Source organism: Papaver somniferum, chromosome 7 (genome assembly GCF_003573695.1).
Source record: "Papaver somniferum cultivar HN1 chromosome 7, ASM357369v1, whole genome shotgun sequence".
NCBI lineage: Eukaryota > Viridiplantae > Streptophyta > Magnoliopsida > Ranunculales > Papaveraceae > Papaver > Papaver somniferum.
The window spans coordinates 155,726,068-155,798,156 of NC_039364.1; the positions used below are offsets into that span (position 1 = coordinate 155,726,068).

Below are 72,089 nucleotides of genomic sequence, written 5' to 3' on the forward strand. Positions count from 1 at the left end.
CCCTATTTTATTAATTATTTTTCATCATCTCATGAAGATTCCCCAGTTTCAGCAAAACCCTGAATCCTTGATATTTTCTCAAAATGTTGCTCAAACGCGCATCGGAAAATATCGAAATTCTCAGGACTGAGGCACGAATATTATGGTGATGCGGGCATGTCTTCTTGTCCGACCAAGGTTGGCCCTAAGGTTTGCAAATAGCCGATCCCACGTGTTTTAATAATTTTGACCTAATTTGCTCAATTGCTCATATTGGGTCCAAACTCTTCTCAAACAACTGGGAGTTTTCTCAAACGACCCATGACCACCAAGGGCCGGTCTCATGCCCCCTTGGTCGGTGCCTCATCTCTCTGTAATCAGGTTTTACTACCTAACGCTCACACGAGCATTATTTCAATAAATGATTAAACCAGCATTTAATCATCCTTTCACCAACTGGTCTTCAAGAGACTTTGGTATTTTTGCTCACTTGAGCATCATCTGGGTACTACATGGTCGGCTCACCATCCCGTGTAGCCGGTCCTTCCTTGACTCTGTGGTTGATTTTCAATAAATCATCAATTGATCATCAAAATTAGGGTTTCGAATCCAGAGCTCTGCAAAAACGTAATTCTGAGTAGATTCAAATGCTAATAATTTTTTTGTTGATCCTATGATCAATACCCTAATTAATTATACTCGGCTCAACTGCCAGTATTTTGAATTAATATTTGTCTTGGTCCTGTTACCAATGATTCCTCAAACGAGCAACATTTGCTCACACCAAAGAATATTGGTTCAACTATCAATGTTCGACAATTCATCAGATGAGAAACATTTGCTCAGATGAGAAATATTTGCTCAGACTAAGGAATATTGGTTCAACTATCAATACCCAATAATTCAGCAGCACCGTTTGCTCAGGTTATCAACATTTATTCGATAATGATATTTTTATCTCAGCAGACATGTTCAATTCATGAGTCTCAGAACATTTGCAAATTATGTTCAACTCAGCAATACAAGGACTCATCGTACCATAAAGTCAGCAACTGACTAACTAAATACACGTCTGCCTTGCAGACTCCACATTCACGAGACATCAATTATGTCACATGGGGGGATATTAACTAGGGTTTTGGTCTGACGGTATATGGCATGTGTGTTCATACAAACGATGAGAATGTGAGCAAGTCGTGCAATCAGTTGGAGGAGTTAGTAAAGTAGTGGATGGGAAATTAACCAAGTCTCCGCACGAAGAGCAACTGGTTTTGACACGACTTCCCACTTTCCCACTCTTTGACTTCAACAACTGTCACACTTCATGGGATCATGGTGTTTTCAATTTAGCAACATAAAAGGCCTCTGAATCATGATTGAAAAAAAACAACATTCGTCTAGACAAGATTTTCTCGACAAGTTCATACAGACAATCTTTCTTCTACACGAACTCATCGTCTGAGCAATCGCTCTCAACTGAGTAAATTTAATCATTCAGAACTTTCCTACGCAGAATACACAACACACCTACAAACTTCATCACCATTGATCTCACACATTTCTCAGCTTCCCTCCTACATATCAACCCATCCTCTCTTGTGACCGAATTGACTCTGGAACGGCCATTGTCTTGGTTTAGGACGGAGTCCTACAGATTGATCTCTCGAACTTAAAGCACTCCCTTCTTGCAGTGTATCTGTGTGAGGTTGAGCATTTTCTCGGTTCAAGGAGTCTCTCAGCACGGTCATCTCCTCAATTCCGTAAAAACCAGCAAATCGTTTTTCCCCATCTATAGCAGGATACTTGCATAGTTTCTTTCAATTTGGACACCGAGACGTTCCATGAATATTCGTTACCCCGTATCAAATTCCTAGGAGTTAATTCTGGGTAGATTCTTACCCATCACTTGGGATGGTCATGTTTTGGAAGGATTGTCGTCCGCAGAAATACAATGAAGGAATCGCAAAGCTGAGTATGCAATGGGAAGGCAGGAAAATGCAGTTGAATATGCTTTATGGAAGGAGAAAATCTTGGCGAGGGAAGCTAGTAAACATATAGATAGAGAGATGCAAAGCATGCAAGGTTGAATACTTGTAATAAGCAAAATAGTGAGACATGAAGTGATTCTGAACAAGAAGATGTTGAGGTAACTGGTGAAGAATTTGAAGAAGATGTGGAGAGTATGAGCTTTATTTGTATGAGAAGGCACATCCTCAAATCTTCACCAAGACCATGCGAGAGCATTTAGATATCGACTCGGATGGAGTAAATATAGAGGGCATTGATGTTGATGAAAATCCAGAGATCGAAGGTGCAGATGAGGAGGATGAAGATGTGTCAGATAAGTATGGTACTGCTGCATCCAGCAATAGTGATGAAGAAGATGATGTTGAGGAAGAAGGTTTTGGAAGTGATGATGAAGATGAAGATAAGGATTCTGATTAGAGTTCTCCAGAGATTCAGAAAGATTGAGAATTTGTGCATAGTTTCAAGCTTAAATATGATTAGCAAGTTTTTCTCCAAATAGTCTTTCTGGTTCTTATGTCTGATCTTCTTGTTATTCTTGTGTAAAGTTTATGTAGGTCGGCCGGTCCAAGTAGTTGTTTTCACTTTGTTGTCTTGATGAACTATATCAGTGTAGTTATAGTAAATGTGGGTGTTTTTCTTTTTAGGAGTTTGAAAAGGGCGTGAATGGATATTCTGAATGCTATGCTGTAAATGCTAGCAATTAGTAACTAGGGCTTCTTACAAAGAGTATTGTAAATGAAGATGTTGATCTCGGTTGTAATGAACTGGGTATTTTTTGCGCAACTAGTAATCTTGTAAGAAATCCAGTTAGAACTGTAATATTGGCTTTGTGAGAACTTTTAATGAATTGAGTTTTTTGAATTGGATGTTTAATGAGGCTAATAAGGTAACTTAATCTTTATAGATGAAACTGTAGATAGTGTTGTAGCATTACAGGAGAAAAAAACTTGGGAGAACATGCAGAAAATGCATATAATTTTTAGGATTTAATATAGTTTGAAGGTAGTTACCCTTCTGAAATTTTTTGCAAAACGAGTTTTGCACTCAGATTAAACAATTTTCTTCGGTCAACCAATCAAAATCGATGGTTTTGTCCACCCACATATTTACTCTCTTATCTTATAAAATACCATTGAATACGCGTCACGTGTGCGACTCATTTGCGAAATGTCAGTAATATTCCTAGCAAAAAGTAGCACTGAATACGCGACTCAAGTGAGATTGATTGACGACACTCAAAATAATGTGCGACCCCGAGCCGAACGACTCTTAACTTAATAACGCAGTTTTTGCGACTCTTATTTGATGGATGTGCGACATATGAACGACGTGGGGCCCAAAGCCGTTTAAGTCGAGTAAACGCCGTTAGGCTCTTAACTTAATGGCACCATATTTGCGTTACCCTAGTGATGGGTGTATGCCATATCTGCGATGAATTTTAATGCCCGTATTAACGAAAATTAATAGCTAATGGTTAATGTTTCTGCTTCGCATTAGTGATTCTACTGTTTGAAGAAGAAGTAAAACTAATTGAAACAACATCCTATTGAAGTCTCAAGAATAGAGATTTGAAATCAGTTACACAAGACACTGTTTTTTAGATTGACATGAATCATCATATCTAATAAATTTTAAACTTTCTTATAACATACAGTTAATCGGCTGCAACACAAACTTACTTCTGCTGATCCACCATGAATGAGAACCCTAAGTAGTCATTCAATAAACGAACCCCACAGAAAAGATGTAAATTCTGATCAAAACCTTAAAGGACCATCGGGATTTTCCATCACGAGTCTAATTAAAACTCTTTTACTGGAATGCTGAATCACAAACTTACCGACCAATTCAATACTCTTTCAGGGCCACAACCATGTATTTTATCGATCGAAAAAAGATCAACCATCCCTGCGCCAGCTCTTGATTGTGCCGAATGAAGTGATGCCTGAAAATTGGAAAACTCTGATCTCCAATAACCCGAATCAGTCATGCCTGAAAACCAGATCCCATGTTAAAACAGTGAAACACAAAACCTATACGTATGTGCGACCCCAACTCCAAGGATATGATTAGGTATTTTATGTTTTATTGGGGGCGAGTTAGTCAACCAGAAAAATGGAATGCTATTATGTGAAGTTGTGGTATTTTGTGTTTCATTAACTTCTATTGTGGTACCAAACGTAATTGGACCCTTGTGATAATCCATCGTTAACAGACTCCGTTCTGTGTGTGATTGATCACAAGAGATTCAAGTTGTTTGTGTGCAGGTGTTTATTAAATATCTAAGAAGATGGAGAAGATTTCTTATTTGAGTTCATAATCTTTGGTGTGTACAAAACTTGATCGGCTGGGGATCCAACTATAATCAGTTTATATTTTGATAGATTGGATTGATTAGTTGCGTAGATCGACATCAATACATTTCTTTCTGATTCATAGTATTGATTGCGTAGTCTAATTACTTTGGTAGTTGTTGAATATATTGATCTAAGAACCCGACAAAGGAGATTATTGGGTTAAATGGAAGAGCCTTATGTCAAACTCATATCACGTTGTTTGAAAAGAGTTGTTACCGAACAGATTTGTTGTTCCTTTACTGTTTGGAATACGAACCAAAGGAATTGTTCCAAGTGCGTGACTTATTGCAAGTTGGAGGCGCAAGGATACTGAGGGAACTAGGTGAACTATAGGTTTAGTTGCTTGGTCTCAACTATACGAAGTTGGTTTAGATTTTGTATAGCGGATTAATTCTGAGAGTATTCAATTCTGGACAAGGTCCCGAGTTTTTTTTGCATTTGCGGTTTCCTCGTTAACAAAATCTTGTTATGTCTTTTAACTTTTCTATTTCCGCAATTATAATTGATTTATTATAATTAGAAGTAAATACACAAACGTTAATTCCTAATTACTTGATATCAATCCTATAGTGTTTGGTTAAGTCCGAACCTATTATCGAGTAATCATACTTTGTTGTTGTATTGTCTCGATCTTGTATCCATAGTCAATCGCGCAAGTTATCTTGTTGTCGTATTATCTCGATCTCGTATCCATAGACGATCACACGAAGTGTGAACCGATTCGTTGTATTGTGTCGACTCAGTCCATAGACAATCACTTTCGGAGAAAGGACTTATAAGTGGAAAAGTTTTAGATTGAGGTATATTTGGGTACCCTCGTCTTTTCAGATTGTTAAAGCATAGCTCGGTTCAACCCACCAAGCATTGATATTTCAAGTTTGGTCGTCATATTTTAGTATCAAAACTCATTTAGAATCGCTTGATTATTATTTACTAGAGTCAACTTCGTTTAGGTTAGACTATAAAGTCTACGAATTAATGTTGAGACGTACAAGTATTACTCTGAAGACCTGAAGAATGTGAAGAAGTAACAACTACAACGAAGACATCATCCTTCCTCTCGGGGTTAGTAATATTGATTTCATCTTGTTTTCATTCCCAATGTATCTTTCAAGTCGTATTATATTGAAAACATAACATGCAAAGTTGTATATATAATAATATAATTATTAGACTTGGTCATATCATTATGATCAAAGTGTCAAGGAAATATATTATGAAGTATAACGCCTATCTTTTGAACTTCGTAAATACGACATCAATATAATCTGTGTATTTAGTTATTTGATTATGTGTGGGATATAGGTGTGATTTCATCCTAGGAAACTGTGTATTATTACATTGGTTTAAGGAAGTAGATGTATGGACTTGTTTCATAATCTAAAGGTAAATCATGAGTGTGTTGGTCTGGTTCTTTATTGAATATAATTTGTATGACCAATACAAAATGATAAGGTAGAACATATCTTGATTTATGTTGAGAATCAAGGTATAACCGGTCATAGCCTATAGTATGTAGCAAGGTGTAACCTATCACAAGCTTATTTGGAAAGCAATGTGTAATCGGTCACAATCTATATTGGGAACAGTGTATCTGAACGTAAGAATCGTACCTTTACGAAGATGACGAATGTCTTGTTGATTAGTTCAAGATTACCTGCGAACTTGGGGTGGGGGTGGGGGGGAGGGGACCCTCCTCTCAACTTTTTATATCCTGAATGAGTACCCATTAAAGGATCTGATAAAACTCCATTTGAATTATGGAAAGGTAGCCAACCTTCTTATGCATACTTCAAAGTGTGGGGGTGTTTGTATACGGTTGTGATTCCTCTTCCTAAGAGAACTAATATAGGACCTAAAACTATTGATTATGTCTTCATAGGGTATCATAAGCATACTGCTACATATATATTTATGGTTGTGAGTTCTGATATTTCTAATACTAGTGTGATTACTATTACAGAGTTTAGGATGTTGTGTTAGTTGGAAATATTTTTCCATTGAAAGTTCATTCTCGTGAGAATGTGTTGATGGTGGGCCCGGAGGTGTGTGAAAATTAAGCGCAATAAAAACGCGGGCCTACAGTAATACCGCAAGTGCACGGTCGTCAGTTGTAGCTCGTGCAAGTACGGGTCGATCCACAGAGACTGGGTGTGTTTGGAGTTTCTAGCTATTTGGGTTCTAGTTGGCTATTGGGCTTTAGGTATCAAAGGGTTGTGGTACCAATGGGTTATGAATATCCTTTGGAACTGTTGGGCTTTGAATACCCTTTGAGTAAATTGGGCTTAATGGGTTTGTTGTAATGATGAAGTGCTTTAGGCCTTGGTCTCAGTGTAGTGAACTGAGCTTGGGATTAAACCTGGGCTTTTGGTATGATTTGGGCCTTAGCTGGAGCTAGGCTTTTTAGCTATGAACCTGGGCTTTTAGCCTTTGGTTTCAATGAACTGAACTTGGGCTCAGTGTTGAAGTGAGCTTTGGGCTCAGTTGGCTTGTATGAGGATCTGGGTTTGAGCAGTAGCAGAAGCAGTGCACAACAGCAGAAGCAGTGCACAGCAGCAGCAACAGCAACAGCAAGTAGTAGCAGCAGCAGTGCAAAGGGCAGGTGCTCAGCAGGGAAAGGGAGAGCAGGAGCTGTGCAGGCAGACAAGGTGAAGCAGGCTCTAGGCAGACAGGGCACTAAATCACACAGGGCCAAGGATGGCATTTACAATGACAGGTACAAAGAAAAAGTGACAATGGTATATACATGGAAGCAACACAGGGCAAAAGGATGAAAATTTACAATGGCAAAAGCAAACAGCACAAAAGTATTATGAGAAGGTGACAGAACAATGAAACTACAAGCAGAGAACAATGGAACCAAGGCCTAAGCCAAGGGCAGGGGTGAGAAGAAGTAACAAAACAGTTAAGTTGCAAGTGACTATGAAAACAAAATGTGGGTTAAACTAAGGCTTTGAATCCACCCTTGTGTCCTAGCCAAACAATGTGATCCTAGGTTGAGTTGAAAATCCTATGCATACATCTAGAATGGGAGGAAAACTAATTTGCTCACTAGTTTGCCCCTAGCATTGACTGTCTTTTGACAGAACAATCAATCACAGGCACTATGAGCATCAATCTCTTCCCATTGCTCAATCAACACACTGCACTAAGGCTCTAACCTAGCATTCCACTATCTAACAGTCCACTAAAGCTTCATCTGAGCCTCAGCAGTGAACTCAGAACATGAGAAAACAGATGGAACAACACATGATTAACAGGAACAACACAACATTTAAACTACTAAACGGTGAATGAAAATTGCAAATGAAGAACCCTAAAAATTAACAGTGAAATCAAATTGACATGGAGAATTAAATTAACCCAATTAGGGGGTATCTCGGCTAACCAAGAACAACCTTTAACATCCTACATCACTTCCCTTTTATAGCTTACAACAAAATACCTAATTTCACCAAAACCCTAAATTTGCAAACCCTAACTTTTGGGGAAAATCAAATTCGACATACCCATGTGTAAATTGGCTTCGACCCATGCTTCTTGATGTCCCTCTGATGCTCTTCCTGCTCCAATTGATGTACTGCAACCCTAGATCGAGTTGTTTCATCAACTCCACACCTAGGTCAGAGAGATGTGGGTTTGAAAAAGCAACTAGGCTAGAGGGTTGGGGTGTCGTGGTGTTGTCGGGTGGTTGTGGTGGTGGAGTGGTTCGAGAAGAAGGTGTAGCTGGTGGAGGTGATGGAGTTGCAGAGCTGTGGAGCAGCTCTCTGCAGACGGAGTGGAGGAGAAGAACTCGATGTTTTTGGGAGAAGGGTGTGTTTGGCGATGGGTATAGGGTTCGGTCTCTATGGTGTGTAGCGGGATCATCGAGTTCGATGTTTGGCGAATCTCGACCGTGGGATATGGAGATGAAAGATCAATCTGACGGTGAGATGAAGTGGATCCTGCAGCGACCGTTGGATTATACGATACAACAAAATTAACGACACCAGATGGAGTTAGGTGTTGTAGTGTTAAGTGGAAGTATCGAGGTTTGATGTGCAGGCAAAGAAGCGACCGTAGGATGCAGATGCGATCCAATCTGACGGTCGGGAATGGAGGCGGGTATGGATATAGAAAATGGGTTTGGGTAAGGGTTTTGGGCCTTGGGTATGCCAAGCCCATATCTTCTTTAAGAACAATTCTTCCTTCTTGAGCCCATTCCTAGCTTTTTGGACGTGCGCTCCATTCTTTGCGGCTTCCTTGCGTAATTCTTCCCGGCTTTTCACTACTTTTCTGCTCTTTTCCGCTCTGTTATTCATCCAAACTTTATTTATTACCTAAAAATACAAAATTAAGTAAGAAAAATATTTATTCTTGAAAACAATGAAAATACAGAATATGGGATAAAATGTAGAATTACTGCACAAAAGATGAGTTAAATGCCAACAAAAAGGGATAAATATATACATTATTTGGCACTCATCAAATACCCCCAAACCTGAATTTTACTTGTCCTCAAGTAAAACAAAACTAAGGAAATCCTACCTATACCACTGTCGCTGGTCTCTCGAATGCATTTAGCGTATGCACTAAGCCTTTTAAACCACTAAGTGTCCCTAGTGGACGAGTTGAAGTCTCGTGAAGGTTTGCTTAGAACGTACCTACAAAGTTCTAGGTCAAAATATAAGCTCAGATTCCATCAAATGTGACATGTGCAAGTCAGTTAAGCTCACAGCAAAATGGAGATGTCAATCTAGCTATCAAGGCACAATCCTAGCACTGATAACAAAAAAGACATGTGATAAGAGTGTAAAGTGTATCTACACATGTGTAAAGAAAGATCGGATGTTATGACTACTAATCACCAAGAGATAGTTTCTCAGGCTAAGAACCAAGGTCGAAATCTAGCTAGCTGTCCGGACTTTACGAGAATTGTGAATGAGTTGGGGGTATTTCACAATTACTCGCGTTGTACATCAATGGCATACACCCTCCTTGCTTATTACAATGAAACAACAAAAATGATTTACATGACTCTTATTTACATTGACTACTCTTTTTTTTTTGGAACAAGAGAGATGGAATTGATAAATACTTGATTTTTTTTTGTATTTTTCTGATATTTTTTTTTTGAATATATACATCGTTTTTTTTTTTTTTTTTTTTTTTTTTTTGAAAAGGAAACACTTTTGATACATATACAAAAGGAAACAAAAATTACATGACACTTTGCAAGAGGTAGCCCTTTTTGATGCACCCAGTTAAATTCGATGGTTGTCTTTCTTAATGTAACCTCCACCTTCTATCCCAACCAACCAAAGAACAAGCTAGTCAAGTTTCGTTCAGTATTCTAAAGTGATTGGCAATCGTGACTTCCTATCAAACACCTTGAAGATCGAGGCATACATGTATTGGTAGATCGTGCGCGTGCAAATTTCTTATCACTATGTGAATTGTGCTAGAATCAGGGTGCCTAAATATCTAGACTAAGACTCCTAATAATTACATATTTGCACAAGAGTCAACATTTCAAGGTAAATGAGCTCCATTTTTATGTTTTTTTTTTTATTTTTTTTTTTTTTTGATTTTTATTTTTTTATTTTTTTATTTTTTTCAAAAAGAAGGAGTTCTTGTTTTCAATTATGGCATATTATCAAAGTATCTACTTTTCACCCCCAAACCTAAACTAAACATTGTCCTCAATGTTTCAAAATATGAACAAAATTATAATACAACATATGAAGAGGATCATGTTGAGTAGAGAAAAAGGAAAGAGAATACCCGATTTCGGCGAAAGCAATATTAGAACTCCGTTATTCAAGGCAAGAATCCAACATATGTCAGCCGAGATCATATTGGATTAGCAAAATATATACAAAAGGAACAAAAGGTTTTTAAGAAATTTTATCTACTGGATTATATACAAAAATTCACCATACACTAACAATCTAAAGAGTTGAGGATCAACCCAAAAGACAAAGTGTAGAGGTTTCAACAGCTTCACACAATAATAATATGTAGGCAGCAAGTGAAGCTGTGTGAAACAAAATGAGCTACCCCCAAACCTGGATTTTTCAACAGATAAAATTTTGGAACAAAATCTCGCAGTTTTGGGGGTTCATCATGCACAAGGTCTAGCTCGAAATGAACTTGCTAGGGACGGGAAACATGCTAATTCCAACTGTGGTTCCTCAAATGTATTATACTTAGAAGCAAAATAGTCCAAGAGGACTTGGGAAGCACACAGTTCCAAACCTAGATTAGGGACTCTCAGAAAATTGGTTTGACAATATGGTACAAACCAAATCTAGGTGGATGGAAGGTATCAGATTGTGACTTAGGCAAGAAAGTGACATCTAAGCGTCTCACATGCATGAGATCAAGAGTATCAATATTATCAGTCACATCAGCATTATCTAAGTCACACTCAAGATGTGTAGCATGCTCATCATCACAAAAAATTTGCACAAGTCCTAATTCAGAATCATGGTTATCCGATATATTCAAATTATCATCAACAGAAGCAATATATTGTGGCTTAAGTATGGAATCAGACACATCAACTATGTTTTCATGCATAGGATCATTAGTGTCAACAGAAGATTTACCTAAGTCATGCTCTTCACAGGATAATTGCACAATATCTAAATCAGTATCAACATCACATGCATATGGAATATTAGAAGAAATATCATTCATGAAGGTCGGGGCAGAAAAGCCTAATGTATTTGAAACCAAAGGTTCCACAACATTTTCAGCATAGACATGTTCTTCTAACATAACATCATCATCATCATCATCATAGTAATATGCATACTTGTCCCTATTAGCAGTTGTGGTGTCATTAGTCAACTCATGTTCCTCTAGATTAGGTTCATATTCAATATCATACACATGAGAAGGACTAGACATGCTATTTCAAAGTTCAATTCATTACCACCTATATCATGTGACAGTGTCTCAGTTTCCCTAATGGATTCCCAGTGACGGGTTTTCTCTGCAATCTCAGCTAAAAATTTCCATGCATCATCCACAGTTTTATCAAGAAATTCACCATTACACATACACTCAACCATGGCTCGAGATTTAAAGTCTAGTCCCTCATAGAGGATAGCGACAAGTCTCCACTTCTCAAATCCATGGTGTGGACATTCGCTCAACAAATCATTAAAACGTTCAAAATAGTCAAAAACAGTTTCCTCATCCAATTGGACAAAACAATTGATACTTTGACGAATAGCGATGGTCCTATGATGTGGAAAAATTTGAAAAATGATTGTGAGTTGTCCCAAGTGTGATTGATTGTGGTCTCAAACCGTAAAACCATGTTTTGGCCCTTTCCTTTATAGAAAATGTAAACAAACGCAATTTCAGAGAGTCTTCGGACATATGATCAGGTTGCATAGTCCGACAAATTTGTTCAAACTCTCTTACATGAGTATAGGGGTTCTCAGAATCGAACCCTCGAAATATAGGAAGTATTTGTATCATGCTTGCATTTATTTTAAAAGGGGTATTGGTTTGAGGTAATACAATACATGATAATGAAATTTTTATTGTGGGATACATGTATTCATGGAGAGCACTAGGTTGGCCCATATTGAAAAGACACAAAGCCCACTATTTGGTTTTAATGGGTTTGGATTTTTGGGAAAAATTTGGTTTTGGTGGGAGACATTTTTTTTGGTTTTTTAAAATTTGGGAGCAAGTTTGGTTTTAATGGGATAGAGAAGAAAAAATTTGGTTGTTAAAATGGGAGCAAGTAAAATTTGGTTTTTCAATGGGAGAAAAGTTTTGGTTTTTGAAATTAGGAGCAAATTTTGGTTTTTTTTTTTTTTTTTTTTTTTTTTTTTTTTTTTTTTTTTTAACAGAAAATAAAATTTGGTTTTTGAATGGGAGCAAGCCCACTGTTGGTTTTGTGTTTGCTTTGGCTCAGCTGGTTTGAAAACGTTTGGTGAAACTGAGTCCAAAATCTCGGCCTAGAATTTGGGTACTCGGCCCACTAACGAGTTAACCTAGCGTGATCGGTTACAAGCTCAGCTGGGTTTAAAAACCCAGAATACAAAATACCAGTCCAAATTAAACAAGCTCACAAAAATTAAATACAAGCCCACAAATTAAACAAACAAGCCCACAGAAATTAATTACAAACCCAATAAAAAGCCCAAAAATTGGCTTTAATATTACAAGCCCACAATTAAAAATTGGAAGCCCACAATTCGGGTTCTCTTAAATGGGTTACCTTTTAAGCACAGCCCAGCTGCTCTGATATTGTTGCAAAAACCCAGTTGGGCTTTGGTTCTTTTCCTTGGTGGCGTCCCAGCAGAGGAAAAACTGGTTCAGAACAGCAGGACCAACAACAAATGAAGTGAAGCAGATGCAGATGCAAATGCTATGCAGTGAAATGCAAAAATAGCTAATAAAACTACAAGAAAAACACAGCACCAATCCCCGGCAGCGGCGCCAAAAACTTGGTGGACCCGGGAAAGCGTATAAAATTGAAGCGAAATGAAACGCGGGCCTACAGTAAAATACCGCAAGTGCACGGTCGTCAGTTGTAGCTCGTGCAAGTACGGGTCGATCCACAGAGACTGGGTGTGTTTGGAGTTTCTAGCTATTTGGGTTCTAGTTGGCTATTGGGCTTTAGGTATCAAAGGGTTGTGGTACCAATGGGTTATGAATACCCTTTGGAATTGTTGGGCTTTGAATACCCTTTGAGTAAATTGGGCTTAATGGGTTTGTTGTAATGATGAAGTGCTTTAGGCCTTGGGCTCAGTGTAGTGAACTGAGCTTGGGATTAAACCTGGGCTTTTGGTATGATTTGGGCCTTAGCTGGAGCTAGGCTTTTTAGCTATGAACCTGGGCTTTTAGCCTTTGGTTTCAATGAACTGAACTTGGGCTCAGTGTTGAAGTGAGCTTTGGGCTCAGTTGGCTTGTATGAGGATCTGGGTTTGAGCAGTAGCAGAAGCAGTGCACAACAGCAGAAGCAGTGCACAGCAGCAGCAACAGCAACAGCAAGTAGTAGCAGCAGCAGTGCAAAGGGCAGGTGCTCAGCAGGGAAAGGGAGAGCAGGAGCTGTGCAGGCAGACAAGGTGAAGCAGGCTCTAGGCAGACAGGGCACTAAATCACACAGGGCCAAGGATGGCATTTACAATGACAGGTACAAAGAAAAAGTGACAATGGTATATACATGGAAGCAACACATGGCAAAAGGATGAAAATTTACAATGGCAAAAGCAAACAGCACAAAAGTATTATGAGAAGGTGACAGAACAATGAAACTACAAGCAGAGAAAAATGGAACCAAGGCCTAAGCCAAGGGCAGGGGTGAGAAGAAGTAACAAAACAGTTAAGTTGCAAGTGACTATGAAAACAAAATGTGGGTTAAACTAAGGCTTTGAATCCACCCTTGTGTCCTAGCCAAACAATGTGATCCTAGGTTGAGTTGAAAATCCTATGCATACATCTAGAATGGGAGGAAAACTAATTTGCTCACTAGTTTGCCCCTAGCATTGACTGTCTTTTGACAGAACAATCAATCACAGGCACTATGAGCATCAATCTCTTCCCATTGCTCAATCAACACACTGCACTAAGGCTCTAACCTAGCATTCCACTATCTAACAGTCCACTAAAGCTTCATCTGAGCCTCAGCAGTGAACCCAGAACATGAGAAAACAGATGGAATAACACATGATTAACAGGAACAACACAACATTTAAACTACTAAACAGTGAATGAAAATTGCAAATGAAGAACCCTAAAAATTAACAGTGAAATCAAATTGACATTGAGAATTAAATTAACCCAATTAGGGGGTATCTCGGCTAACCAAGAACAACCTTTAACATCCTACATCACTTCCCTTTTATAGCTTACAACAAAATACCTAATTTCACCAAAACCCTAAATTTGCAAACCCTAACTTTTGGGGAAAATCAAATTCGACATACCCATGTGTAAATTGGCTTCGACCCATGCTTCTTGATGTCCCTCTGATGCTCTTCCTGCTCCAATTGATGTACTGCAACCCTAGCTCGAGTTGTTTCATCAACTCCACACCTAGGTCAGAGAGATGTGGGTTTGAAAAAGCAACTAGGCTAGAGGGTTGGGGTGTCGTGGTGTTGTCGGGTGGTTGTGGTGGTGGAGTGGTTCGAGAAGAAGGTGTAGCTGGTGGAGGTGATGGAGTTGCAGAGCTGTGGAGCAGCTCTCTGCAGACGGAGTGGAGGAGAAGAACTCGATGTTTTTGGGAGAAGGGTGTGTTTGGCGATGGGTATAGGGTTCGGTCGCTATGGTGTGTAGCGGGATCATCGAGTTCGATGTTTGGCGAATCTCGACCGTGGGATATGGAGATGAAAGATCAATCTGACGGTGAGATGAAGTGGATCCTGCAGCGACCGTTGGATTATACAATACAACAAAATTAACGACACCAGATGGAGTTAGGTGTTGCAGTGTTAAGCGGAAGTATCGAGGTTTGATGTGCAGGCAAAGAAGCGACCGTAGGATGCAGATGCGATCCAATCTGACGGTCGGGAATGGAGGCGGGTATGGATATAGAAAATGGGTTTGGGTAAGGGTTTTGGGCCTTGGGTATGCCAAGCCCATATCTTCTTTAAGAACAATTCTTCCTTCTTGAGCCCATTCCTAGCTTTTTGGACGTGCGCTCCATTCTTTGCGGCTTCCTTGCGTAATTCTTCCCGGCTTTTCACTACTTTTCTGCTCTTTTCCGCTCTGTTATTCATCCAAACTTTATTTATTACCTAAAAATGCAAAATTAAGTAAGAAAAATATTTATTCTTGAAAACAATGAAAATACAGAATATGGGATAAAATGTAGAATTACTGCACAAAAGATGAGTTAAATGCCAACAAAAAGGGATAAATATATACATTATTTGGCACTCATCAGTTGATCCCTTAGATGCCCCTTTAACCAGTCAGACAATGTGTTGATCTCTTAGATGCCCGTTCAACTAGTCATACTTTACCTTTAGAGGAAGGTGAAGTAGAGATTTATCCTAGGAGAAGCAAAAATGCTAGAAGCGAAACCTCCTTTGGATCTGACTTCATAACATGACTAGATGAATCTCATCCACGGACTTATATAGAATCCATGACATCTCCTGAATCCTCATTCTAGAAAGAAGCTTCAATCAGCGAAATGGGTTCCATCCAACAAAACCATACTTGGGAGCTTACAATTTTACCTCCAGGGAAGTAAGGTCATTAGTTGTAAATGGGTCTTTAAGAAGAAACACAAAGTATGTGAAACCGTGGAAAGATAGAAATCTAGGTTAGTAGCTAAAGGTTATAGATGAAAAGAAGGTGTTGATTTCTCTGATACTTACTCACCCATGACGAGAATTACTTATATTAGGATGTTATTTGTTATTGATCTCGTACATAGCCTAGAGATACATCAGATGGCCGTCAAGACATCTTTTCTAAATGGTGAATTTGATGAAGAAATTTACATGGACCAACTTGAAGGATTTGTAGTGAAAGGTTGTGAAGGAAAAGTTTGTAAAATGAACAAGTCTTTGTATAATTTGAAATAAGCACCTAAACAGTGGCATCAAAAGTTGATCATGTGATGATTTCTAGTGGTTTTAAAGTCAATGAATCTGATAATCGTGTTTACGCTAAACTTTTTAAAGATGTATGTGTGATTGTTTGCTTGTATGTTGATGATGTACTTATAATTGGTACAAACATGGATGTGATTAATTCCACTAAAAGCATGTTGAATGAGAAATTTGACATGAAAGACTTAGGCCCCGCTGATGTGATTTTAGGGATGAGGATTAGAAGACATTCTAATGGTTATAGTCCTAGTCAATCTCATTATGTTGAATCTCTTCTTAAGAGATATAATCAGTTTGGTTGTAAGCCTGCTTGTACTCCCTACTATCCTTCTTGTATAGACTCTAGAAGAATAAGGGTGATGGAGTATCACATCTTGATTAATACTCAAGAATTATAGGAAATATGGTGCATTTTGATAAATTTTACGAGACCATACATTGGCTATAGTGCGAGTATGTTAAGTAGGTATACTTGTAATCCAGGGAAGGAACACTGTGATGTATTCATTATAGTATTAAGGTACCTAAAGTATTTTATGAATTTTTGTTTGAGTTATGAAAGGTACTATGCCGTCCTTAAGAGATTCTAATGCAAAATTGGGTAGCTAACTTAGAGGAGTCTAAGTCTACGAGTGGATATGTTTTCACTCTAGCAGGTGGGTCTATTTTTTGGAAGAGTTGAAACCAACATGTATTGCTCGATCCATTAAGGAATCTGAGTTTATTGCGTTAGATAAAGCATGAGAGGAATCCAAATGGCTAAAATTCTTTTTAGAAGATATTTCTCTCTGGCATAGGCATATGCCAGCTATATTTATATATTGTGATAACCAAGATGCAATAGCTAGAGCTAAAAACAACATGTACAATGGGAAGTATATACATATTCGTAGAAGACGCAATACCTTGAAACAACTACTCTTGATTGATGTTAGTTCTATTGATTTTATACGGTCTAAGGAAAATATCGCGGAATCTTTGACGAAAGGTTTGTCCAAAAACATAGTTAGAAACGCATCCAGAGGGATGGGTCTTATGCTCATCTAATAAACTTTACATGAAGGATACTCAACCTTGTTGACTGGAGATACCCAAGATCAAGGTTTCGAATGAGACAACTAATTCGTGGTGGGTATAGGTACACTATCAGGGAATTTTATTCTTTGCCCCTTCACTACGGTGTAGACGTGATAGTGCGGTTTCATGTTAATGATGACTTATTAGAAGTCTTAATGAGTTATATAGTTTCAAAATTGAAATGAGGTGTAGCAGTAAACACTCTTGATGGAACTAACCTATCTAATGAGGAAGTGGGATGCTCCCTATGAGAATCTATCTAATTCTCTATAGCATTTTGAAAAAAATGATAAAGGCAAAGCCAAAATAGGGAAAAATGGAACGAACTTGGCAGCACCTGCAGAGGTATCATGTGTGGTTGTTATACACCAACCGATGGCAGTTCAAGACATTGTGTTCATTGTCGATCAAGTAGTTCCGGTAGTTTCTCGCTAAGCAAAGGTTCAAGACCTCACAGACACCTCTTACCTATAATGTTATTTCTCGCTTGATGATATCTGATATTTTTGGATATTTCATTCATATGGGGGATTGTTGGAGAAAATGAGTTTTTTTAATGTATACTAGTTTTTGGGTCTTGGTTAGAATCGATCTTATGACTTAAAGGTCTAAGGACATTTACTCATTTTCTATGAACGAACGAAATGCAAATATGGGAGGGCGTGAGACACTTGCATGCCTAGTGCTTGTATGCACATGTGTGAGTCAACCAAGATTAAAATTAAAACAAATTTTTAATTTCAAAATAGATTAATTAAAAAATTCCTAAGCAAAATAATTAAAACCATATTTGAATTCCTTAATCAAATATTAAAACAAGATTTTAATTCCTTAAACGATTTCATGTCACCAAAAATAATTTTTGTCAAATCCATTTTGACTTCCTATAAAAGCAACAAGGATTTCTTCATTTCAAAATATACAGAGCATGTTACTATCCCAAACTTTTTTCCCCTCTTCTCGCTTTGTTTTTTGTGTGTTTATTTCTTTTCCTAATCCTTGTTGTTGAATTCGAAGTTAGATAGATGGTATTGTACTTATACATTATACATCCTGTAGCTTTTTCCTGGATATATCACCGGTGTGGGGGTATAATATCCCTCATTCTTGAGGAGTACCTACAGGCTATTATGTTAAGGACAATTTGCAGAGTAGGTGTCTCTGCCTTTATGTGTCAAATTGTGTGTTCAATCTAATCGAGTAAATTTTTCAGTAATGCTTTAACGTTTCATTGTTACTAGTCCCAACAACTTTATTATCGTCGTGTGCATCTGAACTGGATGGTATGCTACTCCAATGTCATATGCGACGCGTCTAAGGGTGGACCAAGAAAATAAACCGTTAATTATGGACCAATTCTATACACCGTTGAGATTTATAGAGGGTGGGTTGTTTTTTTTTTGATAAACAATGAACCTTTTCATTAATGGGATTTCAAGGTTACAATGAGTTTAAGATCGAAAATAAGAGGGTACAAAGTAACAAGAACATACCGTAAGAGTACAATACCGAGAAATCCGACAAGAGAAAGAGAAGGATTACCGGAGTAAGACAAATACAAGTATGAATAAGATCCGATTAAACCGAAAGAAGGATGGTTTTCTCGATATTAAATTCCAACCATTTAGTTTGTTTTTCTTCTTTAGAAAGAAATGCTCCCAAAGTAGGAGTGATTTGCTCAAATCTCTTATAACTAGTGATGAAGCTTCCGTCATCAAAAAGACCACCTATGGGGATTCCGTCGCCGGATAAGTTGATGATGAAGTTTCTGATGAAGATTCTGTCTCCGGAGACAACCAAGATGAAGATTTCATCGTTGGAGAGCATGGAGGGCATCACTATTGATCTTAAAACCCAACCCAATAACCAAGAATCACCATTAAAGCGAAGATAAACCTCAAAAGAGTAGATAAAATCACCAAAATGGTGTAGATAAGTAGAAAACATAATAAAAACCAAACTAATCTACTAACTAACCTAGAAAGCAAGGAAAAATGAAGAAATCTGCTCAGATCTAGTCCATTTTTGGACTAGATCTGAGCAAAGAAGGGTTGTTTTTGATGGTTTTGTTGGAGAAAAAGAAGGAGTAAGAGAGATGAGAGAGAGAAAAAAAAGAAGAGCTGTAGTTAACAGAGCCAAGGGTAGGTTCTTTAAAAGCAGAATGGGACCTCAAAACAGGGGTTATAGTGAGACCTCAAAACAATAATCAACTGTTCAAAAATTCTTAACTGACCGCCCCACAAAACTCCCCCAAAACCGCCTAGACTCAGCTGGTGAGCCCAGCTCTCCCTTTAATGGGACCCCTAGGACTGCACAAGACCCGCCCCACGATACCCATACCCACCCGTACCCGCTAAACCCGTGGGTTTTTAGTCCATACCCGTCCGTTGTGGGTGCGGGGTTGGTTATGAAAAAAATACCCGCTGTCCGTGGGTGCGAGGTTGGTTTTAGCTCATACCCGCATACCCGCCCGAAAAACCCGCAAAATATAAACCTTTAGATAAAACTAATCATAGCCGTCCGATCCATTATGAAACCCTAATCCTAGTGAACTCTCATTCAATTTCAGACTTTCAGACTCTAGACTCTGTTCGGCCTCTCCCCTTCTTCCTCCTCGGTCTTCTTCCTCACCTACGATTCGCTACGAAAACAATAGTAACTTGTCTATTTCTTCATCAACAGTTCAACAACAACAACTACAACTTCGAATCTTCACCAGCAATCGAAAAAATCCACAGATTCAACACCTAATCTGCATATGTGAACTTGTTAGGTATGAAAATTTTTTGGGTTTTGGTTTTTCTTCACTGAGTTAATGTTCATCTGTGATTCTGTGAATTCTAATTATACTGTTCTTATTTTTTGTTTTGATTTTACAATTTTGGTTTGTTTCAATTTGATTTTCTGGAATCAGAACAGAAATCTGATCAATGATTCGAATGAATGAAACAATCAGTGTTTGTGTAGACTAATTCCTGAATAATATGTTGTTTGACTAGTCTTTCTACTTGGTGAAACTATCCTTGAAATTATTAGGAAGTTCAATTTGATGCTGTTACATTAATGTTTTATTCTTGTCATTGGAATCCTTTCTTCTAGTTTTGTCATGTTAAACTGTGCTAGGTCCTGTATTACAATCTTTATTTGCTTAGTCTAGCCTTTACCCAGCTAACTTAGTAATATGGGATTCATGGAATGAAGCAATAGACTGCTCACTGACTTGCCTTCAGATGTGGTGATGTATGTTGCTATTCAATTGATTCTCCAGCATTTGTCTATCTAGTGTTTAACCCAATATTCATTATGGATTTATTTCGATTGTCTCTTGTAACGAAAGTGATTTCATTTGTATCTAGGTATGAAATATAATAGGTGTTCAATGTTTTTTAGTGAGGTTAATGGAAGAAGGTTCATCATCTCAACCTTTGGCTTTGGCTATGGCTACTTCCAGCCAAATGTCAAGTGCAGCACCAGCCTCGGCAGCACCTCAATTTGAAACTGGTGGGACACCTCAATCTGTACCTGATGTCTCTGAAACTGAAGTTACAACCCCAGGTGAAGGTAACAAGAAGTCAAAACAGTATTCTGATGTATGGGTGAAAGATTTGACTAGGTTAAATCCTCTTCAAGCAAGATGCAATCATTATAAAAATACTTTTGATGCAAAGGTTAGGAATGGGACAACTAGTTTGAAGAATCATGCGGCTAGATGTCCTAAGAATCTTGATAGGAAGAAGGAACAACAGAGTATTGTTTTATTACCCCCAAAGCCAGGTGTTAGTGCTAAACTAGTTGCTTCCTCTTATAGTTATGATAGGTGCAGAAGGCGTTTAGTGGAGTTTATAATTAAGCTAGAGTTGTCGTTTAGAATTGTTGAAGCAGAGGGTTTAAGGTCTTTGCTTCAAGAGTTTGAGCCTAGATTTCCTGTCCCAAGTCGTATGACAATTTACAGAGACATTTTAGAAATGTATATTGATGAGAAGAAACTGTTGAAAGCATATTTCAAGGCGAACAAACAAAGAGTATCTCTAACAACAGATACATGGACATCGCCGAATAATTTCAATTATATGTGTGTAACTGTTCATTATGTAGATGATAAATGAAAGTTGCAAAAGAGAATTATCATGTTTTGCTTAGTCAAAGGTCATACAGGTAAAGCCATTGGTATCATGCTAGAAAATTGTTTGGTGGATTGGGGACTCGAAGATGTTTTTGTTGTGACTCTTGACAATGTTAATGCTAATACTGTGGCTATTGATTACTTGAAGACTAGTGCAATTGGTTGGACAGGTGCAGTTGAAAGAGCTGCGTACTTACATGTAAGAAAGTTATATTTATTCTTATTACAAATGACTATTTAATTTCTGATTCAACCAATGCAATTTCTAAGTTTCTCTTGTTTTTGTTCTTATCAGGTCAGATGTGCTGCACATGTCCTTGCTCTGGTTTAAGAGATGCAATACTTAAATATAACGCGTCGATTAAGAGGATCATGTCAGTTGTGAAGTTTGTTACTGCTTCTTCTACTAGGTTGGCTACATTTAAAGAGTATTGTACAAAAGAAAGGATTGACTCCAAGAAAGGTTTGATTTTAGATGTTAAAACCCGTTGGAATAACACATATTTGATGTTAGAGGCAGCTGAAAAGTACGAAAGAGTTTTTGATAGGTTAGCAAGGAATGACAAAGACTTCCAAAAGAAGTATATTTTCCCTGAAGATGAATCGTTTGCTTTACCTAATATTCAAGATATACTTTTTGATATTGATAATTCTGACCTTGGAGAGTTATCTTCCGACTCTTCATCTAGTTCTGAATCTGACAGTGAAAGTGTGAATGCTAATCCAAGAGGCAGGAAGCTACTACTGAAAAAGAAAAAGAAGAAGAAGCCTAAGCAGCATGCTCCTTATTCCAAAGATTGGGATTATGCCAGAGGCCTTGTGAAGTGTTTTAAGGTATTCTTTAACTGTACTGCTAAGTTTTCTGCTTCAACAAAGGTTACATCACATATATTCTTACGGCAATTAGCAATCATCCATGAACAATTAATTGCTTTTAGAGATACCAGAAATCCAGATCCTTATATTTCAAGTTTGGCAACTCTTATGATTGGCAAGTACAATAAGTACTGGGATAGGTATGAAGATATGAATTCAGCATTATTTTTTGCCCGAATACTTGATCCAAGAGAGAAAGAAGGTGGGTTAGAGTTTGTGCTTCAGTGTTTGTATGAGAGCGATGAATACAGGGTTGAAAGTATTATGAAAAAGGTAAAGGAAGAACTTGTGAGACTCTTTAAAGAGTATAAGTGTATGTTTTCAACAGTGGAGGAAGGGTCATCTAGTGTTGCTGCTGTGGATGTAACTCCTGATATTATGCTAGATGATTCGATTGAGGATATTCTTGAGTCAAGGAAGAAAAAGCGTAGAAAAAACCCAGTTATTGATGCAAACTCAGAGTTAGATAAGTATTTGATGGATGATTGTGTTCCAAATGATCCCGATTTTGATATATTGGCTTGGTGGAAAGAAAATAACACCAAGTATAAAATACTCTCACATATGGCGAAGGATATATTAGCTATACCTGTCTCTTCAGTTGCGTCTGAATCTGCATTTAGTACCGGGAAGAGTGTTCTTAGCCAATGGAGAAGCTCTTTGTCTGCGAGGACAGTTGAGGCGTTACTCTGTACGCAGAGTTGGTTACAAAAGCCTGTCGATCTTGATTTTCTAATGGAGTATGTACCAGATGATTCCTCTAGCATTGAGGAAGGTAATCTTCAAAATGTTCTTCTTCTTTGTTTTCTATTTTATGTATATGTCAGTAAAGACCTTAAAAGAAGCTAACATAATTTTCAATTTGGTTGCAGATTTATTTAAGAAGACCGTGTCGGAAGTCCTTGATCCTTGAGGATGCTAGGATGAGAGACTTGAATATGATAGTCTGGAAACTTTTATTGTTTAAGTTTTAATATGAACTTTAAAGTAGTAGAGTAGTTGTACTGTTTAAACTTGTTTTAGCTTAGCAATGTTATGTTTATGGTTTGTTTTCTTAAGTTATACAGGAACTTAAGTAAGTAGTTTATTTAAATTTTAAAAAACAGATGTGTGTGAATGATTATTGAATATAAAGCGGGTTAAACCCGCTTAAACCCATACCCGCCCAACCCGCAGCGGACGGGTATTAAAACCCGCCCGTTGTTTGTGGGTGTGAGGTTGGTTATAAAAATAAAAACCTACAACTTGTGGGTGCGAGGTTGCTTTTAGCTTATACCCGCCCATACCCGGACCCATACTAACTCCTTGACGGTGGACCCCACCATCCCCTCTCACATGACTGTTTTTGGGGAGTATTTGGGCGGACTGTTAAGAATCATTGTCAACTGTTAGATTTTATTGGTCCGTGAATTTTGGGCACCTTTAGTTTTTTTCGACGTGTTCACCCCTGCCTGACTCCAGCCGGATGATGTCACATACCTCCTACATTCTTCTCATTGCATTTTAACGACTGTCCCCACTCACTACCCAGCGTCCAACATCTCTTACGGTTACATGATGATGATTAGTTGATGGATTTGGTCCTTAATTAGCGTAAGTACAGTCCCTTAGCACAAACATCTAGAGTGACTTCCAAGTCAGCTACAGTGTTCCTACTCCAGCTGTCCCATTCCTTCTTATCAAATTTACAGAAATCTCCTCACTACTAGTGGCAAAAGTGAGCATCCGTTTTTGCCCCAATTCTCATCTTTCCATTTGTTCCTCTCTCTCTCTCGTTTTTCGTGTGTAGTTGAAGATCATGGAGAATCAACCGGATAAGATGGCACAAGGGTACAATATCTAAACCCTAACCTTTTTTTGGTTTGGTTTAAGAAACATCTGATGTTTTTTGTTAGTCTCGTTGTTTATTTGTTGTTCTGATAAAAAATTTCTTTGAAGCCATACAACAATGGTAGGAGATTCAGCATCTAGTGGACTGAAAATTATCATAAGAAGAAGAGCTAAATCTGTTTCTGCTGTTGAAAAACAGGTTATCAACGTATGGAAAACATCTATAATTTTTTTGTTTTGTTTTTAAACTCCATGATTTTGCTGCACTTCTAAATGTTATACTTTACTCTTACGCAGGAAAAAGTTCTTCATACCCTTGGCACGGATAAGACATATGAAAAGACAGTAAACAGAGTCGGTCTTGTTTCTCACCACGATAGTATGATCATGCATGAAGCAGGTGGAGAGCACGATGAGTGACCTCAGAGAATCATCTCCATCTGGGATTTGGTAGAGAAAAAAGGGCTGGATAAGCGGTAATTGTTTGGAATTATAGTTTTTTTTTTTGACTCTTTAATTATTGTCTTGTTAGCTACCTATTTCTTTGAAAGTTGAATTATAATGATGGCAAGTTTGACATTTAAGGTGTGAAGTAATCAAATGTGTGAGGGCAAAAAATGAATTGATCCTGAAACTGCACTCAAAGGAGCATCTGGACTTCATGAAGGCTCCATGTTCTAGAACCAATGCTGTAAAAAAGAATAGCTACAGAAATAATGACGTCTATTTTAATAGATCTACTTCTGAGGCTGCATTTATTGCGGTCCGTTGTTGAGGTAAAGTTTTCGTTGGTGTACAAGAAACATGTTTTAATGAAATTTCGTATGCGTCTCTAATTTACCTAGCTTGTTTTTCTTTGAAACAGGCTGCCAAGAGAGTGGCAAAGGATTTGGATTATGCGGTGGCCTTGGTAAGGCCTCCCGGTCATCATGCCGTAGAAGATCAGCCAATGGGTTTTCGTTATTTCAATAACGTCGCTGTTGCTGCCCAATGCCTCTTAGATGAGGTAACGGTTAATGAATGAACAATTGATTGAGAGTATTTTCTAGTTGTAGAATGACTAAGTAAAGCTGAGTAAAAGTTCTAAGTTTTCCTATTGCGTGTATCTTCTTTTTGCAGCCTAAAAATGGAATAAAGAAAATTCTGATTGTGGACTGGGATGTCAACCACGGAAACGGGACACAAGATTTGTTCTATCAGAATCCCATGTACTGGTCTTTTCAGTACACAGGTAAGAGGAAATTAAGATAGAAGCTAAGTTATGAAATGTTCAGTTTCTTTCTTCTTAACTTATAGTGATGTGTATCATGTTATCATGCTCTTCCTATTGATGTTCCTCAATTCAGAACGAATAGTATTGTCCATGCTGTATTAATTCTTACAGTATGAATTCAAAAGATGATCATTCTTGTTTTAGTACGGTCAGATTGTTGTATATATGCCGTTTATCTAGAAGAAATTAGTACTATTTCTTATGAAATCTTGAATTACTAAGTTCTTGGTGGTGGTCGTAGACTTATATTCTTGTTCTTCTTGGTTTTGTAGATACCAAGACAAATTTTTTCCTGAAACTGGATCACACACTGAAATAGGAGAAGGGCCTGGCTTGGGTTTCAACGTCAATGTCCCGTGGAAACAGAATGGGATGGGCGATCGTGAATACTTTCTCGTCTGGGATTCAATTTTACTCCCAATTATTAGGGATTTCAAACCTGATGTCTGTTTAGTATCAGCTGGCTTTGATTCAGGTATTTGTTGACTTCTTGTTTCTGTTATGTCTATGAGCATAGATGCCAAAGAATACATCTATGTGCTTATTTATTTGCTCAGTTATAGAGGAAAATATGAAATCGATCTGGTTACACATGGGGTTTATTTATTTTGATGGTTTTTCCTTTAAAAACTCTGGCTACATTTTTAACTATTGAATCTGAATTTTTGTTAGATTATGAATACATCTTTTATGTTTTAGTCTTTGATCTCACTAATACTTGAAAGTGCAAACAAGTGTTGGACCTCGTGTCTTTGATACGTCTTGGTAAATCCAGGATGTGAGAAATGCGTCTTACTGACTTCTATTAGTGTATTTTTCTGTGTAGCTATTGGAGATCGTTTGGGAGATTGCTGCGTCTCACCTTATGGGTTTTCGGTACTCACCAAAAAGGTGGGTTTTCGAATAATATTTTACTTTAGTTTATATGATTATAAGGAAACAAAAATGTCTAACAATTTCATTTGTGTTTTAGCTTATGGACGTGAATGCGAAAATGCTGCTTGTCTTGGAGGGTGGTTACAACAACACCTCCACTGCGAAATGTGCGGTCGCCTGTTTGGAAACGTTGCTTAATGACACTGTTATTGAGAATCCACTCAACTCCGTGATCGAAAGCATTGAAGATGTTCGCAGTGTATTGCTGCCATACTGGTCATGTCTTGGAAAAGACGCCAACAGTAACCCGGATGAGGTAATATATGTTTTTTCCATTACTTAGAAGCTATGTTCGTTAACAAAAGAGCTCTGATCAGATCACTATTTATTTAGAATAAGTGAAACTGGAAATATGGGGTGAAATTCAAATGAGTTTGGACTCTTACTCAATCGTTTTCTATAATCAATCAACAAAAGTATCATTTCACTTTATAAATTACTGAGGTTTTTCAGGTTGTTATGATGGTACATCATGGTTTTGCTAGACCTGGTTTAGTAAAATGTACTGGATGTTAAGATTTGCGGGTACCTTTATATGGAATTTCAACATCATGCATACTAGGGTCAGCATTGCACACATTTCTTCTAATACATCTGGGTTAAGTTACGTACTGTGGCTAATTTGAAAAACTGTTCAGTAGAACCCTGTGGTTGGGTTTATTGTTCGTCAACCTTTGTATGTGTATGGAGTGCCAACTGCCTTACTTAGCTGCTGGAACTGCTATTTCTTGCTCCCAAAAATTAGTTAGACACAATTCTCTTATGGCGTTGTCCAATTGAATTAGTTTATTCCCTCACGGTTTATGCCACGAGATTCTTACTCATAACCACACTCCTTTCTAGTTTGAAAGGATCCATCCTCTTTTTTCTCGGTTGTATTATTAAATGTTGATCCATCAGAATTTTTCTGGTTTCTTCATACTCCCCATTAAGTTGAATTTTTTGCTGAAGGAGCATCAGCCTATATTATTGGTCTTCAACATGGAAAGATCGACAGCCCTGAATAGATGTGAACACCTAAGTGATTGGTCTTTAACAAGAATAAATGGGCAACCTTGAATAGATAGACACCTATGTAGGCATATTTTATAAAACGAGTTTGAAGTCAGAGATAAATTAAACTGGTAGATGGTTGAACTCACTAACAATGAATGCAAACACATGGATGGCAATCGATCTTATTTCTTTTCATGAATCTTGTGGGGCAGCTGTACTTAATTTTATTGTATTCTTGGGTCATTTTTGGTCAAGAAAGTTGTAGTTCAATTTGATCCCTTGTGAGTCCTTGGCTGGTTTTTCTTTACATCGCCCGATTATATATAGTTCAATTGACAGTCACATTAGTTCTATTTTGTTTGATTGTTTCTTGCTTATTGAGTTTCAGGTTACCTCACTAAAGCAGGAAAATGCCAGGCAGGCTACAAGAATCTTAGAGCTCGAAGCAAAACTAAAAAGAGTTCAGGAAAACCCCAGCCAGGCATCAAGAGTACTAGAACTAGAAGCGAAGTTACAAGAGATTCAAAAAAATTCGAAATTGTAAACACGGTCACCATTATTGTGAATTTAAGTTTAATCTTCTTATATCTGTAAGTGTTGTTGGCGAGTTAAATTTTCGGGTATCAACACCTAGCTACTCAACAACGCTATTTGTGAAGCATATGCCATTTCCCTGTTTCAAGTCTCAGTAGTTTAGCAGATGTCGTCACATGAAAATAATAACAAAATGTATTTTGTGCGCTCAGTCTAAAAGGGTGATATGTTAATAGGGAGTTTGGTGTGTTTACTGCCATTGCCATTGTTGCTACAACATTTGGAATGGAATTTTCCCGAGATTCTGATTGACAAGGTTGAGTTTAGTTGTATCCTTGAATCTATTCTAAATCGGCCGAAATATTTTACAGGCAACTTTAGCACCCCCAGTAAAAGGGAAAATGTTCGAAGGGTTGTCAGTTTGTTACACTGTGGTATTGTCACGTTCGCGTTGGCATCTCAGGCTACTGGGCGTTCGGGAATAATGCAGGTGGAATCATCATTAATAACTTCAGGGATGACAAAGGAAATTCTTTGGTTCCGAAGTGGTTCCTCTTGATGACCAATGTCTTCATACTTTTACAACTATCAGCAGTTAGTGTGGTGAGAAACCTAGTTTTAAGAATATATTAGGATCATTCTGCTCCATATCTGCTTCGAGTACTTTGGTGCTGATTATTCCTAATTGCAGGTTTACTTGCAACCCACGAACGAATTGATAAAGCGTAATTTTTCTGACGCAAAATGCACTGAACTCTCAGCACGAAATATAATCCCAAGGTTGATTTCTCGAACACTGTCAGTTGCCCTAGCAGTGACAATTGCTGCAATGCTTCCATTTTTTGGAGATATTAATGCTTTAATTGGAGCGTTTGGATTCATGCCTCTTAGTCAAACTTAAGATTCAGGTTTATTATTTCATTGTAAATTCATCTCCAAAGCAGGAGGTATATGTAGTCAACAAAGTAAAGAGAAGAAGTATATACAGAATGAATGGAAGACTTTTATGTAAAGGCTAGGCTATCCTACCGATTAGCTAAGGTACGGTTCAACACTCTCCCTCAAGGTGGTACATACATGTCACATGCCCAACTTGACAAGTGAATCGTTAAAAATAGTGTTTGATACTGCTTTGTTAGAACATCCGCCAATTGTTGTGTAGTGTGAGCATACGGTACTTCAATTATGTTCTCTTCAAATTATTCATAGTTAAATTCCTATCAATTTCCACATGCTTACTTCGATCATATTGTATTAGGTTCTCTGCGATTTTGATTGTTGACTGGTTATCACAAAATAACTTCACGGGTTTTTCATGGGAAAAACCGAACTCCCCCATAAGTCTTTTCAACCATAATAATTCACAAATTCCTTTTACCATTGCTCTGTATTATGCTTCAGCACTGGACAAAGAAACAACTTTTTGTTTCTTAGATTTCCAACTCACTAAATTACCTCCAACAAAGGCAAAATACCTCGATGTTGATCTTCTCCTGTCACCTTTGCCTCCCCAATCCGAGTCAGTGTAACCCGAAATATCAAGATGCCCATGTTTTTAGAACATCAAACATTTACCTGGCGCAGACTTTAGATACCTCAATATCCTTATGACTGCATCCATATGTTGTTGACCCGGATTATGCATAAATATGCTTACGATACTAACGGCATAGGCAATATCCGGTCTTGTATGGGAAAGATAAATCAAGCGTCCAAATAACCTTTGATATTGGTCTTTGTTTATTGGTATTTGATCGGAACATTCTTCGAGACCATGGTTCTGATCCATAGGAGATCCAATCGTCTCACAACCAAGCATGCCAGTTTCTTTCAGTAAGTCAATCATGTATTTTCGCTGAGATAAGTAAATACCTTTCTCAGAACACATGACTTTAATTCCCAAGAATTATTTAAGGCCTGATAAATCCTTCATATCAAGCTTAGAATTCAAACAACTCTTTATATTACTCATCTCTTCAGGGTCATTTCCTGTTACCACCATATCATCTACATAGATAATAAGTGTGGTTACCTTGTCACCTACTCTTTTAAGGAACAAGGTATGATCAACATTACTCTGTGTATACCCGAACTTCGTCATTGCAAGACGAAATCTACCAAACCATGCTCCAGGAGACTGTTTCAAACCATATAAAGCCTTCTTTAACTTACAAACAACATTAGCATTATCTAGAGCACTATAACCTGGAGGTAGTGTCATGTAGACTTCTTCTTGCAAATCACCGTATAAAAAAACATTTTTTACATCATATTGTTGTAGACGTCATCCTAAATTTGCTTCCAAAGAAAGCAAGACCCTAATAGTATTGAATTTCGCAACATGAGCAAATGTCTCTTGATAATCGATACCATAAGTCTGGGTAAATCCCTTAGTCACCAGTCTTTCTTTGTACCTAGCAACCGAACCATCGGGATTATGCTTGATATAATATACCCACCTGCACCCAACCGGTTTCTTCCCTTCTGGTAGTGTGACTATATCACATGTACCATCTCCTCTTTCATAGGACCAGCCCATTTCCGATCAGTGATAAGTATCTGAAAATGCATATTTCTATATCATTTTGTTGGCACTAATCCCATCTCATGTGTTTTAATTTCACATTTTATACCAAATTATGAATTTTCCTGTTTTCAAGTACAATTGCTTTATCTAATTTAATTTTGTGATTTTAGGTATAGTTCAATAAAGCTTGGAAATTTGGAGAAGAAAAAGGAGCAGAGAAATGGGTAGCTAGTGACAAGCCAAGGAAATAAGTAGAAGGCAACAAGGAGTGTCAAAAGAAGAACTTGTGCAATCCGTTGTCGCACTCATCTGTAGCCGTTGCACTAGTGAACACATCACTCACGTATTTATGCCTTGCATAAGAAACTATTCTGAATCCAACACCAAAGCTAGGTATTCATGTGAAACACCCTAGCAATACCTCTTTTCTCCCCAAAACTCATCCTCACGACCAAAAGCTTCATTTTTCTCTCAATTCACTCTATCTTCTGTGTTTTACTCTAACCACCACGACCTCATCCCTCTACATCCACTCCACCACCTTCCCTGCTTACCCAATCTAAACACCTATCAAACCTCCAATTCTCTCTTTCTCTCATTCAATCATATCAACAACAGTGACCTAGTTACAAAGGTGTTCATGATGGCGTTAAATGGAGAAGTAATTGATATTGCTACACCATCAGAAGATGAGACAACACATTGATTGATTGCTGCAAGTTTGTGTTTCTGCAGAAAGAAGATAAGATTGCAGTGAGGCAGTGATGGTTAGTAGGTTATGGTTATTATTGAATTTAAATCCAAATTGGGGGAAATTTGTTTATAAATAGAGATGGGTTTGTGATGTAAATGGCATGCCCGGAGTAGCCGGTGCTCCAAGCTGTAGTAATAGTCTTAGGTTTAATTTCAGTTTTCTCCATGTTCTAATACATAAACTAGGATTTAGATGAAATCCTTAATCTACTGCTATTGTTCTTGTTGTGCTTAACTGATATATGAATGGTTTAATCATTGTGTCACATATATTGCTTTTACCTTGTTTGTCATGCAACCTAAGGTAGTTAGAATAACTCTATGTTGTGCTTCAACTCATGCTTAAGAGACTAAGCTAATCTGTGATGAGTTGTGCTGTAAGAGGACAACTTATGCTAGGGATTAGTTACCTTAGTTGATATTAGGCCATCTAATTAAGATTGCCCTGGATAAACAGCAGCCTTGAATCTTGGCTGGTGTCCATTACAAGGGACAAGATTAGTATCAGAACTGGATTGACTTAGCATAGGTCAAGAGGTGGATTCAACTGCCCCTGTAACTTTATTTATCTTTGTGTTTGTTAATCTTGTTTGTTTAAGCATTGTCATTCATAACCTTTGTCGTATCGACACAAACCCCCTATCTTGGATACTCTTTGTTCTAAATCAGTTTAGAAAGACTTAGAATTCAACTTTACATCGCCCTAGTCTCTGTGGGATCGACCTGTATTTTCTTTGTCTACAACAGACGTTGTGCACTTGCAGTTTATTGTAGGATTGTTTAAAGACCTACCAAGATCAGCTAATGCTTCTTAAACTGTTGTGGGAATAGTAACACCTGACATTTTACTGACAAACGCTTTGCCATCTTCTGACAATCTATGGGTAGACATGTAGTTGGAAATAGGATATTTCATCTTCTTTATTGTTTCGGGTGAAAAACGATCTGGCGGCACTCCACGATTAATTCGTTGTGGCAATTGGTACTTGTCAGTATCAACTAACTCACATATATTGTCAGTACTAATCATAGTATCTATGCTTACCTCGGGAATCTCATCTGGAGAATAAATGGATGTAGGTACTGTTGGAGAAGAAAGAAAGGAGTCTTCTATAACATGAGTTTCGACTTGTTCAACTGACCCTTGGGTTTGCACAGAACCAACTCCTATATCATCACCACAAACTAAAGGGATTCTTCGACTTAATTCTGTTTCAAGAATGTCGATCTCACTATTACTTAAGAATATATCTGTCCAACTCAACTCTTCGCTACTACTCTCTCCCTAAAGAGGAGAACTGGGTACATATGTAAAATAAAACTTCTCATACTCAGAGAACGTAACATCTATACTAACATAATACTTTCGAGTCGAAATATGATAACACCTGTAACCCTTTTGATGTGGATGATAACCGACGAAAACACACTTTAGAGCACACAGATCCAAATTTTCACGCAAATGTTTTTGTCTGTGGACATAAACTATACATCCAAATACCCGTGGGGGAAGTTTAAGCTGAAAAGGAATCATTAAGAACGAAGACAATTTATCCATGTATGTTTGAAATTTCAAGTCACTTGTAGGTACCCGGTTAAGAAGATATACTGCATTAGTAATAGCTTCTTCCGAAAATTGTGGCCTCATGTTTGCTCCAACTAAACATGCTCTAGTAATTTCGAGTAATTGTCGTTTCTTTCTCTCTGCAACACCATTTTTTTGTGGTGTATAGGGACAAGTAGTATCATGAATTAGACCATGTTCTTAGAAATAACCTCGTAAAACCTCATTAACACATTCGCCAGCATTATCAGAACGAATGACCTTTAAAGTAGTGGAAAATTGTGTTTGAATCATCTTATGAAAAGATTGGAAATGATCAACTACATCGCTTTCATTTTTCATCAAATAAAGTCAAGTCATACAAGTGCAATCATCAACAAATAAAACAACCCAACGAAATCCTGAATTACCAGCAACAATATTATAAGAAAGAAACAACCTAAATTGAGTTGGTATAAAAAGATATGGAAATCTTGTGTTCACCCATCTACAGCAGGGAATGTTTGGAAGATAACAAGAGAAGTTTGCAATACAGATTAGAATGTGAAGAAAAGAGGGTTTAATCTTGCATCCAAACGCTATCTGTGTAAAAAAAAAACAAGACTCAATGTACCATATCCTTTGGGACTGTGATTATGGACAAATAATGTGGAAATGGATTGGAGGAGTATTTGCTTTTAAGAATTCCAGATCTTTTGAAGATATTATAAATGCCTGCAAGATAAAAAGTTCAGTAATCCAGGAGATCTGGTGTATAACTGCTTTCAACATCATGGTTGATATATGGTTTACTAGAAACAGAGCTTGCTTTGAGAATATTACACCCAATAGTACAGCAACATAGAAAATAATTTTCTAAATGATTCAGGACTGTGAACCAAGACTCAAAGGATGACTCTTCTTATGACTTACAAGTCCTTAAATACTTCAGTATGAAATGCAGGAAGGTCAAAAACTTCAAAGCCATTGAATGTACTTTCTCATTGCCTGATCCTGATTATACCTTACTTTGTTATGATGGTGCTTCAAGAGGGAATCCTGGAAATGCAGGGTAAAGCTTTATTGCCAGAAATAGTGAAGGGGATTTCTTATCAGCAGAAAGTGGAGGACTTGGTATTTCAACAAATTTTGTTGCTGAAGTTATGGGAACAATACAGGCTTTAGAATGGGCAGTATCTGAACTCAAGCATAGGGTAATAATCAATTCTGATTCCACAGCAGCAATAACAGCATTTACACAGAATAAAGTCCCTTAGTTCATTTTGAGTAGATGGAGATATGTGTGCAACAAATTGATGTCGATACACTTCAATCATGTATTCAAGGAGGTAAATATCTCTGCAGACTTTTTTGCAAAAAAAAAGGTGTCTTTTTGGCAAAGGGACAAGTACTGAAATTCACAGAAAGACCCCAAAACATGCACAAAATGGAATCCCCTAGCACTACTTACTACAGATTCAATTGATGGGCTAGGATCTGGGCTTACTTGTTCCAAGTTTGATTAATGGGCTAGATAGTTGACTGGGCCTTTTTTATTTTTAGTTTTCTTCTTTTGGTCAGGACATGTTGTCCTCTTCAGTTGTTCTTTTATTGATTTCTTGTAATTGCTTATTCTTTAATCAATAAAAGTTATTTTTTGGAAAAAAAAAAAAAAAAAGAATTACCAGTAACACGGCAAGGCCCCCACACATCAGAGTCAACTAAAGCAAATGGAACAAATCTTCGACTATAACTATCAGGATAAGTAGTATGATGACTTTTTGCTAAGATGCAAGTTTCACAATTAAAATTAGAAGGTTTGCAAGCTGAAAATAAAGATCGAAACAAGTGTTCCAAATAAACGAAAGAAACGTGACCCAAGCGATGATGCCATAATCATATCTGATCTTTGTATGCGCGAGAAGACCCCTTGACTGATAGAGAACGACCTTCACATACATCATCTACGTAATACAACCCCTCTCTCTTAGTACCATGCCCAATTATCTCCCCAGTGCTAAGATCCTGAAGAAGACAGAAGTTCGAATAGATTAATACTAAGCAATTTAATTGTGCAATTACTTGTGATACTGATAAAAGATTATAAGAGAGAGATGGAATTAAAATGGTATGTTCCAAGGTCATAGAAGAATTTAGATCCACTCTCCTAGCCCTTTTACCAGATAAGGAACTCCATTTGCACTACATCATATCCAGGTTTTTGCAACGTTTCATTTTTCTTGTTTGCAACGGATATATGTTGCATAATATTATCCGTTGCTCAAATTACAAATACGTTGCACCAAATCTCATATGTCAGATAGAAAATAAAGAAAAAGGACACGCTAGTAATTCATTTAAATGAATGAGGTCTTAAATGTCTATTAACAATACCTTTTATTATTAACCTAATAACATTTCTTTTATTTTCTTTTTCCTTATCCGAGTCTCTCTCCGGAATGGTAGTTTTTCTCCGCCTCTTCATTTTTTTTTCTTCTCTTCATGGCGAACTACCCAGATCTCTCAAAAACGAACATAATCTTCCAAAAATCAAAGCAATCTTCTTTAAAACCAATCCGAATTTGTGAGATCTGCTGGACTCAATCTGATTTGTGAAATGGGTTTCGAGTTCAAGCTATTTTTATCTCTTTTCTTTTTTTCAGATGAGGGTTGAAACCCTTACTTATTTGTAAGATCTTTCAACTCATCTCACAAATATAATCCCGTCTTTCATAAACCTAATCAATATTTGGTCATCCAAATCTCGGTTTAAACCCTAGATATGATTTTGTCCTTCAAAAACAGCTAGCAAACTATTCTCTCTATTTTTCTGAATTTGAGGTTTGAGTTTGATTACTCTTACTGTGTATGTTCACATCAGTTATTGATTTTATAGATTTTTTTTGTTTAGTTTTGATTTTCGCATTTATAAGTAGACAGAATCGTTAAGGTTTAACAATTGGAGGGTTCTTTTTCGTTTGGATATTGTTTAGTTTATTTCTAATAGAATTTAATCGCTTGGATCTGAGATTTATGGGTTTGTGTTGTGTTAATCTGGTTGTTTTGTTTTTTCTTGTTGATACCTGAAATTATTGATTCTGAAAAGAATGAGTGACCCTTCGGTTCAGGTATAAATTTCATTTGTAGGACTCAGGTATAAATTCAATTTTTTTGGTTCTAGGAATCATTTAGATTAGTGACATTTTCACTGTTTTTATTGTAGGCAAGCATAATTTTCACTTGCTTACTTGAAGCACCGAGTATATATGAAAGCTTTACCTTTTGGTTTGTTGGATATTTCGAGGTATATGTAATTGAATCATACACATCAAATTTGATTATCTTTCTTTTGTCATAGTGTTCGGATATCTGACAGTTGCAAGAGTAAGTGCTTTTACTGCAGCAGCAGCAGCAGCTCACATTGGCAACAGGTGATAAGTCACCATCTTCTAAACAGGTACTTAAATTATTAACCTAAAGCTTGAGGTAGTCGTTGGTTGTCAGCAGCACATTTATGTTGCACCAGAGTTCTAGTATTTGTTTTCATTCAGACAAAAGGGTTAGCTCTTTTTGACTCATGTCTCAAGTATTGCCTTAACTTTCTTTTGGGATAACAATCCAATTTTCTGGTTAGGTATAGGGGAGGCATATCACAAGTATTGCCTTAACTTATGTCGTTGGTTATCCAGCTTACAACTGCTATCTAAGAGAAAGATGATGGTAAAATTCAAAATGTGACAATTCTGTATTTGATTGGATTCTGACGATAATATAGGAGAATCAGATCTCATATTAAATATTTATGTAATAATAGGGTATACAACACACTTAATACTTCAATGCAATATCTTGTCCAGAGTGTTGAATAATTCTGGTCATCTTTTTGCAGGAACTAAGATGTCCATATGTATCATTTATGGGTACTCCACTTACTTACCAGTGTTTCTTTTTTCTTTTTTATCCAGCAGGATCACGGAAAGCTATGTATCTAGAACATGTTCAGATTGACGGAGGAGAATACTGTACAGAGATTTTTTGCTAAGCATATCACAAAAACTGTCTTAACGGTGAGTCTAAATGCTTTTCTGCTAAGCCCTTTAATCTACTCCAGGCCTTTAATCCAGGCCCTTAATCTCTAAGCTTTTTCTCCTATAATGTCATGACTAACATTTTTGGGTTCTCCAGATATCACAAGGAAAATCATATCCCCTACAGTTCCCCTGGATTGATGTTGTTTAGTCACTACCAAGCCAATATTAACAACAATGTTGCTGCGTGTAGAAGAGAGTGAGAGTATTTTGCAAGTGTCCCTGAGAACAGGCGTTTCACTCATGGGGTATCCCACAAATGATTCCATATCTAGTAGATTCTGCCATCAGAGCTAGTTCAGTTGTGTATCGAATTTCCCCATACTCCCCTCAGGAAATATATACTCACCAGGTAATTTCAATAGATATGTCATTTGTTCGCACTTCGATGTTGTTGACATGCTCAAAAGTATACTTTATGTTGTGAACTATCTTTTGTACTCGGAAGAATGTCCCTTACTGATCTTTGTTCGATTTATTTGTTCTCTCCATATTCTTTTAGTTGTTTTGTTTCTCTACTTTCAGTTGGATTAATTGTAGCACTAGAGAGGTCCGAGAGGATGTAAATGGTGGGTTCTACTCAGATAATCTGGTAAGTCATAGACAAGAAAGTTGCTTCATTCTACTTCCTTGTGTTCTTTCAGTGATCTTATTGATTATCCTTGAATTATGTTCTGCCATTGAACTTTCTAAACTCCCTCTTCAATTTCGACCTCCAGGTATGTACATTTTGCAAATGTATTCTTTGGGTTCATGATTGCCTGATGCGAGCTTGGACTTACTTTTGGGTTTCTTATAAAGCCATGAAGAAAAAAAAACAGGTAAACTCTTCTTATACTTGATATGTGATGTTCTGGTAGTTGTGGCCTTCTTAACAATTATTCTCTTTGAAGCCTGAAATTGATTGTTTAAATGATGCAGCGATTGGCAGCAAGCACGGGATGTTGGAGTTGTTCTTGGAGCTAATACAGTTGAAAATTAAGGCTAAGAACGAGCAGTGCAGTTGAAAGTTAAGGCTAACACTACGCCAAATCCAGGCTAAGAACAAGAGGAGGCCAAATCCAGGCTAAGAACGAGAGGTGCGAGTAAATCTATTGCTTATTTCCTTGTGCTTGACATAAATTTAAGACAATACATGGGAGATTGGCTTCAGAGGAATTGAAACACATTAGACATGCAGTTGGTTTCTCAGCATGGCTCTTTTATCTAGTCCAGCATGAGAATATTGATGACCGCGGATTCATCAATGGAACTTCGTTTTTATTAGTCGGTGAACATATCAGAGTAGTGTTATTGCCTGCATAGGTGTGGGTTCAAACTAAGTTCATAATGTTGTAAATTGTTGCAAGGATGAGTAATATATTGTCTTATCAGGTCATGGTTCTATATTATTTGTAAATACTAGAATTCCGAAAATACTAATACAGATTTTGTAATAATGTAATTAAAGCAACGGATGAAATGTTGCTTAATTAATTTAAGCAACGGATGAAATGTTGCTTTAATTAATTTAAGCAACATACATAAATGTGCCTAAAATTTGTGAGCCGTCTAGGCAACATACATAAGCGTTGCTTAAATTATTAGCAACGAAAATAAACGTGGTAAATTAGGGTTCTTTGAGGTAGTGTTGCGTTAGAGACTGTTGAGCATTCAAGGATGCACATATCTTTTAAAATAGAGGCATCAAAAATCATATGGTTAGTCGCACCAGAATCAAGTATCCAACCGTGATCTTTGGCTGATTTAGCTGCTAATAGAGCTTGGCCCATGTTACCTGACTGTTGAAGAATGACAGAATTTGTAATAGCTGCAGACGGATTGGCGGGTATTGATGGGATATCGATTGCATGTACCGGCTCCACCGTAGTACTTAAAGCCACCTTTCCCTTTCCTTTCTCAGATTTTGAGCGGGTTTACCACCAGTCAGGGTGCCCAATCTTCTTGAAGCAGTTTTCGACAGTGTGTTTACTGTTTCCGCAATTAGTGCACTTTCCACCACTGTTCACGGAAAAAGATTGTTGCAACAAAGAATTATTCGTATATTTTTTTCACTGCCATAACAACTTAAGAAGAAGCATCTTGACTCATCATTGTACTACGAAGTATCTCACCTCTAATAGAATCATACACATCATCAAGACCTGCTAGAAACAAATAATCTCTTTCCTCATCAATTTCTTCTCTATGAATTTTAACTACATCTTCCAGAGTAAAAATAATTGGTTTTCGATAGTCAAGTTCTTTCCAAATAGTAGTAAGATCTGAAGAAAAAAAAATGTAGCCACTGGTCGACCCATTTTTTACGTAGTCATAGCCTTACGGGATAAATCATAAAGAATTGATTTGTTAGCACCTTCATAGTATCTATGAGACACAACGTCCCATACCTCTTTTCCAGATGGTAGGCGGATGAAAACATTCATTAATTCTGGTTATGTGGCACCAACAAGCCATCCTTTCACAAGTGAATCTTTCATAACCCATTCATCATACAAAACTCCTTGTTCAACAGGTTTTGAAGTAGATCCAGTTAAGTATCCCCATTTTCCTCTACTTGAGACAAACATAGTCACAATTTGGGACCAAAGGGTAAAGCTTTTATCATTCAATTTAACCCCGTAGGGAATTGAAATTGGTTCTGGAGACAACACCTTATTCGTCACTGGCGTAACAAGAGCACCAGTTTCATCATCGGTAGCCATAATAAAATGTTGAATATTACTACTTATTTGAAACTAGCAGTAAAGGCAAAGGTAAAACAAGATAGTATATTGGCTTACAAGTTTCAGTGATTTTCTAATGTTGAAAAACACGGCAAACAAACATACATCAGGGATTCAAGGAAAAGAATCAAGGGATAATTAATTTTCAGTCACGTCCTCAGTAGATCGAGGGTAACAACTTCAATTTTCACAAGTATGGAATATAAGCAAAAATGATCAGTGATATAAAGGATCACAAAGGATCAGGGAATATCATAAAGGATCAGTGATGTAAAGAAAGCAAAAAATGAAATGTTTTATCACAAAATATAAGAAAGACTTGATACGTTTAGGAAAAGCTTACTTGTCACCGTAAATAAGAGAGAGTAAAGAAACTTAAGGCAACGGAACGATCGATCAAAGTATAGAAGCACTCACTCTACTAAGAAGTACTCAGCTTCACCATGGAAGCTCTGATACCAACTCGAACTTAAGGTTCATGTTTATTATTTCATTGTAAATTCATTTCCAAAACAGGAGGTATATGTAGTCAACAAAGTAAAGAGAAGAAGTAAATAAAAGATAAGCCCCAACTGTAATTCGGTGGAGTATAGACAGAAAGCTAAATGAATGGAAGAATTTTATGTAAAGGCTAGGCTATCCTACTGACTATCTATGGTACGATTCAACACTCTTGACTTCACATTTCCGGTCATTTTCTTCAATTTGATATTTAAGCCGTCTAAAAGAGGGTTCGTTTTTTGGTTAAACACCACCGTAGATGTTGTGTTCTCGATACTAGCAGTTATAGCAGCTGTAGCAGCAATTCGACATATAATTATTGATGCCAAGACTTATCGTTTGTTTGTCAATGTGTATAACTAACAACTCTTCTGTAGTCTGAAATATAATCGTGTAATTTGCCTCTTTTTTTTTTTTTGTATTTCAAGGATCAATCTACATGCACTTATCTTTTGTTTCCGGAAGATGATTTTGAGTTCAATGAAACAAGTAATTCAATCATTGTGATATAGATGTTGCGCCAAATCCTGCGGAAGCGCTAGGTTTGCACTGCTACAAAGGTACCTCAGTATTGCCAATAACACACACACACACACACACACACACAAGAAGAACAAATATTTAACAAGGTTGAATCCTCAGGAAGGGATAAGCAATTTTATATATCACCGTATAGGTTGGAATATACAAAGCCTAAGCACAAAAGAAGATAACTCTTTTTAGTTCTGATGTGTTTTCTCTAGTTCTCTCTATGGCTATTTATACATATCAATAGGACTAGACACATTCCTTAACAAGGATTAATTTCCTACAGGTATAGGGTTTCCTAAATTAACTCTAAGAGTCAAACCTCTTAAGTTATTATACTTAGGACACTTATAATTGGTTTCCCAAACAACCTATATTTCCTAATCTAGTCCTTGACCATCCTACCAAAAATTCTCCACCTCGGATCATGCATTCATGCATGAAACGATCATTAGACAAAATCATCTCCATCTTCCAACGTCAATTGAACCATCGTTGGATGCCTACGTATCCTCAATAGGGATCAAACCTGACCGTAGTTCTCTCAAATGGCCTTGTTATAAGGCCTCCACCAGGTTCCTAATAACATCTGTTAGAGCATAACTCGGTTGAACCCACCAACCGTTGGTATGTCAAGTTTTATTGTCATATTTTGGTGAACCAAAAGTCATTTAAGAGTCGTTTGATTATGTACTAGAGTAAAACTTCGTATAGGTTAGCTTGAAAGTATTAGTATATGATACATTACAAGTATTGCGAGGACTTGAAGAAGTGAAGAAGTAAGGAGCTACAACGACAACATCATCCTTCCACTTGAGGTTAGTGATATTTGACTTGAACTGTTTCATTCCCTAACGTATCTTTCAAGTCGTGCATATTGAAAAAAAAACTGCGAAGCATGAACACTCTAGATAGACATAGTATTAAGGAATACAATACGAGGTTTATTTGCTTAACCATTAAACTTTGTATATAAGACATCGACATAATCGTTTGAATGCTATTGTGATTATGTATGGGTATGAGGTGAGGATTTCATCCTAGGAAACAATGTTCTACATGTGTTTTAAGGAAGTAAATTCATAAACTTGTTTTGTGAATCGAAAAGGAAATCGCCAGGCATTTTTGGTATTATTATTCATTGCATATCTTTTTAACTACCAATATGTGTGATAAGTATAACCGTTCATGATTTTTTATGATCTTGGTAGAACTATTCACAAAGGCCTGACTTTTGTATTGGTATGACTTTTATTAATGAAACCGATCTTAAGTAATCACCTGAGATGGTATGATCGATTTAATTTTTTGTGTATCACCAACACTGGGTAAAGGGGAACCGATCCTAGTAAGAGGTGCAACACATCACAAAGGGGAATCGATCCTTGTATGAGGCATAGCAAGTTTATAGAAGATAGGGGGAACCGATCCTATGAACATGTGCAACACGTTTTTAGGCAACGGGGAACTGATCCTATGTAAATGTGCAACACATATAAATTAGATACCATATATATGTGGGGAACCAATCCTAGTACCTAGTCAACCGAATTTTGGAAAGCTAGTGTGACTATGCACATTACTCACATGGAGGTAGAACCGAAACTTGTTTTGGTAGAACCGTGAAACCCATGTTTGTGATTGAGTGTTCTTAATCAATCACATAGTTCTTGAAAGTCAGATGAACCAATTATAAACTTGTTTGGAAGTGTGCCAAATCGGTTTCAAGATTGTAAGTATGAAAAAGGACTTACAAAGTAAAGATGTCGACATACTTTGAACATGTGCAGTAACGCTTATCTTTAATTGTTCAAAGATATTCCTTGATAGCTAAAGGATAGAAATCCCAGGTTCGAAATAAATAAGTTAAGAATCTTTTATTTAAGGTTTTTTTATCTTATATATGGAAAATGAGAATTAGTAATGTGCATTTTCTAATTAGAGATTTTCTAAGAGATTTTCGATTAATATTTTGGACAGTGCATTTGCAGGAATTATGAAAACCGAATTTGGAATTTATTGCATATCTTGAGAATATTTTCGGTTTTGAAAATTCCTCGGTGTCCAAACTTCCTAGTCTATAAATACTTGAAGTTTGCATTTCGAGCAAACTAATCCTTCGTAACAACAAACTTCCTCAGTTGTGTTGTTACTGGTGTAGCCGCCTATTCGGAGAGGAGAGTAACCTAATTAGGCGAAATCTCTTACGGATGCTCAATTTAAAGTCTTCTTTGGGATTGAGAAGCTCTAATAATACCGTTGGTGGGATCTTAGATAATTGCGGTTTATCTTTTGATTTCGATTGATTTGATTGACTAACGGTGGTTGAACTTTGATTGCACCTAGTTTGTTTATGCTTGAGGATCTTCTCTTCTGATATAAGATTCACTCAAACTACTAGATAGAAGTTTAGACATGGATCTTTATACTGTTTTTAGATCTAAAGACGATCTTGTGATAATCCATTGTTAACAGACTCCGTTCCGTGCGTGATTGATCACAAGCGATTCAAGTTATTGTGTGTAGGTGTTTATTGAATATCTAAGAAGATTTGAAGACAAAGAAGATATTGAGGATTTCTTATTTGGGTTTATAATATTTGGTGTGCATAATACTTGTGTCGATATGAGGGTTCAACTATAATCGATTTATCCTTGTGGTATTTTGATTGATTAGTTGTGTAGATCGGCATCAATACAATTCTTTGTGATTAAAAGTATTGATTGCAAAATCTTAACAATTACTTCGGTAGTTGAACATAAGATATATCTAAGAACCTGACAAAGGAGTTTATTAAGATAAACAATAGGAACCTTTGTCGAACTCATATCAGTTGGTTGAAGAGAGTTGAAACCAAATAGATTTGTTGTTCCTTTACTGTTTGGAATACGAACCAAAGGAATTGTTCCAAGTACGTGACTTATTTATAAGTTGGAGGCGTGGGAATACAGAAGGAATGATGAGTGCTAAAAAGTGCATATTTCTATATATTTTTCTTGGCATTTAACTCATCTTTTGTGCATTAATTCTACATTTTATCCCATATTCTGTATTTTCCTTGTTTTCAAGAATAAATATTTTTATTAACTAATTTTGCATTTTTAGGTACCAAATAAAGTTTGGATGACTTGCGGAGCGGAAAAGAGCAGAAAAGTAGTGAAAAGCCGGAAGAAATTACGCAAGGAAGCCGCGAAGAATGGTGCGCATAAGCCCAAAAGACTAGAAATGGGCTCAAGAAGGAAGAATTGCTCTTAAAGAAGATATGGGCTTGTCATACCCAAGGCCCAAAACCCTTACCCAAACCCATTTTCTATAACCAAAACCGCCTCCATTCTCAGCCGTCAGATTGGATCCAACTCATCATCCTACGGTCGCTCATTCATAGAGCATCAAAATCTGAAGTCTCTGCCAAACACCACAGCGCTTAAATTCCAAGCCTTCAGATTAGATTGTATTTGAATCCAACGGTCGCTTCTATGCATGTGCATCAAAATTAGATACTCCCGCTTTACACTACAGTACCTAACATCATCTAGCACCGTTGACTTTGTTGTATTTCACAATCCAACGGTCGAAGTGATTCATCTCTCATACCACCGTTAGATCTACCAACCATCTTCGCATCCAACGTCTCATCCTCGCTGTTCATCAACAATTGCTAAACCCGCCTAACACCCAAGTATCGAACACCTATACCCTTCAGCCAAACGCACCTTACCCAAATTCTCATCTTCCTCCTTCGAGCAGTCGAGCTCTGCTCCTGCCAACTCCACCATGTCCGCCACCACCACTGCCGTACCACCAAACGCCACTCCTTCACACCGTACACCACCACCAACTCCACTATAATAATTCCCCCCATATTCTAGCCATCTATCCTACCAATTTCTTTTCTTTTCTTTCTCAGAAAACCCTAGGAAAGAAATTGGTACAATAGATAGGGCTAGAGAAGAAATCAGAGGCATGGAGAGGAGCAGGAGACTAAGGAGAAGAATGGGTCGAAGTCAGTAGCGTGTAATCGCATCAATTTGGGTAAGAATTTACCAAACCCTAGTTCTGTCAATTTGGGGGTTTTTACATAAATCCTAATTAGGTTGAGATAGAGCATGGAGAAGATAAAGTGGGTGATATAGGGTAGGTAATTGAACCTAACTGTGATTTTCTGTCACATTAGGTAGAACCCTAATGTCTACTGTTTTGGGAATTTTTGGGTGAAAAGGGTGTAAACCCTAATTATGTAATTGGGTATAAAAAGGGGACTGTGGGTGTGATGTAAAGGCTTATGCCTGGATTAGCCAGTGTGTCACCCAAGAGCACTGGAATAGCCAGTGTCTCAAGGGTTAGTGTTTAATTTGCAACTATCTTTATGTTTATTCCATTACTCTTATTTAGTTTCAATTCAGTTCATGTTTTTGTTTTATGTCTTCTGTGTTTGTTTATGATCAGTTCAATGCTCTGTTTAGTAATTGTTTTGTTTTTGTTGCTGTTATGTGAGCTCACATGTGTATGTGTATAGCTAGGCTGAGATGATGCCTTAAGTCACTGTTAGTGGTGGAATGCTAGGTTATAATTCATGTAAATTGAGTTGATTGAGTAATGGAGGAATTTAGTGCTCAACTGTGCTTGTGATTGATTGTGCTGTCAAAAGACAGTCAATGCTAGGAGTAAACAGTTGAGAAAGCTTCTTCTCCTTCCATTCCATTTATGTATGCCCTGGAACATAGGCAGGCTTGAACCTTCACCTAGCTCCATTAGGGACAGGGATTTAACATAGAATTACACTATCTGGCTAGGTCACAAGGTGGATTCATAACCTAGTTGTGTTGTTTCTCTGTTTTGTATCTGTAATTTTGCTCCCCTGCCATTGCCCTTGGCTTAGGCCTTGGTTCCATTGTTCTTGTTTAGTTTCATTGTTCTGTCACCTGTTTTGTGTTTTGTATTTGTATCTGTTTTCTTGTGTTTTTTTGTTTTATCATCCATTGTCTCATTATTTCACTACCATCTTCATTGCCATTGTAAATTTGCATCCTTTTGCCCTGTGTTGCTTCCATGTATATACCATTGTCACTTTTTCTTTGTACATGTCATTGTAAATGCCATCCTTGGTCCTGTGTGATTTAGTGCCCTGTCTGCCTAGAGCCTGCTTTACCTTGTCTGCCTGAACAGCTCCTGCTCTCCCTTTCCCTGCTGAGCACCTGCCCTTTGCACTGCTGCTGCTGCAACTGAGCTTGGCTCAGCTAAGACCAAAGTTTAGTTCAAGGCCCAGCCACAATTCAGGTTAAGGCCTAAGGCCCAGTTCACTGTTACCAAGCCCAGTTCACATCAAAAGACCAAAAGCCCATAAGTTCACAGTCAATCCAAAAGCCCACTGAGCCCAAAACCATTTCATTGTTACAAAATCCCACTGAGCCCAAAACCATTTCATTGTTACAAAAACCCACTAAGCCCAAAGCACAATTAGAAGCCCAATAGCAATTAGAAGCCCAATAGCAATTTAGAGCCCAAATAGCTAGAAACTTCAAACACTCCCAATCTCTGTGGATCGACCCGTACTTGCACGAGCTACAACTGACGACCGTGCACTTGCGGTATTACTGTAGGCCCGTTTTCATTTCACTTCAATTTTATACGCTTTCCCGGGCCCACCAAGAACCTGACAAAGGAGTTTATTAAGATAAACAATAGGAACCTTTGTCGAACTCATATCAGTTGGTTGAAGAGAGTTGAAACCAAATAGATTTGTTGTTCCTTTACTGTTTGGAATACGAACCAAAGGAATTGTTCCAAGTACGTGACTTATTTATAAGTTGGAGGCGTGGGAATACAGAAGGAACTAGGTGAACTATAGGTTTAGTTGCTTTGTCTCAACTATACGAAGTTAGGTTTGATTTTATATAGCGGCTTAATCCTGAGAGTATTCAATCCTGGACAAGGTCCCGGGGTTTTTCTGCATTTGCGTTTTCCTCGTTAGTAAAATCTTGTTGTGTCATTTACTTTTATTTTCCGCAATTATAATTGTCTTTATTATAATTTAAATTACATCGCACAAACATTAATTCCTATTTACTTGATAACAATCCTATTGAGTTTGGTTAAGTCCGAACCTCTTATCAAGTAAACATACTTCGTTGTTGTATTGTCTCGATCTTGTATCCATAGACGATTACACGAAGTGTGAACCGATTATTTGCATTGTCTCGACTCAGTCCATAGAAAATCACTTTCGGAGAAAGGACTTGTAGGTGGAAAAGTTTTATATTGAGGTATATTTGGGTACCCTTATCTTTTCAATTAGTACAAGAGCGGGCAAATATGAAAAGATCTAACAATCTGTGTTTGGTGCGATCCAACCTATAAGATATGAGTCAAAATAAGAAAAGCAAAGGTAAACTAATGAAGAACTCAATTAACGTATGTCAAGATAATGAGAATAACATCTCAGACAAAGTCAATGGAAATTGGTCTCGAAAGTCTGTTCGAAAGTCAAAGAAAAAGTCTATGCCTAATGACTCAATTGCGTATCAGGTTACTGAGCATAAAAGAATGAGTTCAAAACTCAAGAAACATGTTTTGGATCCAACTCCAATTCCCAGTGAAAAATCGTTTGAAAAGAGATTCGATTCACTAGTCTGCCCGAGTTCTGTATTTAGTAAGATGATGGAAAGATTCTTCAAACATGTCGAAAACTTTTCAGAAAAGGGAAGAACCATTGACAGTCTAGATGATGTCATAGAACTTATTGTTAAAACGAATGTAAGAATCTGTGAAGGAAAGCGAGATACACTCAGTCTTCAAAATAACCTGATCGATTATGAGGAACAAAGATTGGGATTATGTAATAAAGTTCATCAGTAGACTATAGAGTGTGAAAATCTTACTCATTCGCTGGAATACTCACAAATAAGGAATAAAATCCTTATTGAAGATCTTCTTACAAAGACATGTCGAAAGGTATATCTAGAAAAGTGTTTAGAAAAATATTTCCAACAAGGAATGGATACCTTAAGAGGACATATAGAATATCTTGAATAAGAAACATTATCAATTTGTCAAATGAAAAATCTTGATCATACGGGTTCAAGATCAGAGAACATTCCATCCCGGGCACATGATATAATTGAAGATATTGCATCTAGAAATTCTCCTAACCAAGGGGATGGGTTCAAAACAAAAGAAAAGGAACATGATAATGCTCCTAAGGAAAAGGAGGAAGAATTTCCTCGAAAGGTATTTGATGGGGTATATCACCTCATCCTAATGCTTAATCGCATTAGAATGTGCATCCTTACAATGCCCAATCTTCGGATATAAGGAGGCACATATACCTGGGCTATCAGAATCCTACTGATATCTCTTATTCAACATAGAGAGAATACACGATATACCTTAAGTATGCTTTTATTATCCTTATGTGTAGAAAGGTTGTCTTATAACAACTCGTCTAAAAAGGATTTTGTGCAGTTGTCTGAAGTATCTCTTGATACTGTTCTTGAAGATAATTTCTTTTTGGAGAAAATTGTGTTTCTGTAACACATTAGATGCGAAAATCTTTTCAAATATGATCAGAATTATTTATTTAAGGATGATATCTATGTTTGGTATGTGTTAAAGGTATTTATAGTATATATACTCAACTTGTATGAGAACTTATACTGAAGGATATTCTCTCAAACCAGATCTCAAGCAAATCTTCTGAAAGCCTTGAGTAGAATGACTTCTAAGGAAACTATTCATCTTGATGATACCTTCAAGAAATCTGGTTGTGAAGACATCAAAAATGAAAAAGAAGATATGACTCATCTCCTTGTCCAAAACAGTTTGGATGCTAAGATTGATATTATCAATCTACGTCAAGTCCTCTTCAGTACTATTGAAACTCATCATAGACAGGCAGCACTACTAAGAACTGTTATCTGTAACCAAAGAAAGTTGATTAAACTTGGAATCGGTAACAGGGAGTATGCTCATAATATTAGTCGAAAGGTTAATGCTTTGGACTGTGAACATAATCAAGGTACTGTGTGCAGAATCTAAGATATCAGTCGAGATGTTGTTGATGAAGATCCTGAAAAATTTGAGGAAATTGAAGATGATCTTTGAGAAATCTACAAGGAAAAATAGACAGTAGTTTTTGATTATTTCAATAAAGTCTATTATGAATAAAACTATCTTCTTATGAATAAAATTATTTGATTTATAATTTTTCTTGTGATAGTTTTTGATTTACATAGCGTGTGCTTGAATGCTTTATCTTATTGCTATGTATGTTTATGGGATGTTTGATTTTGGTTTTCTAACCTTGACATTCGATCTCATAATGTTGTGAACCCTTACGGTTTGGGTGACTTTTTGGTTTAGCATGATTAAGTTCTAGCCCATGTTGGTAGGATTTATCAAAGGATCATGAGGGGTTCCTATAGAAACGATATGTGAAAAAGTCACAATATGTTGAATCGGTTTTGGTTTAGAATAAAAGCATATGTGTTTCGGAGGTTTTCAACTTGTGCTTGCAATAGTTAAAAACCGGTTTTCAACCTTTCTATGGTAAAGGTTGGTTGTTGTTATTCTTTTGTTTTTGCATAAGGATGACAACATAATGATATTTCAATATCAATTCTCCCTGGAAGAAGATGCAAACATATTGGATAAGTGGATGCGAAATTTGAGGTAACGACTTTGTTAGTTAATCGTTTTCCTATTTAAGAAAAGCTTGATTTTATTGCGTATATTTAGTGCTTTTGCTTAAATAAATTTCGGTACAATTGATGTTTTATTCCATTATTTGTGTATGGATGTATGTGTGATTCAATTGGTTCTGGTTAAGAAAAACTTTTGTTATCTTGCTTTATTATTTGATATCAATTGTTTAGGCTTACAAAATTATGGTGCAATTGCGGTACTTTAATGTCTATGTTGTTTCAATTGCTTCCGGTTGAGGTGAATAATTATGCAAGTTGATTTATTTGGTTTGTATGAATTACTTATGGATTAACGAAATAAAAGGTTTACGGTATGAGTTGTTTAGTCCAATTCGATTCCGGATAAGAGAAACTAAGTTAATTCTGACCTTAGTTAGACTTATCAAAGTGGAGGTTTCGGTTATTCAAGTCTAATCGAATGCCCTAACAAGAAATGCTAGTTAACTAACTAGTACTTGTCTTGTTTAAAAGTTAAAGGTCTAAGTTATATGGATAATTAGAACCCGATGAGAAAAATAAAGTTTATCTTTGTTTTGGTCTTATCGAACAAAGCGGTTGTACTTGTACAATCGGTTTAGCAAAAGAACTAAGATGCTTAGTTGTCTTTTAGTTTGCTAAACTAGTAGGGAAAGTTGCTTCGGGCAATTGTTTCCTTGGTAACATATCAAAACAAAATTACTTTGTAGTTTCGGTTTTGATATTCGTTATCAAAAATGGTGTGTAAGACCCTCGTGCTTAACTCTATAAGTTGCAAGTCTATTTTGAGATTTGTAAGATCATTTTCGTGTTGTCCTTTGTTTTTTCGTTTCTTTGTCATTTTGTGACAAAAAGGGGGAGAAATATATGGAGTAAACAAGTGATACTGGTATTGATTTATATTGATTGGTATCACTAAGGGAAAGGACATTAGTGCTTAAACGTTTATTTAACGAAAGAGTGAAAGCATAGACCAAGGGGGAGTAACATATCATGTGATTGTAGTTATGATGGACTAAAAGGGAATAACAAAGACGTGCGGATTGAAAATATACCTATCTTACCTCTAGGGGGATTATTATCTTTGTTATGATAATGTCAACAACGGCATTTATGAATTGAATGTATGACAGGTTAATGTGCTATTGAATTCGGGAATCAAGCGTATGTGTAATTAGTTCTTGTAATTTGTTTATCCATATGATGTAATAGTTTTGTCACTAAAATTGACAAATGGGGAGATTTTTAGAGCATAGCTCGGTTGAACCCGCCAAGCGTTAGTATGTCAAGTTTGGTTGTCATATTTTAGTGAACCAAAACTCACTTAAGAGTCGCTTGATTATGTACTAGAGTAAAACTTCGTATAGGTTAGATTGAAAGTATTAGGATATGAGACATTACCAGTATTGCGAAGACTTGAAGAAGTGAAGAAGTAAGGAGCTACAATGACAACATCATCTTTCCACTTGAGGTTAGTGAAAAAGCGGAGGTCTAACAACACCACCCAATATCTCGCTTAGCAATCTGTATGGACTAACTCCGAAATAATTTCTAGAGAATCAACTAGACAGTTAGACTCAATCTAAGTAGAAGTATCTCAAGGAGTTAATATCTCTCTCTTGTTTTGATTTACTCGAGCTAATGGAAATCATCGAGTCCTTAATCAAACACAAGGAATAACTTGGATGGTACCAAAGACCAATATCCAAGGATCAATTAATGACAATGAACAACCAAAGGTTGGATTACTCTAATTGATGATCTAACGCACAACCTGTATTATTTCAATTATAAAGATAAAACAATATGATGCGGAAATTGAAATAACACAGACACCAGAATTTTTGTTAACGAGGAAACCGCAAATGCAGAAAAACCCCGGGACCCAGTCCATATTGAACACACACTGTATTAAGCCGCTACAGACACTAGCCTACTATAAGATAACTTCGGACTAGACTGTAGTTGAACCACAATCAGTCTCCCACTGATCCAAGGTACAGTTGTACTCCCTACGCCTCTGATCCCAGCAGGATACTGCGCACTTGATTCCCTTAGATGATCTCACCCACAACTAAGAGTTGCTACGACTCAAAATCCCAAGCTTTGATAATAAACAAATCTATCTCACACAGACAAGTCTATCAAAGGATCAATCTATCTCCCACAGAAAAACCCTAAAGTTTTTGTTCCGTCTTTTGATAATAATCAAGGTGAACATGAACCAATTGATAATACGGTCTTATATTCCTGAAGAACAGCCTAGAGTTATCAATCACCTCACAACAATCTTAACCGTATGGTTGCGAAACAAGATGTTGTGGAATCATAAACAATGAGATGAATATGTTTGTGATTACTTTCTATATCTTGCCTATGGGAGATATCAATCTCAAGCCAATCAATCTGATTGTACTCGTACGATAGAAGATGCAAGATCAGATCACACAACTACGATAAAAGTAGTATCGGTCTGGCTTCACAATCCCAATGAAATCTTTAAATTTTTAACCTGGTTTTAGAAGAAGAAAACCAAAGGTTAAAGGAGAAACGACTCTAGCACGCAAACTAGTATCACACTGAGGTGTGGGGATTAGTTTTGCAGAGTTGCTAGATGTCCCCTTATATAGTCTTTCAAATCAGGGTTTCGCCTTGGTCACAAAGCAAACAATATCCACCGTTAGATCGAACACTTAGCTTGTTATACACAAATGAAATGCAAGCTTCTAGGTTTGTTAACCGTACCCAAACGTGTACATTGTTGGTTCAACAATAGTTAACCGAAAGGTTAGCCATATGAGCATTTCATACCAACCATATTCTTCTTCACAATAACTAGTTCAAATGACTTCAATATGAACTAGTTAGAGAGTTGTTCAATTGCAAGGAAATCTTATGTACTACACAAGACACAATTGAAGCAAAGATGATTTGATTCACTTGAATCGGTTCATGAACTTTTATAGCCACGGTTTGCAAATTGCATTACTTAGTCTTTTTAAGTTTAAGTTCAGAAATCATCTTCAGATATATAACCTTCTTAAGTTCGTACACTAGGTTCGCGAACTTAAGCAACCGGGCAGAGTTAAAAACTTCAACAGAAAATCTCGGCAAAGACCTTCCGCCGGTTCGCGTACTGGTACTCACGCAACTAGTTTGTCAACTCCAGCAGAATTTCTCGGGATGAGAAGTTCGGCAGTTTGCGGACTGAGTTCGCGGACTTGGCAACAAGCCATTTTTACGGTTTCTCTTGATCAACAAAGTTCGAAAACTTTGGTTCAAGGGATAGGACTTATGCACATATGTGTTTCCACAACGATACTTATGTCCATCATTGGTTATGTAATCTAAACTCTCATTCCAATCCTTGAAACATTCTTAGAGGACGTTATACAGTTGTTACACCATTTCTCGTCAAAGCAATTTTCAAAGTGATTGAAACATATCATGACTTTCGTCACTAGGTAAAGATAAACATGGTCGAAGCGAAAACGCTTACCAACACATATTTCGAGATATAGATAGGCGAGGTATACTCGGCTCGAAATACCAAATGTGTATAATCCAAGTCTATATATATAGCATACGAATTTTTGTCTCAAGAAGTAGGAGATAGAGTAGATAGACTTTTGAGTGACAGATAAGTTCAAGTCTTCACATACCTTTTTGTCGAGAAGTTCCACCGGTTCCTTGAGTGGTTCTTCTTCTTGTCTGATGAATCGCCATGAAGTCCTTGATCTCGAGTACACTTTCTATCCTAGTCTGAGACTTGGCTATAATAGACTAGAAATCAAGACTTATAGTTTTGATCACTAATATTGACAAACATGCTTGAGATATCAACGCATGCGAGTTCGACCGAGCAATGCTTTAACAGTTAGTAATATTTGACTTGAACTGTTTCATTCCCTAACATATCTTTCAAGTCATGCATATTGAAAACAAAATTGTGAAGCATGAACACTCTAGATAGACATAGTATTAAGGAATACAATACGAGGTTTATTTGATTAACCATTAAACTTTGTATATAAGACATCGACATAATCGTTTGAATGCTATTCTAATTATGTATGAGTATGAGGTGAGGATTTCATCCTAGGAAACAATGTTCTACATGTGTTTTAAGGAAGTAAATTCATAAACTTGTTTTGTGAATCGAAAAGGAAATCACCATGCATTATTGGTATTGTTATTCATTGCATATCTTTTGAACTACCAATATGTGTGATAAGTATAACCGTTCATGACTTGTTGCGATCTTGGTAGAACTATTCACAAAGGCCTGACTTTTGTATTGGTATGACTTTTATTAGTGAAACCGATCTTAAGTAATCACCTGAGATGGTATGATCGATTTAATGTTTTTTGTATGACCAACTCTAGGTAAAGGGGAACCGATCTAGTAAGAGGTGCAACACATCACAAAGGGGAATCGATCCTTGTATGAGGCGCAGCAAGTTTATAGCAGAAAGGGGAACCGATCCTATGAATATGTGCAACACGTTTTTAGGCAAAAGGAAACGGATCCTATGGACATGTGCAACACATATAAGTTAGATACCATATATATGTGGGGCACCGATCCTAGTACCTAGTCGACCAAATTTTGGAAAGCTAGTGTGAATATGCATAGTACTCACATGGAGGTAGAACCGAAACTTGTTTTGGTAGAACCGTGAAACCCATGTTTGTGATTGAGTGTTCTTAATCAATCACATAGTTCTTGAAAGTCAGATGAACCAATTCTAAACTTGTTTGGAAGTGTGGCAAATCGGTTTCAAGATTGTAAGTATGAAAAAGAACTTGCAAAGTAAAGATGTCGACATACTTTGAACATGTGCAGTAACGCTTATATTTAATTGTTCAAAGATATTCCTTGATATCTAAAGTAAGGAAATCCCAGGATCGAAATAAATAAGTTAAGAATATTTTATTTAAGGTCTTTCTATCTTATATATGGAAAATGAGAATTAGTAATGTGCATTTTCTAATTAGAGATTTTCTAAGAGATTTTCGGTCAATATTTTGGACAGAGCATTTCCAGGAATTATGAAAACCGAATTTGGAATTTATTGCATATCTTGAGAATATTTTCGGTTTTGGAAATTCCTTGGTGTCCAAACTTCCTAGTCTACAAATACTTGAAGTTTGCATTTCGAGCAAACTAATCCTTCGTAACAACAAACTTCCTCAGTTGTGTTGTTACTGGTGTAGCCGCCTATTCGGAGAGGAGAGTAACCTAATTAGGTGAAATCGCTTACGGCCGCTCAATTTAAAGTCTTCTTTGGGATTGAGAATCTCTAATTGTACCGTTGGTGGGAACTTAGATAATTGCGGTTTATTTTTTGTTTTCGATTGATTTGATTGACTAACGGTGGTTGAACTTTGATTGCACCTAGTTTGTTTATGCTTGAGGATCTTCTCTTATGATATAAGATTCACTCAAACTAGATCAAAGTTTCGACATGGATCTTGTGCATGATTGATCACAAGCGATTCAAGTTGTTGTGTGTAGGTGTTTATTGAAGATCTAAGAAGATTTGAAGACAAAGAAGATATTGAAGATTTCTTATTTGGGTTTATAATCTTTGGTGTGCACAATACTTTTTTCGCTATAAGAGGGTCCAACTATAATCGATTTATCCTTGTGGTATTTTGATTGATTAGTTGTGCAGATCGGTATCAATACAATTCTTTATGATTAAAAGTATTGATTGCAAAATATTAACAATTACTTCGGTAGTTGAATATAAGATAGATCTAAGAACCTGACAAAGAAGTTTATTAAGATAAACAAGAGGAACCTTTGTCGAACTCATATCACTTGGTTGAAGAGAGTTGATACCAAACAGATTTGTTGTTCCTTTACTGTTTGGAATACGAACCAAAGGAATTGTTCCAAGTACGTGACTTATTTATAAGTTGGAGACGTGGGAATACAAACGGAACTAGGTGAACTATAGGTTTAATTTCTTGGTATCAACTATACGAAGTTAGGTTTGATTTTGTATAGCGGCTTAATCCTGAGAGTATTCAATTCTGGACAAGGTCCCGGGGTTTTTCTATATTTGTGGTTTCCTCATTAACAAAATCTTGTTGTGTCATTTACTTTTATTTTCCGCAATTATAATTGTCTTTATTATAATTTAAAGTAAATCACACAAACGTTCATTTCTATTTACTTGATAACAATCCTATTGAGTTTGATTAAGTCTGAACCTCTTATCAAGTAAACACACTTCGTTGTTGTATTATCTCGATCTCGTATCCATAGACGATCACACGTAGTGTAAACCGATTATTGCATTGTTTCGACTCAGTCCATAGACAATCACTTTAGGAGAACGGAAAAAGGACTTATAGGTGGAAAAGTTTTAGGTTGAGGTATATTTGGGTACCCTCGTATTTTTAACATCTACCCCAACAGGGACTCTTACCAAACAGGAAGGATGTGGATCAATTTCAAACAATGTCTAAACTTTACCCCAGATACTACTTTAGTCAACATAAGGCTGGATTGTATTTGGTATCGATCTTCACAAGTAGAATGTCTTCTTCTTCAAGAAATTCTCTCACAAAGTGAAACCGCACATCTATACGTTTATTTCTAGCATTGTGCACTTGATTCTTAACCAAATAAATTGCACTTAGACTATTACAATGCACAAGAAGTTGGTCTTTCACAAATCCTAAGTCATCTAGCAAACCTTGTAACCATATAGCCTCTTTAAATGCATCTGTCACTGCCATATACTCTGCTTCAGTAATTGAGAGCAGTGTCGGCCCTGAGGGAAGGTCAACGAAGGTTGGCTTCGGTGCAGCACTGAACAGGGGCAACAAAATCAGTGTTTCGTCCAGGGGTTATTTTGTGTTTAAAAAATACTGAAGGTTTAAATCGTGATTGCAAAAACAAAAAGGACATATTCCTAACATATCTATGGGCATACTGCAAATAATAAGTTAACTTAATGGCTTATTGCTAAATACAAGTCTAATATATTTGAAAGAATGATCAGAGTCCAGTCCAATTTCTTTCTCTCCGACTCTAATTCTAGGTTGTAAGCTCCCGTGGATGGATCTTCTCGACTTCGCCATGGAATAAGTTGCTGAGTTTGGTTCGTTTCTTTATTGAACCCAAGTTTTCCACCAAGTAACCATGCATCAGTTGGTAATCAAAATTGTGCTAATTATTCAACATTTTTATTTTCTAGGGCAGAAGCATAAAATCCTAAAATTGTATTTTTTTGTAGGAGAAAATCTTGGAATCCCCAAGTCAATCAAATGTTCTAAAATGAATGATCTAAAGACCATGATAAATATTAGAGAAAAACCTCAAATCTTTACTTTTGGGTAGTTTTGTGATCTTTCATATGAAGCTTTAGATGAAATTAGTCCCTTAACATTACTTTGTTGGTATTGTAATACAATGGAAAGGGTTGTTGTTATTGTTTCTAGTACTTTCTACGATTTTTTTTTCCAGGAATCCAGTTCAACCTTTGAATCCTCTTAGTTCTACAATTGTTTTCTTTTGGAATTTCTTGTATTCTTAAGCAACATCCAAAAGGGTAGACGCATAAGAAAACAATTGAACTTTGGTGTGTTTTGCCGTTCCTTATTACTAGCCTCAATACCAAGGAATATGTCTACTTTTTCCATTAACACTTATTCTTAATTATGAATTACTTCTTTGTTGTTATTTGATCTATCAGTATGAGCTCAATAATGCATTTCGTCACCGGCAATTGATCTTGATATCGATATCATTAATTATGTTTCGGTTGATACAATATTTCTATTGTCACTTTGAAATGAGGAAACAATTTTACTGCCTCTTCGGGGTAGAAAAATCTCAGGGCCGACCCTGATTGAGAGAGTCACAATAGACTTCAAAATTGATCTCCAACTAACCGGTGCCCATGCTACGGTAAATAAATACCCCATAGTTGAACGTCTCTTGTCCAAATCACCAGCATAGTCGGAATCCACATACCCAACACACAACTAATTGTTACTTCCATCCTTCACAAACTCCAATCCAACATCAGTTGTACGATAAAGATACCTCAACATACACTTCACAGCTTGCCAATGTCCCTTACCAGGACAACGCATATAACGGATGACCATACTAACTACGTGTGAAATGTCTGACCTTGTAATACCATTGCATACATCAAGCTACCAACAACCTCAGTATATGGGACTTGGGTCATATACCTTCGCTCTTCTTCAGTAGTGGGAGACATAAGCATTCAACTTAAAATAAGAAATAAGGGGAGTACTTACAGATTTAGTTCCTTCGTAGACACCAAACTTATGTAACACTTTCTTCAGATATGACCTTTGAGACAAACAAACTTTACCCTTCTCTCTGTCACGTTGAAGCTTCATACCAAGAATCTTCTTAGCTTTTCCCAAATCTTTCATCTCATACTCAGATGACAACTTGTGCTTCAAATTATCAATCTCTTTTTTGTTATTCGATGATACCAGCAATTCATCGACATACAAGAGAAAATATATGAAAGACCCATCACGTAGGTTTTTGTAGTATACAGAATGGTTATAATGACTTCTTGTATATGTTTGGCCTATCATAAACTGGTCAAATCGCTTGTACCATTATGTAGGAGACTATTTCAGCCTCTACAACGATATATTCAGTTTACATACACAATCTTCTTTACTAGCAACCTTGAACCCACTCGGCTGAGTCATATGGATCTCCTCTTCTAGATCGCCATATAAGAACGCCGTCTTAACATATAGCTAAACTAGGTCTAAATCATATTGTGCTACCAAGGCCAACAAAATATGGATTGATGAGTGTTTTACCACCGGAGAGAACACCTCATTGTAGTCAATCCCTTCTCTTTGGGAATAACCTTTTGCAACTAACCTTTCCTTGTAGATTACTTGATTCACCGAAGAGATTTCTTTCTTAGCATATACCCACTTGAACCCTATGTCCTTCTTACCGTTCAGAAGCTTCGTAAGAACCATGTGTCATTCTTGTAAAGAGACTCCATATCGTCCTTCAATGATTGTCTCACACAAATCATGTAAGATGTTTCAAGGCAATTTCCACATGATCATCTTTTAACTTATTATTTAGTTTCCAACAAATATATTGTTTCCAACTAAACTCGTCAAGAATTATGATGAATGTAGCTAAAGCAAAAAGCTTTCAACTCATATTTCGAGAAATAGATACACGAGATAAACTCGGTTCGAAATATCAAATGTGTATAATACAAAAGTCTATATAGCTATACGTCTTAGTCTTATTAGGAGATAGAATAGAATAGACTTCTGAGTGATAGATAAGTTTTAGTCTCCACATACCTTTTGTTGATGAAGTTCCTCCAAGCTCTCCTTATTAGATCTTCGTCTTCAATCGATGAACGTCGTGAAGTCTAAAGCTCAACTGCACATTCTATCCTAATCCGAGACATAGCTATAAGTAGACTAGAAATCAAGACTTATAGTTTTGATCACCTAAACTTGAAAAACAAGCTTGAGCTAGCAACGCTTGCGATTTCGACCGAGCAATGCTCTAACAATCTCCCCCTTTGTCAATTTTAGTGACAAAACTATCAATACATATGGATTACAAAACAACAGACTTTGTATCTTCTCATCCAACATGCTTGATTTCCTTGGTTATTCAACATTCCTTGAATTCTTTGTCACTCCGAGTACTACAGTGATTCTGAACATGTTCAACTCTGCATCATTGTTGTTGAAGATCCGTAGCCATATCAATAAGAAAACAGTTGTTGTCAATTATTGTTATACAGTGTCATAGTATTATTACACAACATCAAAGTCCAATTGCATCACAACTTTGACAATAATACTATGGTGATATGTATCACTCCCTCTTAGTCAATACTTCGCCGCACAATGAAAACCACTCCCCATTACATAATGATCCGTAAACCATATGTATGTAGTGTGAACTACCAAATAATTCTCCCCCTTTTTGTCAATATAAATTGGCAAAGGTACGAAAACTACGGTATCATAATGAAATTCTCAAAGAGATAATTCATGACTAAAATAGAACATATCAACTTTGTTTCGATGATTTCACATAATCAAAACTCAGTGTATTCATCGAGGAGTTTATAAACATACAAGAGAACTCCTACAAGATTCCACAGCCGCACTCCCCACAAAGATTTGGCAATTAAGCACAAGTTCAATTAAGAACTCTCCCCCATAAAATGTTATTCCAGAAAGAAAAACAAGAGCGACTTACTTTTACAAGAAAAGAAGGATTTCTTTGGACATTAACAAATTACATGAAACATGAATTTGTATCCAGAAAACTCGAATAAATTAACAATAATATTGATTAATTTAATCAGAAATGCTCAACATAAGAAAACTTACGGAGCCATACAGTACTTTCACATAGAATTGGATCAGGAAAAGAGAAATATTGCGGAATATTCAAAAGTTCATTCTATATTTTATCAATATTTGCATAATGATACAATAAACTTAGCTTTTGGGAATATATTAGATAACCATAGTTCACGGACGTAAACATACATATCCCATAACATATTTTTGCAATATATAAAACCAATAAAGATTAGTACTGCAAAATCATCTTCTAAATAATTTAGAATTTAAATAAATAAATCTAAAAACATTGCAAGATGAAAAACGTCGGCAATAGCTATGTGTAATCAAAATATTTGCTATTACAAACCCTGGTTATCCTTATTAGAACACAAGAATAAGTTCTCATAAGAAGTTTCCTATACATTAAGATTTTTGAAAAATTATTTATCGTCGTCGACAGATATTGGAACATAAGGTTCATGAAGAAATGAGTCAATTTCAGCGAACCTTCTAGACTGGTGCCGAACCAGGGTCTTCTGAATTTCAAGAGATCTTAGAACAATAGCCTTTATTTGTTGCATCTCCATCCTTATTTCTTTGAACTCTTCAACAACACCAGAAAACTTCTGAAGATTTGAGGGGTTAGCCCTTGGTTTCTTCATATTCTTCCTTTTTCTCTTCAAAGTTGCAGATGAATGGGATTTACATTTTTTCTTTATTATTTTTAACATCAGAAATCATGTTAACATCTTTTCCATCAGAAGATATGATTCTTGGAGTCTCCATTAAAATGTGGGATTGTGAAAGAAATACACAAAACTAGCTCCACAAGCAATCATTTGATAAAAAGGAGTTTTAGAGAAAGAAAAAGGAATGTAGGGTTACAATCAAAATACCATTTGAGGATATGAAAAGATCAACAGAATTCCAGAAAACAAAAAGAAAATAAACAAAATATTTTCTTATCCTAAAATCCGATTGTGCATAACTCTTGTCTCTTTGAATTCGGGCACATGAGACAAGATGCACCTTCAGGCTGTGTTGGGGTGAACAATAATTTGTTCATCATGTGATTCCTGTATGGAATTCTTTGTTCCCTTTAGCATAGGTTGTTTAGACCTAGTTCTTTTTTGTAGAGGTCTAACCTTTTCTTTAGAAAGTAACTTCTTCATAGATGAGTTAAATTTACATACCTCAGATGAATTCGACTTTAGAACAAGTTTAAGCTTGTTTGCTAATCGATTTGCTCTGCGTCGAAGTTTGTTGACATATCTTACTTTATGTTTGTACTTGAAACAATTAGAGAGTTCATGACCCTTAAAAGTACAATAAGAACATGTCAATGTGGAGGACGGTTCAGGTATCATAGCGGAGCATGCTGCTAAAAAAATTGAAGTACCTGAAGCATAAGAGATAGAATTTTCAGTAAATAAAGAAAAATCCATTTTATCCTCCAAGGTGGTTGAAGAAGTTTCTCCAGGAAGAATATCAAGTTTGATGTACGTATTTCTACAATTATCAAAATTAATATTTTTTCCAAGTAGTGCAACACTTGATTTTTCATCTTTATTTGAATGAAATCTTATTCGTCTGATATATGTTTGACACGTTCGAGTAGTCCATTTCGCATAACTTTTCGAAATCTATCTAGTGATACTAGTTTCATATATGGATCTTTGTTAGATTAATTTCTATTAATTAATGTTCATATCTTGACTAGTCTAATAACGTTGACGTGCTTGCGAATCCTTACAATTGAATTGAACTATTTCATTCCTAACTATCATTCAAGTCGTGCTATATTGAAAACATACTGCGAAACTGTATATATTATACATATTGTATAATGATCTAATGATGTGACATGATCATAATAGTATGATCATAGTATTAGGGAATTAGACTACGAAGTATAAAGCTTATCTTTTGAACTTCGTAGATATGACATCGACATAATATTGTATATATTGTTATGATTATGTTAATGGGCAATGTTGAAATTTTATCATAGGAAACAATGTTTTGCACTTATTTAAAGGAAGTACATTCATGAACTTGTTTCGTAAATCGAAAGGGAAATCATTAGGCTTATTGGTCCGGTTATTCATTGCAAATCTTTGGATGACCAATATGTGTGAGATGGTAGAACCGATCTTAACTTAAGTTATGTATCTTGGTATAACTAATCACAATGCATGACTTATGATTTGGTATGGCTAGTTTTTATTAATTGGTGTAACCGATCCAAAGTAATCACCATGTGGTGGTATAAACGATCCTTGTAACTGGTATGACCGATCCTAGTAATTGGTGTAACCGATCCCAGTAATTGGTGTGACCGATCACGAGTACTGTGTGACCGATCCTTGTAATTGGTAACCGGTCCTGGTAACTGGTGTGACCGATCACAATTAATACCATGTGTAGATGGAACCGTTCCTTATAACTGGTGTAGCCGATCCTAGTGACTGGTGTGACCTAACACAAGTGTTTCCAAATGTAGGTATAATCGATCCTAGTGGTTGGTAGAACCGATTGAAACCGTGTATGTGTCACATAGTAGTCTTTGAATACAGGTAAACCAATTCTAAACTTATTTGGAAGTATGGTATAACCGATTCCAAGAATCCAAATCTATGTAAATATGAAATAAGGATTTGCAGTCAAAAGATGTCAACATACTTTGAACACGAGCAGTAACTCTTATCATTTATTGTTCAAAGATATTCCTTAGTACTCAAAGTGATCATGTGCCGAAATAAATTAAGAATCTTTTAATTAAGGTTTTTGATTTTATATACATTGACTACCAACAATTAACGTGTAGCTCTAGAAGATAAAAATTAGTAATGTGCATTTACTAGTTGGAGATTTTCTATTGAGAGATTTTAGAAATATTGGACAAGAATTTATTGGAATATGAAAACCGATTTTTGCCATTCATTGCATATCTTGAGAATATTTTCGGTTTTGGAAATTCCTTGGTGTCCAAACATCCTTGGTCTATAAATACCTAAGTTTGCATTTCTAGCAAACTATCCTAAGACCCATGCAAACTTCATTTCTTGTTTTTTTGGTGGAGCCGTCTATTTGGAGCGGAAAGTATCATAATTAGGTGAAATTTCTTACGACCGCTAGTTTAAAGACTTAGGTGGGATCAAGAAGATCTACGATTACCGTTGGTGGGAAACTAGATAATTGCAGTGTTCTTAGTTTTCGATTGATTTGATTGCACCTAGTTTGTTTATTCTTGAGAATTTTCTCTTCTGGTATAAGTGATGAGCACGAAAGTGCGAAGCATTTTCACCCACAAATACATTAGACGGGACTCATTTTATCACTAATAAACTTGTTTGTAGGTGTTTTTATGAAATAAGCTCTTATGGAGAAAGTTGCTCGAAAAGTGGTTTTTGTACCCCGGAGGACACATTTTATTCGGACTCTCAGTTTTGGATAAGGGGTACCCAATTACTAAGGGGCATCCTAATTGCTATTCGCACTCCCGGATTGGATAAGGAGAGGAGCGGTGATTGCCTTTTATTTGTAAAAGGAAGGATATATTCTCGGTTTTAAGAAAATAGAGGTGAAGATATTGTTTGTGTTATTACATGCTGATTTGGAGAAGATTTGTCGTGGGAGTATATTCTGCATTGATTGGAGGAGTTATATGGAAGGAAATGGAAAGAAGATATTCTGTTTTGATTTGTTATTATCCTGAAGATAGTTCAACAGCTCATATACACGTAACAAAAAAGGGAAGGAGAATAAAATCTCCATGATTTGGCAGAGAAGTCAAAAAAAGATATTTTCGGGTTTAAGTGATTTGATTCTATGAGTTATAGTAGGAAGTTACGTAGGATATTCTTTTAATATTTGCGGATGTCTAATGGGGGGTTTTGGGATGAATCAAACAACTTAGAATCGCGTGATAGTAATGGAAAATATTCCCGTGGAGAATAATGGAGTAAAGAGAGAATATTTGCGCATTGAACAAGAGATATTGGGTGCTGCTGAGACTATATAATGAGTTTAATGTAGTCATAGATGGGCATCGAGAGTTGGGTGAGGCTACAAAGAGGAATAGGAAGCTGCAGAGCAGATTTTTCTGCTGCTGCAGAGAAGAAAAACCTGAAGAACATAAAACCGTAAAAAACTATCGCTTCAAGAGTCGTATCTTTAACAGTTTGTAACGTCATCTTCAGTTTGTGACAATTATTGTAACTGTGAGCTCTGTAACGCCGTATCAGCGTTGTGAATTCCCTGAGTTATATTTTCCTCTTTGTAAATACATTTTGAGCAATAGAAAAATATATTTTGAGCGTGTTTTTTTAAACCTTTCTTTGGGACGACGGAGGAAACCAAAATTCGTCATGTGGTAAATTCATTTAATTATTTATATGACTATTTGCATTAAATTAAAATTAGAAAAATATTTTTTATTAATTAATTGTCATTTCGTTTGATGGTTTATGCTTAGGATTAATTCTTTTGATATGCCATGCTTAAGATTTACAATTAATATTTTAAGAATCTACCTTAGGCAAAGAAATAGAGTCAAAATTCTTATTGAATGAGCTATAATGGTTTAGAATAAATAGGTGAATCGCATGAATTTGAATATTTGGTGAACTCCTAGTCCCAGTAACTCTCGCTTTTGCTTTTTATTTTCATTAAACCTTTAAATTTAATCTTCACAAGTCTTAGAGTTCGAATATTTATTACTATAACAACTTTAAAAAAATCTCATCATTTTGGCGCCGCCGACGCGGATTTGTTTTTAGATTAATTTTTAGGTTTATTTTCATTTTGTACAGTATTTTCATTTCATTTTAGATTTTCTTTTTTCCTTTTTATGTGTTTCTTTTTGTGTTTCTTTTCAGGGACTTTTTGAGGATGATGAATTATTCCGAGGAGACGTCACCTAAGATGACGCTGGAGGAATATAAGCGTAGAAAGTCAAATTATCAGGAAACCTCATCTGAGATGACGCTTGCTGAATATAAGCGTAGGCAACAGTATGGAGTTTCTACTCCACATGTGGTAAGTGAAGAATCACATTTAACAATATATGAGAAGTATTACAAACACACACTTCCTAGTTTGGAACAAAGATTGAGAGTTCTTGAATGTCAAAGATTATATGCTGATGATGATGAATCTTGTAGTGACTCTCTGTTCCAAACAGAACATATAGATGACCATGTGGATAATTGTGTGGATGATTTTCCTAATTCCATAGATGAACCATCCCACAAGATAATTCACCCAACTTAGAGGTTGTTTCTAGACCCCTAGACTTCCAAAAGTTGCCTAATTTAGGGTTAGAATTGTGTGCTTCTAAAGTGTTGTTGGATTAGTTTGCATCTAAGTACCCAGAGGACTTTCCTATTCTTGATATCGTGCATGAGCCAATTGAAAATTTGCCAGTCCCAATAATATCCCCATATTATGTTCTTTACACACTTCCTTGTGTTGTAAAAACTTGGTTTGGGGGTAAGTCTCTGTTTTTGATAGTTTCAGTGTCTCCGCATCGTGATAACATAAGTGTGAAGCTGTCATTTGTAAATGTTGTATTTTGGGTTGATCCCCAAATTTTCAGGTTGTTAGTTTATGGGGATCCTTTTTGTACATTCCAGTAGATGTATTTTTATTTTTATATTTTCGTTTACTTTTTGCATTTCCCATCTTAATATTTGCGTTGGATGACTCAATTACATTGAGGACAATGTAATGTTTAAGTGTGGGGGAGAGGTTAACTTTTTACTTTATTTTTTAAGGAAATTCCTTGCAAATCATGACCAGTTGTGTAGCGGGTCTGTTCCTTTTTCTTGCATGTAATGACCAGCTGTGTAGCGCGTCTAAAAAAATGAAAAATAAAAAATAAAAATAATTTGATTGTTACGGTTATGACCAGCTGTGTAGCGGGTCTTTTCTTTTTTCTTGCATGTTATGACCAGCTGTATAGCGGGTCTAAAAAAAAATAAATTATGACCAGCTGTGTAGCGGGTCTTCTCTCTCTCTTATTTTATGATCAGCTGTGTAGCAGGTCAGTTTTCTGTTTTGCTCGAAGACTAGCAAAATATAAGTCTGGAGGAATTTGATGAGCACGAAAGTGCGAAGCATTTTCACCCATAAATACATTAGCTGGGACTCATTTTATCACTAATAAACTTGTTTTTAGGTGTTTTATGAAATAAGCTCTTATGGAGAAAGTTGCTCGAAAAGTGGTTTTTGTACCCCGGAGGACACATTTTATTCGGACTCTCAGTTTTGTATAAAGGGTATCCAATTACTAAGGGGCATCCTAATTGTTATTCGCACTCCCGGATTGGATAAAGGGAGGAGCGGTGATTTCCTTTGATTTGTAAAAGGAAGGATATATTCTCGGTTTGAAAAAATAGAGGTGAAGATATTGTTTGTGTTATTACATGCTGATTTGGAGAAGATTTGCCGTGGGAGTATATTCTGCATTGATTGGAGGATTTATATGGAAGGAAATGGAAAGAAGATATTCTGTTTTGATTTGTTATTATCCTGAAGATAGTTCAACATCTCATATACACGTAACAGAAAAGGGAAGGAGAATAAAATCTCCATGATTTGGCAGAGAAGTCAAAAAAAGATATTTTCGGGTTTAAGTGATTTGATTCTATGAGTTATAGTAGCAAGTTACGTGGGATATTCTTTTAATATTTGCGGATGTCTAATGGGGGGTTTTGGGATGAATCAAACAACTTAGAATCGCGTGATAGTAATGGAAAATATTCCCGTGGAGAATAATGGAGTAAAGAGAGAATATTTGCGCATTGAACAAGAGATATTGGGTGCTGCTGAGACTATATAATGAGTTTAATGTAGTCATAGATGGGCATCGAGAGTTGGGTGAGGCTACAAAGAGGAATAGGAAGCTGCAGAGCAGATTTTTCTGCTGCTGCAGAGAAGAAAAACCTGAAGAACATAAAACCGTAAAAAACTATCGCTTCAAGAGTCGTATCTTTAACAGTTTGTAACGTCATCTTCAGTTTGTGACAATTATTGTAACTGTGAGCTCTGTAACGCCGTATCAGCGTTGTGAATTCCCTGAGTTATATTTTCCTCTTTGTAAATACATTTTGAGCAATAGAAAAATATATTTTGAGCGTGTTTTTTTAAACCTTTCTTTGGGACGACGGAGGAAACCAAAATTCGTCATGTGGTAAATTCATTTAATTATTTATATGACTATTTGCATTAAATTAAAATTAGAAAAATATTTTTTATTAATTAATTGTCATTTCGTTTGATGGTTTATGCTTAGGATTAATTCTTTTGATATGCCATGCTTAAGATTTACAATTAATATTTTAAGAATCTACCTTAGGCAAAGAAATAGAGTCAAAATTCTTATTGAATGAGCTATAATGGTTTAGAATAAATAGGTGAATCGCATGAATTTGAATATTTGGTGAACTCCTAGTTCCAGTAACTCTCGCTTTTGCTTTTTATTTTCATTAAACCTTTAAATTTAATCTTCACAAGTCTTAGAGTTCGAATATTTATTACTATAACAACTTTAAAAAAAATCTCATCATTTTGGCGCCGCCGACGCGGATTTGTTTTTAGATTAATTTTTAGGTTTATTTTCATTTTGTACAGTATTTTCATTTCATTTTAGATTTTCTTTTTTCCTTTTTATGTGTTTCTTTTTGTGTTTCTTTTCAGGGACTTTTTGAGGATGATGAATTATTCCGAGGAGACGTCACCTAAGATGACGCTGGCGGAATATAAGCGTAGAAAGTCAAATTATCAGGAAACCTCATCTGAGATGACGCTTGCTGAATATAAGCGTAGGCAACAGTATGGAGTTTCTACTCCACATGTGGTAAGTGAAGAATCACATTTAACAATATATGAGAAGTATTACAAACACACACTTCCTAGTTTGGAACAAAGATTGAGAGTTCTTGAATGTCAAAGATTATATGCTGATGATGATGAATCTTGTAGTGACCCTCTGTTCCAAACAGAACATATAGATGACCATGTGGATAATTGTGTGGATGATTTTCCTAATTCCATAGATGAACCATCCCACAAGATAATTCACCCAACTTAGAGGTTGTTTCTAGACCCCTAGACTTCCAAAAGTTGCCTAATTTAGGGTTAGAATTGTGTGCTTCTAAAGTGTTGTTGGATTAGTTTGCATCTAAGTACCCAGAGGACTTTCCTATTCTTGATATCGTGCATGAGCCAATTGAAAATTTGCCAGTCCCAATAATATCCCCATATTATGTTCTTTACACACTTCCTTGTGTTGTAAAAACTTGGTTTGGGGGTAAGTCTCTGTTTTTGATAGTTTCAGTGTCTCCGCATCGTGATAACATAAGTGTGAAGCTATCATTTGTAAATGTTGTATTTTGGGTTGATCCCCAAATTTTCAGGTTGTTAGTTTATGGGGATCCTTTTTGTACATTCCAGTAGATGTATTTTTATTTTTATATTTTCGTTTACTTTTTGCATTTCCCATCTTAATATTTGCGTTGTCTCCGCATCGTGATAACATAAGTGTGAAGCTATCATTTGTAAATGTTGTATTTTGGGTTGATCCCCAAATTTTCAGGTTGTTAGTTTATGGGGATCCTTTTTGTACATTCCAGTAGATGTATTTTTATTTTTATATTTTCGTTTACTTTTTGCATTTCCCATCTTAATATTTGCGTTGGATGACTCAATTACATTGAGGAAAATGTAATGTTTAAGTGTGGGGGAGAGGTTAACTTTTTACTTTATTTTTTAAGGAAATTCCTTGCAAATCATGACCAGTTGTGTAGCGGGTATGTTCCTTTTTCTTGCATGTAATGACCAGCTGTGTAGCGCGTCTAAAAAAAATGAAAAATAAAAAATAAAAATAATTTGATTGTTACGGTTATGACCAGCTGTGTAGCGGGTCTTTTCTTTTTTCTTGCATGTTATGACCAGCTGTATAGCGGGTCTAAAAAAATAAATTATGACCAGCTGTGTAGCGGGTCTTCTCTCTCTCTTATTTTATGATCAGCTGTGTAGCAGGTCAGTTTTCTGTTTTGCTCGAGGACTAGCAAAATATAAGTCTGGAGGAATTTGATGAGCACGAAAGTGCGAAGCATTTTCACCCATAAATACATTAGCTGGGACTCATTTTATCACTAATAAACTTGTTTTTAGGTGTTTTATGAAATAAGCTCTTATGGAGAAAGTTGCTCGAAAAGTGGTTTTTGTACCCCGGAGGACACATTTTATTCGGACTCTCAGTTTTGTATAAAGGGTATCCAATTACTAAGGGGCATCCTAATTTTTATTCGCACTCCCGGATTGGATAAAGGGAGGAGCGGTGATTTCCTTTGATTTGTAAAAGGAAGGATATATTCTCGGTTTGAAAAAATAGAGGTGAAGATATTGTTTGTGTTATTACATGCTGATTTGGAGAAGATTTGCCATGGGAGTATATTCTGCATTGATTGGAGGATTTATATGGAAGGAAATGGAAAGAAGATATTCTGTTTTGATTTGTTATTATCCTGAAGATAGTTCAACATCTCATATACACGTAACAGAAAAGGGAAGGAGAATAAAATCTCCATGATTTGGCAGAGAAGTCAAAAAAAGATATTTTCGGGTTTAAGTGATTTGATTCTATGAGTTATAGTAGCAAGTTACGTGGGATATTCTTTTAATATTTGCGGATGTCTAATGGGGGGTTTTGGGATGAATCAAACAACTTAGAATCGCGTGATAGTAATGGAAAATATTCCCGTGGAGAATAATGGAGTAAAGAGAGAATATTTGCGCATTGAACAAGAGATATTGGGTGCTGCTGAGACTATATAATGAGTTTAATGTAGTCATAGATGGGCATCGAGAGTTGGGTGAGGCTACAAAGAGGAATAGGAAGCTGCAGAGCAGATTTTTCTGCTGCTGCAGAGAAGAAAAACCTGAAGAACATAAAACCGTAAAAAACTATCGCTTCAAGAGTCGTATCTTTAACAGTTTGTAACGTCATCTTCAGTTTGTGACAATTATTGTAACTGTGAGCTCTGTAACGCCGTATCAGCGTTGTGAATTCCCTGAGTTATATTTTCCTCTTTGTAAATACATTTTGAGCAATAGAAAAAAATATTTTGAGCGTGTTTTTTTAAACCTTTCTTTGGGACGACGGAGGAAACCAAAATTCGTCATGTGGTAAATTCATTTAATTATTTATATGACTATTTGCATTAAATTAAAATTAGAAAAATATTTTTTATTAATTAATTGTCATTTCGTTTGATGGTTTATGCTTAGGATTAATTCTTTTGATATGCCATGCTTAAGATTTACAATTAATATTTTAAGAATCTACCTTAGGCAAAGAAATAGAGTCAAAATTCTTATTGAATGAGCTATAATGGTTTAGAATAAATAGGTGAATCGCATGAATTTGAATATTTGGTGAACTCCTAGTTCCAGTAACTCTCGCTTTTGCTTTTTATTTTCATTAAACCTTTAAATTTAATCTTCACAAGTCTTAGAGTTCGAATATTTATTACTATAACAACTTTAAAAAAAATCTCATCATTTTGGCGCCGCCGACGCGGATTTGTTTTTAGATTAATTTTTAGGTTTATTTTCATTTTGTACAGTATTTTCATTTCATTTTAGATTTTCTTTTTTCCTTTTTATGTGTTTCTTTTTGTGTTTCTTTTCAGGGACTTTTTGAGGATGATGAATTATTCCGAGGAGACGTCACCTAAGATGACGCTGGCGGAATATAAGCGTAGAAAGTCAAATTATCAGGAAACCTCATCTGAGATGACGCTTGCTGAATATAAGCGTAGGCAACAGTATGGAGTTTCTACTCCACATGTGGTAAGTGAAGAATCACATTTAACAATATATGAGAAGTATTACAAACACACACTTCCTAGTTTGGAACAAAGATTGAGAGTTCTTGAATGTCAAAGATTATATGCTGATGATGATGAATCTTGTAGTGACTCTCTGTTCCAAACAGAACATATAGATGACCATGTGGATAATTGTGTGGATGATTTTCCTAATTCCATAGATGAACCATCCCACAAGATAATTCACCCAACTTAGAGGTTGTTTCTAGACCCCTAGACTTCCAAAAGTTGCCTAATTTAGGGTTAGAATTGTGTGCTTCTAAAGTGTTGTTGGATTAGTTTGCATCTAAGTACCCAGAGGACTTTCCTATTCTTGATATCGTGCATGAGCCAATTGAAAATTTGCCAGTCCCAATAATATCCCCATATTATGTTCTTTACACACTTCCTTGTGTTGTAAAAACTTGGTTTGGGGGTAAGTCTCTGTTTTTGATAGTTTCAGTGTCTCCGCATCGTGATAACATAAGTGTGAAGCTGTCATTTGTAAATGTTGTATTTTGGGTTGATCCCCAAATTTTCAGGTTGTTAGTTTATGAGGATCCTTTTTGTACATTCCAGTAGATGTATTTTTATTTTTATATTTTCGTTTACTTTTTGCATTTCCCATCTTAATATTTGCGTTGGATGACTCAATTACATTGAGGACAATGTAATGTTTAAGTGTGGGGGAGAGGTTAACTTTTTACTTTATATTTTAAGGAAATTCCTTGCAAATCATGACCAGTTGTGTAGCGGGTCTGTTCCTTTTTCTTGCATGTAATGACCAGCTGTGTAGCGCGTCTAAAAAAAATAAAAAATAAAAAATAAAAATAATTTGATTGTTACGGTTATGACCAGCTGTGTAGCGGGTCTTTTCTTTTTTCTTGCATGTTATGACCAGCTGTATAGCGGGTCTAAAAAAAATAAATTATGACCAGCTGTGTAGCGGGTCTTCTCTCTCTCTTATTTTATGATCAGCTGTGTAGCAGGTTAGTTTTCTGTTTTGCTCGAGGACTAGCAAAATATAAGTCTGGAGGAATTTGATGAGCACGAAAGTGCGAAGCATTTTCACCCATAAATACATTAGCTGGGACTCATTTTATCACTAATAAACTTGTTTTTAGGTGTTTTATGAAATAATCTCTTATGGAGAAAGTTGCTCGAAAAGTGGTTTTTGTACCCCGGAGGACACATTTTATTCGGACTCTCAGTTTTGTATAAAGGGTATCCAATTACTAAGGGGCATCCTAATTGTTATTCGCACTCCCGGATTGGATAAAGGGAGGAGCGGTGATTTCCTTTGATTTGTAAAAGGAAGGATATATTCTCGGTTTGAAAAAATAGAGGTGAAGATATTGTTTGTGTTATTACATGCTGATTTGGAGAAGATTTGCCATGGGAGTATATTCTGCATTGATTGAAAGATTTATATGGAAGGAAATGGAAAGAAGATATTCTGTTTTGATTTGTTATTATCCTGAAGATAGTTCAACATCTCATATACACGTAACAGAAAAGGGAAGAAGAATAAAATCTCCATGATTTGGCAGAGAAGTCAAAAAAAGATATTTTCGGGTTTAAGTGATTTGATTCTGAGTTATAGTAGCAAGTTACGTGGGATATTCTTTTAATATTTGCGGATGTCTAATGGGGGGTTTTGGGATGAATCAAACAACTTAGAATCGCGTGATAGTAATGGAAAATATTCCCGTGGAGAATAATGGAGTAAAGAGAGAATATTTGCGCATTGAACAAGAGATATTGGGTGCTGCTGAGACTATATAATGAGTTTAATGTAGTCATAGATGGGCATCGAGAGTTGGGTGAGGCTACAAAGAGGAATAGGAAGCTGCAGAGCAGATTTTTCTGCTGCTGCAGAGAAGAAAAACCTGAAGAACATAAAACCGTAAAAAACTATCGCTTCAAGAGTCGT

General features: G+C 36.4%; 1 protein-coding gene and 1 long non-coding RNA gene across 15 annotated transcripts; both read left to right on the top strand.

Annotated features, from left to right (window-relative positions):
- Positions 1-23,740: 23,740 nt before the first annotated feature.
- On the top strand, positions 23,741-27,894 carry LOC113298835 (histone deacetylase 18-like). Of its 3 annotated transcripts, none has more exons than XR_003334399.1 (10): positions 23,741-23,840; positions 23,949-24,048; positions 24,138-24,316; positions 24,426-24,616; positions 24,706-24,846; positions 24,960-25,071; positions 25,386-25,588; positions 25,923-26,004; positions 26,087-26,305; positions 27,434-27,894. XR_003334399.1 is itself a non-coding variant. In XM_026547691.1 (10 exons), the coding sequence occupies exons 7-10, from the start codon at positions 25,486-25,488 to the stop codon at positions 27,587-27,589; spliced, it is 543 nt and encodes a 180-aa protein (XP_026403476.1). In that variant the 5' UTR covers positions 23,741-23,840; positions 23,949-24,048; positions 24,138-24,316; positions 24,426-24,616; positions 24,706-24,846; positions 24,960-25,071; positions 25,386-25,485; the 3' UTR covers positions 27,590-27,832. The 3 variants fall into 3 exon arrangements, 2 of the variants coding, with proteins under 2 accessions (XP_026403476.1, XP_026403477.1); XM_026547691.1 differs by having other exon boundaries at positions 25,940-26,004; positions 27,434-27,832; XM_026547692.1 differs by having other exon boundaries at positions 23,949-24,039; positions 25,940-26,004; positions 27,434-27,832.
- A 6,966-nt stretch (positions 27,895-34,860) lies between these two features.
- Positions 34,861-37,922, top strand: LOC113298836. 12 transcript variants are annotated; one of them, XR_003334409.1, is made up of 9 exons: positions 34,861-35,530; positions 35,626-35,706; positions 35,792-35,859; positions 36,037-36,122; positions 36,371-36,469; positions 36,588-36,842; positions 37,016-37,082; positions 37,210-37,311; positions 37,412-37,922. It is a non-coding gene; the product is annotated as an uncharacterized LOC113298836 (long non-coding RNA). The 12 variants fall into 12 exon arrangements; XR_003334407.1 differs by having other exon boundaries at positions 35,806-35,859; positions 36,368-36,469; XR_003334405.1 differs by having other exon boundaries at positions 35,806-35,859.
- The last annotated feature ends 34,167 nt before the right edge of the window (positions 37,923-72,089 follow it).

Bases quoted from the DNA above. Each gene is read 5' to 3' on its own strand.
- LOC113298835 (XM_026547691.1), top strand. From the start codon at position 25,486: ATGGGCGATCGTGAATACTTTCTCGTCTGGGATTCAATTTTACTCCCA. The intron at 26,005-26,086 runs GTGGGTTTTCGA...TTTGTGTTTTAG, and splicing joins TTTCGGTACTCACCAAAAAG to CTTATGGACGTGAATGCGAA. The intron at 26,306-27,433 runs GTAATATATGTT...ATTGAGTTTCAG, and splicing joins CCAACAGTAACCCGGATGAG to GTTACCTCACTAAAGCAGGA.